This window comes from Xenopus laevis, chromosome 1S (assembly GCF_017654675.1).
Source record: "Xenopus laevis strain J_2021 chromosome 1S, Xenopus_laevis_v10.1, whole genome shotgun sequence".
Lineage (NCBI taxonomy): Eukaryota > Metazoa > Chordata > Amphibia > Anura > Pipidae > Xenopus > Xenopus laevis.
Window position 1 is genome coordinate 114,206,448 of NC_054372.1, and position 72,089 is coordinate 114,278,536.

A 72,089-nucleotide genomic window follows, 5' to 3' on the forward strand; every position below is an offset into this window, starting at 1 on the left:
AATCATCTGTGGATTCAGTTCAACTCCTGGCAAGAGCACATTAGTCAAGCAAAATGTACTTTAATTACACTGTATAAATTATTTGAATCTTGTTTCCTTCAGTCTGGGAATTCATAATTACAGCAAGCAGGCAGCAGCCATTTTGTGGACACTGTTATTAAGGAAAGCCTTGCATCATCTCAGAATCTTGTTTGTGCACCAGAATGGGGGACCCGATGTCCATCCCCATGCACTGGTTACACAATTAAATGGTAAAGAGAATAGGGGAATATGTGGAGAACAGTGACATCTAGGAAGTGCTGAATGGAAAGTGAAAGTAATTGTCTGACCCGCCTCTATGCCCATGGCATAGAGGAGGGGCAGACAATATTTGATTGACATCTGAGATTTTTAAATGAGCTTTCAGCAGCTATGAATGCTTTAATAAAAAATAGAAATTGGATTTCATGTTTAATTTCAAAATGACTTTTATTATACAGATTTTTGTGTCTGGGTGACAGGTCCACTTTAATGGGATTGCACTAGGCAAATCCATAATGGAAAAGGACACTTGAATACTTGTAGATAATAAACTTGGCTGTAGCAAGCAATGCCAGTAAATAATGTCTTGAGCTGTATTAAAAGGGGCATAGATTCACAGGAGGAGGGGGTTATTCTTCCACTGTACATAGCACAGGTAAGGCCCCATCTAGAAAATATCATTTTTGGTCTCCAGCACTCAAACAGGACATTATTGAGAAGGGCAACTACGCTGGTAAAAGGTATGGAAAAATCTTAGTTATGAGGAACAACTGAAGAACAGGAGCTGAAGGGGTGATATGATAACTATCTGTAGGGACCTATAGGGTTAAGTTCCCCCTATGGTTTGAAAATCTCCACATGGTTGGATATTTCCTGCTGTGGCCATCAAAAAAGAATATGAATGCTTGATGTTGCTTGATATCTTAAAGTCTATCTGGACAGAACTGAATAGTTTTTTATCATTCCAGCTAGTCCGAGAAAGGGACAGCAAGCCTCAACAGCTACACTTTCCAGATGGGTGATATCCACGATAAAGGGAGCCTGTACCTCAAACAAACTTAAGATACCCAGTGGGTTGAAGGCACATTTGACTAGGTCAATGGCAATTTCATGGGCATCTGAGGCAGACCTATCCACAGACAAATCTGTCTGGTGGCTTCTTGGTCTTCCTGGTTTTCATAAACCATTATAGGCTGGATGTCAAGTCAGCTGCAGAAGCCTCATTTGGAGAATCAGTTCTGAGAGCAGCTGCTAATAAATGCTAAGAGATGTAAATTAAATAAATGAGCATGAGAAGACTTGTAGGGGGTTATTTATCAAAGTCCGAATTTATCTCAACATGTTCTGCCAAAAACTCTGATTACATCTGCATGGGTTTTTTCCCTGCTTTTTTATTATTAGATTTTCCAAAAAATGTGGTTTGCAGGAACAGATTTTTTTCCGATATTTCCCCCTACAACTTAAATAAATAAATTTTGTATGCTTTTTTTTCCTGAAAACTCTGAAATCTTCGGGGTATTGCACGAAACACAAGGCACATTAAAAATCATTGGGATTTCTCCCATTGACCTATATGCAACCTCGACAGGTCTGAGATGCCTGATTTTCTGATTTGGACGTTTTTCCATCCTCGGAGCATAATACATTCCGAAAAATTACTGTTTTTTTAATAGTCCGATTTTATACTAAAAAAATCATAAATTTTTCTGGATTTTTGCATACAGAGTTTAGTAAATAACCCCCATAGTGTGTATTTTTCCCCCTCCCTATTGTGATACTGCTGGAGGAGTTCCTATATTTGCTGCCATGAAGATGGCTAGAAAGTGGAAAATTCCCTATCTTACTTACCATAATTTTCTTCTCCCAGCTATCCTCCATGGCACAGTTTTCCCTCCCAGTTCATGTTTGGCCAGAAGTATTGCTGATAAGAGACTCCTTTAATGAAGTATGGGGGTGGGATCCTTCTATCTCTTGGCAAGCAGGGAAAATAACCATTAGTGTGCTGCCATAGAGGATAGCTGGGAAAAGAATATTAAGGTAAGTATGATAGGGAATTTTCAACTTTCTCTTAAATTACAAATGCCATAAAAGTTATTAAAAGATTTGATTATAAAAAGTACGAACGAGAAGAAAAAGCCTCTAAAAGAATGTTGAAAAAAAAGAAAAGGTCAAGCATAGCTCCCATTGATTCTATAGGACTTTGGCTACTTTTACTTGGAGAAGTTTTTCATGGTCTTTACACTTAATTTTAATTTTAAGAGTTGTAGATAAACAAAAAAAAACAGAATTTTAGTAAATCGGCCCCATAGACACATGATTTTAATAGTTACACATTGGCACACTGTACTGTACATGCCCCAAGATCTAGTCATAAAAGTGGTAGCATACTAAATATGGTTGAAGTTCTGTACATTGCAAACACACTAAACACATTACATTATATTGTTCAACAGCTGAAATATCAATAGAATATTGTTTGCTTCTATTAAGAAAATGATTTGCTTAACAGCTAAAGTGGTGATCAGTCTACTGCCCAAGGTTCCAATGACATTGGACACAAGTGGGACAGGATATTAAACTGGATGGGCTGGTAATATGTGTGTGTATATATATATATATCTATACACAGTATGTCATGTTCATTCATTATAAGTATAATGATGTTACCACTCCTTGTTCCAAAAGAACAGTTAAACCTCTTTCAGCTTGTCTGCATTTAGCCCTGATCTTATATCTGAAAGCTGATTTCAAACCCTTGAGACAAAATGAAGAGAACCTTAAGTGTCTGAAAACCTTTGATGAATTCAACACAAAGCAGTGCTTTCATTAGTTATGATTCTATCCCAGGGCACAGATTAGCTGGTACAAAAAGCTAAGCAATTATCAGTTTACAAACTCTGTCATCAATGAAAGCTTGTTTTCCAGTATGCCACACACATACCTCCTAGGAAGTACAGTAATATCCCTCTCTCTTAAGTCACTTCTCTTGCATGCTGAGGTTATTGATTTTACCTATTTACCAATACAAGACTACAAGTTGTATAGGTATGGGATCCATTATCCGGAAACCCATAAATTCGAAATTACGGGAAGCCCATGTTTCATTGACTCAATTTTAAAAAAATAATTGACATTTTTAAAATGATTTCCTTTCTGTCTATAAGTAATTTAAACAGGTATGGGATCCGTTATCTGGAAACCCATTATCCAGAGAGATCCAAATTATGGAAAGGCCATCTCCCATAGACTCAATATTTTCCAATTAATCCAAATTTCTAAAAATGATTTCCTTTTCTCTGTAAAAATAAAACAGTACCTTGTACGTGATCCCAACTAAGATGTAATTAATCTTTATTGGAAGCAAAACCAGCATATTCGGTTTATTTAATGTTTACATGATCTTCTAGTAGACTTAGGGGCAGATTTACAAAGCTCGAGTGAAGGATTCGAATTAAAAAAACTTTGAATTTCGAAGTGTTTTTTGGGCTACTTCGACCATTGAATGGGCTACTTCGACCTTCGACTACTACTTCGACTTCGAATCGAACGATTCGAACTAAAAATCGTTCGACTATTCGACCATTCGATAGTCGAAGTACTGTCTCTTTAAGAAAAACTTCGACCCCCTACTTCGGCAGCTAAAAGCTACTGAAGTCAATGTTAGCCTATGGGGAAGGTCCCCATAGGCTTGCCTGTGATTTTTTGATCGAAGGATATTCCTTCGATCATTGTATTAAAATCCTTCGAATCATTCGATTCGAAGGATTTAATCGTTCGATCGAACGGATAATCCTTCGATCGTTCGATCGCAGGATTTGCGCTAAATCGTTCGACTTCGATATTCGAAGTCGAACGATTTTAGTTCCTGGTCGAATATCGAGGGTTAATTAACCCTCGATATTCGACCCTTCTTAAATCTGCCCCTTAAGGTATGAAGATCCAAATTACGAAAAGATCCATTATCTGGAAAGCACCAGGTCATGAGCATACTGGATAACAGGTTCCATACCTGTACTTGATCCCAACTAAGATATAATTAATCTTTTTTAGAGTCAATCCTATTGGGTTTAATTCATGCTTTAATATATTTTTAGTAAACTTAAGATATGGAGATCCAGATTACCGAAAGACTGGAAACCCACAGGCCCCCAGTTTTCTGTATAACAGGTCCCATACCTATACTTTAATCAGTACCCATGAGGCCTCCTGGACTAGTCCATAAATCTGTTGTGTGGCCCTAACCAAAGCAATTATAAATTAAGTGTCGCTTGGTATCACATTATCTGCAGAAAATATTATAGAATTATTGAAGGGACACAGATACTAGCCCAACTGTGACAAGAGATCCCTCATTATATACAGTATTATACAAAAAGATGGGCCTCTGTGTTTAACAAAGTGGTATTATATATTGTGTGGTAATTTTTGCGTAGCAGTTACCCCTTGATAAAACATTACTAGAGTTTTTCTATTTAAACAGAATTAAAGTAAACTTATTGAACCAGCCTAAAGGTTCAGTATTTCTATACTGTAGAAGCAATGATCCAGGCCTTCAAAGTTGTCACAGGAATTTCCAATCTTGGATTTTGTTAGGAGTGTCAGTGACACTGCACATGCTCAGTGTGGTTTGAGCGGCTGTTGAAAAACTAAGCTTAGGGTTGTCACAAAGTACAAAATGAGGTTTGTCTGTCCTATACGATGATGGTACAGAATTGATGATTACATTGTAATGCTAATTGTGCTGGTTTATGAGCTTTCATGTACCAATATTATTTACTAATCAGCATCTGTCTTATGCTGTGACTTTTACATTATATATATTCAGTATCTTGTGCTTCGGCCCCTAAGTTCAATTGCTGGCAGTAGCACAGAGCATGTGCAGTGAATCAGCAGAAAAGAAGATGGGGGGCTACTGGGTCATATTTGGAGGCACAGATCTTCACTGCTAAACGCCTGTGGTTCCCTTGGGCTGGTATATAAGTCCAAAACTTAATATACAATATTTCTACCATACTTCTGGTTAACTTCTAGTTAAGCTTTAGTTTTCCTTTATTTGTAATAAATAAAACCATAAGAAAGAGAACACCTTGAAGCCAGTGCAGTCAAAAAGTAAAAATGTTCAGATTCCATTAATGGTAGTTTCTACTGTAGCTCTGGGTAGTTTTCAGTTTTTCAAACTGCTGTCATAAAACTGACATTTTTATTGAACCATTAAGCTTTGGAAAATGTTTCCTTATCTCCTCTGCTTATACTTTATACGTCCAAATAAAAGTCCTAAGCACCAGAATGTGGAATGCCTTTCAATGGTATCTAAAATTAGATATTGTTTCAACTGAACACATATGGTAACAAATACACTTTTGCACTCTCGTGACATCTGGAACAAAGTACAACAGAAATAAACACTAATTCACTTTCGTTAGCAAGGCAACATTAGAAAAATTGCTAAAAGGCTTCATCAGACCCCATGGCCCACCGGATGTAACTTCCTGCTCTTCTGTCTTCCTTATTAAGTGTGAAGCTTTTTGGTACTGGGAAAACTGTTGCATTACAGTAACATAGAAATTGTAACAAGGAATAATGTGCAAAGAACAGAACAAACTGCTTAAAGGAAAACTATTCCTCTGAAAAATGTACTGTAGCTCTGTATAAAAATATACAGCATAAAACAGCTTATATGTAAAACCCTTCTTCATATAAACCATTTACATAAAAATATGCTTTTTGGTAGTTTGTGCCATTGGGTAATCCTAAGTAGAAAATCACAATTTTAAGAACTAAGGGTGGCCCTATGGCTCATACTATTAACAGAGCACACAAACAATCCAAGGGCACACATTTTAGGTCACATGAGCCAATTACTGGACAAAGTTTTGTCTTTTACTCCCACACTTCTTCCTGTTACAGTTAGAGTTGCATTATTTCTGGTCAGATGATCTCAGAGGCAGCACACAGACCATCACAAAATGGTGGTTCATGGTAAAAGATGTAAAAGGGCAATATTTAATTATATATACAGTATATTCCAGTTTGTTTCCTTTAAGGGCAAATTAACTCATTTAAGTCCCTAACAGCTTCTCTAGCTCAAATCCAATTTATATTATATGACTTTGAACAAATTTTGAAGAAATACTTTGGAAAATGATTATTTCTCAATTGCCAAAGTAGTCCCCATATCATTCAAGATGGCAGCTGCAACTACATTTGGTCAGTGCCGGCATGGGCTGGAAACAATGCATTTCCACTTTGTCGAAGCTCTTTCCAGAAAAAAACAGAGTCTCCATTCACTTCTTAGAAAGACATCTGGATAAGGACATTCATTCTGCTCAGTCTGTACCAGCTAAGAACCAATAAACGTTTGATTACATATGGCTGCACAAGATTTAAGAGATTGCTCAGAACATTTTTAAATGGACCAAAATCAGACAGATTGTTATTATTTTCTGATCCAACATCTCTAGCCGTCTCATTAGAATTGACACTCACTTCTTCTACTTTTACTTATTTACTTTTTTAAAGCTAGATGGTATGTTCTGTCTCTTAGATAAACCTCTGACAGGCTGAGTTGATTTGTGATTGCACTGTCTGAACCATTAGTAACACACTAAACCTTCTTTAACACTGTAATATATGGAAGGTTTGACTTTTCTTGATTCACAGGTCAGCTTTTTGTGACCTTAAGCAAATCATTTTATCTCCTTCTGCCAAAACCACTAAGAATGGGATTACACTTACAGAGCTGTAGAATGCAGTTTGCCTTTTAGACACACAAGTAATAAAGCAAGCACAGCTGTTTCACGTCACTGGAAAATAGTGTTAGTCTTGTCCGATAATGCATGCAACAATATTAGCATTATAAACTATGTTGATCTCAACCATGACTTTGAAGGAAGACTTTCGTATGCTATCATTCTTAGGATGAAATCTACCCACTTGAACTGTATTTTTGTTACAGTAAATATATTTGGTCAAACCACAACGTTTTTTTTTATAGCTTTGGTTTCATTTTACTTTGGCCCAAGAGTCTCAAAGTTTAATAGATAAGTAACGGTTTCACTAAATTACCACTAAATCAGATTACAATAAAAGGATTAACATAAAATATAATTCAACTCTGAGGTCTTGGGAAATGTACATTAGTAAGAAGGTTGGCCTTCTGCAGAATTAGCAGTCCAACCCATATATATCAAAGGGTGAACTTTCACTTTAACCCATTAATAAATACTCTTTTAAAAATCCCACAGAAATGGAGAGTTGCAGAATGTCACTCTAGTGGACTGTGGTGATCTCTAACTTCACTCTTTGATAAATATACCCCAATGTATCCAGTCAATTTTTTTTGTCGTCTTTTTGATTTATCGGGAGAGGAAACTTTGCAAACTAAGCCTTACTAAAAGGACATTCTGCTTGCATGGTTTAACAATTCTGAACAGTGGTGTAACTATAGAGGAAGCAGGCCATGTAGTTGCAGGGGGCTGAACCGCGGGGCCTGCTTCCTCTATACGTGGAAAAAAAAACTTCTGCAGCCAAACGGGAATCAGGACACAGGCAACCAGCAAGTAGTTGGGAGTGGACAGATGTGGAGCAGAGAGTGGACAGAGAGGGATTGCTGTATAAGCTGGCCCTTCTGGACATTTTTTTTTGGGGGGGGGGCAGATGCACAATAGTTATGCCACTGATTCTGAACATTTTTGAACATTTTGTCAGTGAGGATTGTGTTATTTCTGATGTTCGACATTAAAATTATATCTCTGCTTGATTCTTTTTGTGCAAATGTGTTGTGCCGCTAATGTCTCTAATGGAAACCCTGGAATTACCACCATCTTCATGGCGGCGGTAGCTCCAGTGCAACCCTCAAATGGGCAAAATGTCATCTGAATAGGCAGACACAGTGTCACTACTGTGCATGATGTTTGAGACAATTTATTTTGTTTGTTAAAGGTTTTATTTAATCCCTTCTATCATTTTGTAAGTGTATTTTCCCAAAGGTGTAGTAATTTATTATACCATCCACATCAGTGCGGCGATTAAATACAGTAATGCCATGTTCCTGTGAGCACTGCGTTCTGAGCAGCCCATATGCTTTAGGGTTAATGTAGGTTGGTACGAGTTACTGCCCAGCAAACTTAGTGCCATTTATTACATAACCCCAATAATAATCTATAATCTATTCAGATTTCTGTATATTAGTGTTGAGTATACTTTTAATATAAAAAAGTTGATAGAAGCAATCATATTATGTCCAGCATGTTAGTTTCTACTATTCTAAGCAAAAATGCTGTAGGTGAGTACGAAACAATGGCTTCCCCTTGGACTGCTTCAAGACATACATTAAGTTGTCCTGTAATAGTTCAATTATGAAAAGCAACTTGTATTTTCTTTAATTTGCCTCAATCTGTATGTAACACTACCTCCATTTGGCATTGCTGAATACAGAAGAAAAGCTTCATTCAGAATGTGAAAACTGGAGCTAAGTACAGGCTTCCTTTTGCCTATGACAGTTGCGCTCTTTATCTTGTGCTGAATTTTTAAAATGGTGCAAGATAGAGAGTGCAACCTGCAGCAGCCATGTTACTGGAGCAAGTGCTGAGTTTATGGGTTTCATGGAGCAGCCCTTCAACTCTCCATTAATTGGGCCTGTACCCTTGGTAAATTATTCCTTGGGTCTGTTCTTACACTAGGCATAACACTAACTACTACAGACATACAGTAGAAGGGAATCCTTGAGTAACCATGAGCTTCCAGTGAAGCAATAGTTACAGGATTCTTACGCAGGACAGAATGTAGAGGCCAGGTTTATTAATTGTACTCAAACACTAACCTGCCCATGAAGACAGACTTTCTACTTCCAAATTTTTGCGGCTCGTTTATTTTTATTTTGCGTGAGCTGAAACATTACACTCTCAGATATTTAACAATGAGCTGTTATCTGTGAAAGAAGGAGAGAACAGTTGGAAGGTCACAGTGAAACACAATCTTCTCCAGATGTTCAATACATGTTGTTCGTCTGGCAATACTGATAAATAAAGAAACATAACCCGAGAAGAGAACAAATGTTAATTTTCCAATAGTGACCCACAATACAAATACATAATATAAATCTGGATTGTTCCATGCTAATAATGCATACATTCAGGTAACTTTTTTTTGTATTGGTAGCTGAAATGTAAAAAATATTTCCAGGGTGGTTTTTACATTTACCATTACAAAGACTAATGATAACATATTAAGATAAAATGATGATCAGGCACAGGCAGTATGTTTTTCTCATACCATGAACATTGTATCTTTGATGATATAGTAACTCTCTAGCCAGCCCATCAATAGCTTTAAACAAGTTTTTCACCGTCAAATGAACTTTCCTACATAGACATTGATACTCTGAGACAATCTACAATTTATTTTCATTTTTTTTAGGGTTTTCATGTATTAAGCTTTTGGTTCAGCAGCTCTCAAGTTTGGAATTTCAGCAGCTATCTGGTTGTTAGGGTCTTGTTTACCTTGGCAACATGCAGTGATTTAATGCAAATGAGAACCTTTGCTATAAATAGCTAAGGGACTGAATAGAATTATAAGGAATAAAAAGTAGCAATGATAATAAAATTGTAAGCAAAGCAATGTCTGCATAGGGTGCAATTATTTTTAATCCAGAAAATAGTTTAATTGCAGTATGAATATCAGCACACTAACGTTTTCTTTCCTTACCATTGCTGTTCTACCTGGTGTGTGGGGGGCACATAGTCCCTGATGAAGATCACCTATATGAATTTGTTATTGTTCCTGATGTACGTGACAATGCTTCTCTAAATCAATACCTTACCTTTCCATTTTGGCTTATGATAGTAGGAAGTGCTTTCTATGTTACTATATATAAATAGATATATTTGTCACATATCAGCACAAAAACATACAAACACACTCATATTTATATGCAAACTTAGGCATTCGTGTAGTGTAAGCTAGCATACCTCTATCTGATAAAATCTCTCACAAATATTCATATTACAAGGCAGTAACATTTAGAGTTCCTGACCTGTTCTGAAGACAAAACATTCTTTGTTCCCATGTGAGTTCTTTGCCCTTTGCTCTCTTTTGTAACCTGACCAAAAAGACATCTGATGATGTCACCTGTCTACTTATTAACGTTTTGATTAACTCATAATATGGACAAAACAAAGGCAAACACATAGAATTCAATAGGTGAACAATTGGCAGGTTGTGTTCCAGATGTATAGCTAGCTTGGCAACTGGTAACCTATATTAAAGCATTTCTCTGTTCAGGGTGGGGGTTATGTATAGGTGGCATCTTCAGGTCTTCTAGAGCTTAGATTGCCTTTACTACAGTATTTGTATTTTAGGACTTAAAGGAAAACTAAACCCTAAAAATGAATATGTCTAAAAATGCCATATTTAATATAGTTAACTTATTGCACCAGCCTAAATGTTCAGATTCTCAAAAGGGGGTCACCATCTTGGAAAGCGTCTGCGACACTAACATACTCAGTGGGCTCTGAGCAGCTGTTGAGAAGCTAAGCTTAGGGGTTTTGCAAATTATAAAGCAGACAATTAGGTTGGCCTGTAATATAAACTGATGCTACAAGGCTGATTATTAAATTCTGCCATGCTGCCATAAAGTAATTATCTGTACTCATTACTAATCAAACCTATATTACAACATTCGTATTGTATATGTACTGTATATTGTGAGTCAGTCCCGAAGCTCAATAAATGACAACAGCACAGAGCATGTGCAATGAATCAGCAGAAAAGAAGATGGGGAGCTACTGGGCATCTTTGGAGACACAGATCTTTACTGCTAAATTGCTGTGTTGACTTGGACTGGTACAGACTCCCAAAACATAATGTACAACATTTCTAGCCTACTTCTTTAGTTACACTTTAGTCCTCCTTTAATTAAGTTAAATTGAGCTAAACCTAAAATAAGTCATTGCTACTTTTTTTTTGTTTTATGTCTATCTGTTTTTATGTCTGTACCCACCCTCCACTTAGGATACAATCTAGCTTCTACAGTGATGGGTATAGCGATCTGTTCTTCCTTATCCCCTTCCCATAGCAGGATGATTGGTACATTTGATTCAGTCATTAAGAATTCTTCTACTGCATTATACATTTTGACCTGAGACTTTCCAAGTTTAAAACTCCCTAATGGTTTTCCGTTTTATTTGACCACCACTGGGATCTCCCAGAAGTTTGGGATGATGGAAGCCACAACACGGAGATGCAAATAATGTCTTAATAGTTTAAAATAGTTTAGTGGTGACTACAAATGTTGTTATAGTGGAGTGAGTAGGCTCCATTCTGCTATGGGGGGATAAAATTTAAAGGAAATTATATCATTGATGATATCATGGTGAAGTTCAAGGAAAGAAAAAGAGGAGGATTTCTGCATAATGATTTAAATCTGCAAGGCCATATATAAATTCCTGCCTTTACTTACAGTATTTAAAAAGAGATTTTTTTGTTCTTGTGCTTTACACTGCAGTCCAGCAAATGTTCCTGTACATGTGCTAAATGAACAGAGAGCAACCCATTTTCCCATATCAATCATCCAACATGAGGACATCATCAAGCAATTGAACAGTGTTTTGACAGTCTGAATGGTATTCAGTGTCTCGTCTTTATAATTCTCCATCTTTAAGAGTACACCCAGCTGGATTATGTCAAATGTAAATACAGCAATTTGCAGGTTTTCAGAAGTTATAACAGTACTCTGTAACATGTCTAATTCTGATATAAAAAAACCTATTTAAAAAAGAGTTATTTTATGAGACTACTGTACACTGTATGCATGCTCTATGAACTAAAAAAGTTAGCATATTTCAATTCATGCATTTTTCACTAAGAAATTACTTTTGTTCTGCTACCCCCCCCCCCCCACAGCACTCACATTTTCATTGCGCTCTCTGCACTAGAAGAGCCAAATTTCTGGGTTAAAAAAACTGAAATTTGGCTCTTAGTTACCAGGAGCGGCATATTTGATGTCACTGGCAACCAGGGGGGCTCTGCCTCATTGGCAGAGCGCCCCTGTCTTTCACTTTAAGTTACAGTATGGGGTATTGAGAAATGACTATACAGTACAGGGAATTATGTACCCCCTATTATAAAATATAAGGATATTAGAAGTCACCAAGGAGTTCTATCACCATATAAAGGAACAGGGATAAATGCTGAGTGCATTTATGCAGGTCATGAAACTCCAAGTTGACTTCTAATATCCTCATACTTTACTATATTTTTACTATACACAAGTTTCAGTTACACATATTACAAATTACATCTCTAAGCATCACATAGTTACATAGTTAAGTTGGATTGAAAAAAAACCCAAGTCCATCAAGGTCCACCCCTCCAAATGAAGCCCAGTGGAATTCTTACAAGATATTCATGGCTCTTGTGTAATATAAACACTGCTAGGAAAAAATAGTACTATAACAATAAAAATATACATACAGATTACTAGTGATGGGCAAATTCCCGCGTTTCGCTGCCGGGGATTAATTTTTTCGAAACCGCCGCGAAAATTCACCCGCGGCAAAAAAAAAACCGGCTGGGGCTGTTTCGCAAATTTTTCACACCACAGATTCGCCCATCACTACAGATTACTAATCACCCTGGAGTATGCCCATTGTGTATATGGTTGGAGACCTTCTTGACATATAATATTATTTTGCTTACTTGCATGTGGGTACGTTATTCATTATACATCTTATTTAGCAAAAAATAACAAGGGTAGTAGCAACAAAAACAGGAAATATAGTAACATACCTTATTTTATTATTATGTTTAATTTTTTCTGGATTAAAAGACAGAAATGTCATTATTATTGTAGTAAATACATTGGCAATGTTAGTTATATTGGTATGTTGGTAATTGAGAGAAAACAATTTCAACACTTTCAAAGTTTTGTATTTGAAAGTGTGGCATTTTTATTATTATATAGAACACCTTTCCCTGATTGTTTTTCAAAAACCGTGTTATTATATTATACATAGACTTTTCAAAAAAAAAGGTATTATTACAATAATAAATACTTCAACAGTGCATCTTGCATGAAAACAGTATTGACTGGACTGACCATACAAATGGGACTGTAACACTTAAAATAAAGATCTTGTAAAATGAAGAACTTGCATTTAAAAAGTAAAAACTCAGTAGAAATTCTTCTGTGCATTCCTAATTTCCAGGTCACACATATTTAACCTCTTGCGATACCACAAAACAGGAAGTGCTAAAGGCAACGTGTGTTAAAACAGCCATTAAAAACCCCATTTAATAATATGAATGTTGGTGCCACAAGCTTACTGTTGTGGGCTGGAAATATAATTTTTTTTATAAAAACTAGAGAAAGAATAGCCAGTGCAATACAGGTACAGGAATCATGATTTCCACAGGTTAAGGTTAGTGACTTTGCTCATCTATTTGCCGAGACAAAAAGCCTCAAGTGTCATAAGTGCATTGGAAATCTGGTGAAGACCTATAATTCTGGCAACCTCTACATATCTGGTATACCTACAGACAGTGCTGACCTGTAGGCAGAATGTGTATTTTATTGCTACTGTTGCTTTAAAGATCTTTTGTTGTTGCTCTTATGTGTAGTTCCTTGTGTGCTCTCAGCACTGCATTTATGATCCAATATGGACATCAAAAAGCCAGCAGCCTATCTAAAGCAATAGTATTCATCAGATTGATTGCTTGAATTATTACTAATAAGTTGATGGTTGCTTGCGTTCTCTTGTGTGTCGCTGAACTGGTCAAAATCAGGAGTACAATGCCTTGGAACAATATCTGCAAGAGTATCCAGGTAACTGCCTACTGACATCTCATCCATTCCATCGCTGCAGTCCTGTAAACTGTTGCAGCTTCCTCTCGATGATGCGTCCTGACTTTCCAATAAGCTACAAAGGCTCCCACTTAGGCTACTACCTTGGCTTGTAACAATGTCCTTCTCTTCCATCATCCACTTGATGGACTCAATACTCTCATTTATAATCAACAGTTGCCTCATCAGTTTCACATCAGTAGCTCGCAGATATACCTGATAAAAGAAAACATGATTAATACCATTGCAAAGTAATTAAAGGGACTAGTGGGCTTTGATTTACGCTAGCAGATAGTTGACATTTTTGTTATTAGAAAAATCTACATTCACAGGAATTTGCAAAATAGCAGTACAGTTGTATAAATTTGAAAGAAAACAGAACTATGGCTGAAGCATGGTTTTATTTATCATTGAGGTAAATCTCGTCTGTGTTGGGCAAGTAAGAAGTACATTTTAATAAATATGTTATTGGACACCAGCAAGCAGGTGATTCCAGCATAGCTTGGGCTATGTCAGTTTAGCTTTAAGAATATTTTGGATTAACAATTTTTGGATCACTTTTGGAATAAAGATCACTCAGTGGGTTATTTATCAAAGTCTGAATTTATCTCAATATTTTCTTATGCAAACTCTGATCAAATCCGCTCAGGTTTTTTGCACTTATTTATTATTACATTTTCCCGAAAATTTGCTTTGCAGGGAAAAAATCTGATTTTCAAGATTTTTTCAGATTTTTCACCCGAAAAATCAGATTTTTGCCCGAAAACTCTCCCATTGACTTATATGCAACCTCGAAAGGTCTGAGATGCTGGATTTTCTGATTCTGACTTTTCCATCCTCTGGGTTTAATAAATTCCGAAAATTGTTTCGTGATTTTTGCATTCAGAGTTTAATAAATAACCCCTTAAATGTATCACTTCAAGAATTGTATGAATTTATGCAAGATCTAAATATTCATTATAAGGCAAAGTTTATTTTGTTTAAAAAAGAGGAAGTACGCCCAGTCACCTGTCATCCAGACAAAAAGCTGTATAATAAAATTCCTTTTCAAATTTAAGCAATTGTTCAGTATAAAAATAAAAATAGCTAGATAGCCAAAAATGTAATGTATAAAGGCTGGAGTGACTGGATGTCTAACATTAAAGAACAGAACACTACTTCCTGCTACTTTAGCTCTCTTGGTTTCCACTGACTGGTTACCCTGGTTACCAGGCAGTAACCAATCATTGACTTGAGGGGGGGCACATATGCCATAACTGTTTGCTTTTGAATCTGAGCTGAATGCTAAGGATCAATTGCAAACTCACTGAATAGTTATGTCCAATGTGGCCCCCCTTCAAGTCGCTGATTAACTCAAGAGTTGGAGAGCTGAAAAGATATTATGTTACACTCCATAATTACATTTTTGGCTAACTAACTATACTAGAAACATTGTTTTATTTTGCACAGCCTATATATTTACCCAGTTTTTATTTTTATACTGAACAGTTCGTTAAAACGTGAAAACCAAATACTGGTTATAAAGTTATTTAAAAATCTCAGCTGTCAATCATATATTGCTTGTCCTGTCTCTGCTACAGTCATAAAGGAGGCACAAGCACTTACTTTCACTTTCCATTAGGAATTTCCTAGATGTTATTGCACTACTCGCCTTGCTCCCCTCTTCACTGTCTGTGTAGTCTGGGCATATGGATGGGAATAAGGTTCCCCATTCTGGTGCTCTAACAAGATTTTGGGATGATGAAAAGCTTGTCCTAATAACAGTGTTCACAAAATGGCTCCTACCTGCTTGTTGTGATTGTGTAATTCCAAGACTAAAGGAAACAAGATTTTAATAATTTATATAGTCCAATTAAAGTTTATTTTGCTTGACTAACACAATAGAAAAGCATTTGTAATTATTTCTTTGGGTGACATGTCCCCTTTAATGAAGAGCATTCTTTTTTTTAATAACTTTGCTTAATTGGTTTTTGACACAGCAAATAGTCATAGTAAACAGAACAATGGAAAAGCAAAAACAAAACAAGAACAAACAAAGTCATGGAGTAGTTTTCCAAGTACAGTAAAATATTGCAAAATATCACAGGGTACAACAAAATATCACATCACGTTGTGGAATGGGGCGCAATGTGACATTACTAAGAATGTATTGCTTTTTGTAGTGTATCTGGGGCTTGAATGTGGTAGGATCCTAGTCAGACAATGACTCTATTCTCTTCCTTCTGTAGCTACCTATTGGGGATAGGAGAGGATGCACAGGCATTGAGTCTTTATGTCCCTCAAAGCAATGGGTGTTTTGTTTTTTAAGTTCCTGAGATGGGTGCTTCAGAGCATTCTTAATAATGGATATGCCTGGAAAATAAATATCATACCTATCATTATAAAACAGGTTTAAAGTATTGTGGTCAATTGTCGTTACACAATATTCCAACACAATGAGCATTCTTTTGGTACATCATTTAGTAACTGTGTCTTCACTGGGAGTAGCACTTTGTTAAATAGAATAACAAGGCTTTGTTCCTGATTACAGTTTTGATATGGTTCTTTCAGCAGCAATTTCTGAATTCCTCTGGCATTATTCATGCCTCCTACTAACCACTACAATGCACTACTTTGTCCTTGTCCAAGTATCCCTGTGCTGAAAGCTAAAAAAATAGGCTAATGTTACTAATTGAAACTTTTGTTCCTTTTCTCAAAATTGCTTACTATTGCATATTTAAAATATTTAAAATTGTTGTTACAACAGTATATAGAAAATCTGTACAATGTATCATAACAAACATTTTGGAGTTGTGTAAATACACAAATTTTGTCCAGGGCAAGAGATCCATATATTTAACGGCCTTATGCAGTTAGTGCTAAATTTCAGTATCTTATTGGTTGCTGTAGTATAGGTATTTGAAACTGGAGCTGTAGATTTTAATTGAGGAAGCAGTTCTCTATGGTCTCCAATGTGGGCAAAGATTTTAAAACTTTCATATTTTGCAAACAAAGAATTATCTTGATCTGCTACTTGAAAATCAAGCAAATGTGTATTTAAAATGTTTTTTTTTTATATTTCTTCTCCCAAAAGTAATCTTTTCTGGATTTTGCTAAGAATATCCTTTCTTTGGAAAAAAGAACTTTAGCCTATAGACTTTGTGTAGGCTTTGGACTGATGTAAGGTTGACGTCAATGGCACTGTAAAATGTACAAGCCTATACATGTAACAATAAAAATATATCATGATTATAGCTTGTAGAAATGGAGACTCATAAAATTTCATAGGTGGCAGAAGTACAAGGAAGATTTCATTAAACCGGTTCGGTATGCCAAAAGGAAGAAACTTTTAGGCCTGTCAAACCTGTCTGGGGCATGTGTTATGAAAATACATATTGTAAGTTTAAGGTACAAAGAGGAAGAACTCTCTAGGCCCCAGGATCTATTTGGAACATACTGTAGATGTGCCACTGTGTGGATAGTCAATGTTGGCCATTTATCCAAACTTGCAGACAGCCAGTTTCAATCTTTCAAATCATTAATTTATGTCCCTTTGGCCAACTATGCATCCAGAACCGCTGGTTTTAGAGCACAGATACAGCCTTAGTTCAGAGCCATATATCCAAACTTGCAGACAGCCTGTTTCCATCTTGTTAGATCTCATCAGTCAAGATATTGGAAAATGGCTTGAGTGGGTAGGATGTGAGAGTTAACCTCTTGTGTGCGTTATTAAGGCAGTGCTATATATATGGCGCAAGGCAAGTAAATACCTCCTGTTTTCAGAAGGCTTTATTTTGCAAGTCTTGAACATGAAGGGCTTTTTGGCTCCTTTTAGCCAATCTCATCCTAACCATGCAGCCATCTTCCAGGTCTTCAGTAAGCTGACTGGGAGATCGGCATGCGCAGTTGGAGCAATTTGCCGGTTTGCGACAACTGCGCATGCGCCGAAAATGGACAGAAATTGCCGATCTCCCAGTCAGCTTACCAAAGACATGGAAGATGGCTGCGTGGAACTCTGCTGCCTGAATCTGCGCCGCGGGGTAAGTATAAAGTTAGGGGCATTTCCCCGGGGGGCAGTTAGGCTGGGGGGAGGAGGGAGGGGGTCTACGTGGGGTGGGAGGTACGGATTTTTTTATTACAGGGTTGAATTCGCCTTTAAAAGATTCCCTTATAACAGGGGAAATACAGTATATGCTAGCATAGACGAGCATGCTAATGGAAAAAGACTTGGTATATGTTGCAGCAAATACATTACATTTCCACTGTTAATTACACATGTCCAGGGAACCTTAATAAAGACATTAGAGTTAATATAATGCCCTACACATGAGCCCACTGTATAGTTAATGTTCCATATGTTAGAGAATGTATGGGGGAAACGAAACCAGTTACCCAAAAAAAATAAGTAATGACTTTTACAGCCTATCACTCTGAAAAAAGGAAAAGACACCAGCATTTTTTGAACTGTGATGCTTTTTCCACTCAGAATATAATGTAACTAACAGAAGATTGAGGAAGATCTATGCACTGCAGTACATTTCGCCTGGTCTGAGCTGGCGAAGGCAAGTGTGGCGATAGAGGAAATATTCACTAAAATCCACATTTTAGTGAATTTGTGGAGCGATGTCCATTCGACAGAGCGGATTGTCGCCTGGCGATAGAGTGCGAATGATCGCTTCAAGACAAATTCTGAACCCCTTTTTTCCCCATCTTTACTCCCAATAAAACATAATTGAACGCTGATAGATGATGAACCATAGCTCCAAAACTATATCTAGATCCTTGTGCTTCACACATGGCATTTCATTATTTTTATTATGGGTGTATATGGAGTTACGCTGATGCTAGTGCCTTACGGGCTTGGTCCCTGATTTAAATTCTGCTGAAGTTTGTACTGTATGTTATTTGTGTGGGTTTCTTCCCGTACTCCTAAATCATGCGGGCAAGTTGACTGGCTCCTGATGAAACTGAAATCCAAGTGTATGTGCAAGGCAGGGGACTCTGAGCTCTAACCTCCACTGAGGTAGGGATAAATGTGAATGATATACAATCTATGGCACTCTATACAATAAAAAAAAACAAATAATATAATATTTCAAGTGGAATTCCCATGTAATATGTTCATCTACCAAGTTCCCATATAATGCAGCAAATAATACATTTCCTTCTGGAATCTAACAGAGCTTAGTAGGACAGAAGTAGCAGTGATGTAAGACTGCCAGTGTTCCAAATATTTAGATAAAAGTTATGCACTTCTTTTTGACGTGAATAAGACTGAATTATTATTTCTCACAGTATTGTTCTGGATCAGAAATTGTGTAAAGGTCACAGACAAATCCTACATTCGTACTAGCTGCATTCTTGTGTCTAACACCAACGCACCTGCTTGCTTGTTTACAAAGATTTGCTAATACGACTTGCTCGTCAAGTAATTTGATATAGAATATGTTAGATGACTACAGAAATCAGATCTGTCTGAATTTTATGTAAATATAGTAGGGTTATGTGATTCACCTAAAGGTGCAGTCAGATTCTGCACCAGAATCAAATCTGAGCTGAGATCTTAGGATAACTGGAATTGTATTAAGAGATATATTTTACCCCATACATTTTAATCTGGCCCTTGGTTTAGTCAAGTTTTTCATATTATTTTTATAGCAAAATAGAACTCTGTAACTATAAAGACACTCCTACAACAGTCTGCAGTCAGCTTTAGCCTGAAGCACTATATAATCTGACATTGCGTTCCTCCTTTGTATCTGACTTCTAAAGAGGCTGTCAGGAGATGTGCCAGAGATTTCAGCAGGATTAGCTGCATCTGAGATAACTAAGTATTTATTTAACTTCTAGTTCCTAAACATTGATTTTTTTTGTTCTTGGTGTTGGGTGGAATTTGCTTGGACAAAACATTCTGTTACACTGATCTAACATTTTTAACAATATTACATCAACATATTTTCAGTTTACCCCTGATAAATACATAAGGTTTAAGGAACAATAGCTTGCTTTAATAGACATGAAATGAAAAGTGCATATATGAATATATGAGTATTAAAAGTCACCAGTGTGTTCATGATCATGTTAGGGCATGCAGCGTGAGTGTTGTTATACAGCTTATGAAACGTCAAGATGATTTCTAATAACCTTTTTAAAAGTAGGGGGTATATATTAGGGATGCACCGGGATTTGGCCGAATCCCTGAATCCTTTGTGAAAGGCGGAAAAGGAAAAAGTGGGTAAACATTTTTTTACTTCCTTGCTTTCTGACTGTCACACGAGTTCCCTTCCCGCCCCTAATTTACATATGCCAATTCGGATTCGGTTTGGCCAGGCACAAGGATTTGGCCGAATCTGAATCCTGATGAAAAAGCCTGAATCCTGAACCGAATCCTGGATTTGGTGCATCCCTAGTATATATTACTTCATAATAATACACAAATTTTAGTGAGTCCACTGACCAAACTTACATGACCATAAATGAGTTATGAATAGTGATATTATTAAAGATCCATTATATGGACATATATTACAGCTTATTATTAGCCATTATTTATATACAGTATAACACTAGTATATTCTACAGCACTCTACAGAGATGATCATTAACTTCAGTTCTTGTCCCAGAGGAATTTACAATCGTATTTGCCCATTTAAACAAAAACAATACACAATCACTAAGGTCAATTTCATTAGGTGATAGTTTATTATGTCTGTATGTCTGAGCCACGGTTATTCGTGGCTTTTGTCTATTATATCAACTTTGATCCAGTAGATACAGGGTTAATAATTATGCTAAAAGGACACTAAAATAATTTTGCCAAGCTGTGCTTACTGAAGGCAAATACCAGATCTAGCTTTATGATAATTCAGGCAAACTCATAGAGTTGTTCCCTTCATCTAATCACTATACCAATGATATTATGCCATAGCTCTACTGTATCTGTAAAGGGCCTACTACTACATATGTTAGTAAATATTTATTATCTACGCAGTATATGCATGCAATTTCCCACCATCACTTATACAGATGGAGCAGATGCAGGGCTAAAATTAGGTCATAATGTCATTTAAACTGACAATTATATAGTGAATAAAGTACCCCCTCTTGTAAAATATTATTAGTTACCAAGGAGTTTCATGGCCATATAAAAACACAAGGCCGAAGGTAACTTCTAATATCCTCATATTTTACAACTGGGGGTACTTTATTTATTATAATGCACAAATTTTAGTGAGTCAAGTGACAGAAATGACATCACTACTCACCGTTTATAACTGATGACATCACTACTCACCGTTTATAAGGATATAATTTACAGGATATTCATGGCTTTTGTGTATTATATAGTGGATAATGTACCCCCTACTGTAATTTATAAAGATATTATGTTACCGAGGAGTTATGTGACCATATAAAAGCACGAGGCCGCAGGCCGAGTGCTTTTATACAGGTCACATAACTCCGAGGTGACTATTAATATCTTTATAAATTTTCAGTGGGGGGTACATTATTCATTATAATCTACAATTTCTGGGTTCAGTTTGTACTTTCTGACGAGTTCTTTGCTTTTTAAATTATGCCATACTTTAGTATATTTAGCTGGGTACCTTTATTTCTTCTTGCTATGGTCATGTCACATGTGTGTTGCAGCTAGGATGTAGTTCTTTCCTTTTTTTCTTCACAGGATTCCTCTCCATTTTTGCGCCCCCCCCCCTGCATTACCAAAGTCTCCTCCCCTTCCTATACACTACCTGGAGTCTCTCTCACCCTCCCTTACATTATCTAAGTCTCGCTCCGCCTCCCATCCACTCTGAAGGCTAGCTCCCGCACTGTGTGACATTTTCTTTCACTGCATCACAGACGGGTGAAGGCAAGGGAAGGAGGCGGAGCGAGTCTTCAGAGAGTGGACGGGAGGTGGAGCGAGACTTTGGAAGAGTGAGGGAGGGGGAGCGAGACTTCAGATAGTTGATGCGAGGGGGAGTGAAAATGGAGAAGAGAAACGCTAGTGAGGCAGCTGCAGATATTTTACTGGAGTGAGATCTGCTATTAAGGAAAGAGAAGCCGAAGGGAGGGGGTGGAGCGCGTTGTGGGAGGTAAGCAAATGCAGAGCCGAAAGCTATAGTGGTGGGAAGGTCGGGTAGAGGCGATGGCAGCAGCTGCGAGTGCTGTCCCTTTAAGTTTATAAACGGCGCGTTCTGGCGTCAGAACGCGCTGTTTATAAGGATATAATTTACAGTCTGGTCCCATTGGGAAATGACCAGACTGTAGATTATAAAACATTATACACTGTCAGGGCCGGTCCTATCAAATGTGGGGCCCAATTAGGGTTGCTACCTGTCCAGTAAAAATTATGGTTGATCCCAATGTAATAGGGAAAAATGATAAATATATAGGAAGGCTGGTATTTTTTTTCCAGAAAAGGTGGCAACCCTAGGCCCAATTGGGATAATTTTGGCAGGGCCCCCAGACAAGGTGTTGCTGACTACTGACACACCAAGTTTATAAGAAAATAGGGAAAAATAGGATATAGGGGTACACAGAGGAAGAGAGAGAGGGAGGAAACAGGAGCACATGGTGCACGAAAGATTGAGAGCAAATAGGACCCAAAAGAACAGGAAAGAGGGAGCAAATAGGGGCACACAGGGACAGGAGAAAGAAGGAGAAAATAAGGGCACACAGGGCGAGAATGAGAGAGAGAGGGGAAATAAGGGCACACAGGGTAAGTGAGAGAAAGGAAGAGGAAATAGGAGCATACAGGGTAAGGAAGGAAGGAAAGAGGAATTCTTGTCCCCGCTCCCCCCTGGTGCGGGGCCCCGAGAGGAGCGGGGCCCTATTGGGCCCAATTGGTCTAATAGGCCTAAGACCGGCCCTGTACATTGTAATGAATTATGTGACTTTTTGTGCCACTTAAACTAAAGTTTGCTTTATCTATATTTTTTAGGCATGATCACACATGCTGTAGCCCTACCCTGGCTGCATTAGCCCAGACATACAATCATCCCACCAGTTTGCTAGGTATATGGCATGGCATATGCAACTTTGAAAGCAGTTTTATTACAAAACCAGTATTGAAATTCATGTTCTGACAAAAGGAGAGCAAGCCTTTAGAATGTATATGTAATTGATACCTGGCAGAAAAACCACAATACAGCAGGAGTTATGTAAGACTCTTTGTATTACAAAAAAGGTGATACCATTAGAACAGGTTCTGTTCTGTACAAAAATAATTTATACTTTCCATGCAGAGATAGAACTACATCACTCAATGCCATTTGCAGAGCACAGATGCAAAATATTTACTAACAATCGAATTGTGATTTTTTTTTCCACAAATCATGAAAAAATTGTGGTTTTCCTATATTTCTAAAAAGCTCTAAAATGTATTAAAGGGGTTGTTCACCATCCAAACACTTTTTTCAATTAATTTTGTTCCCCAGAAATAAAGGTTTTTTTTTTTAATTACCTTCAATTATTTATTTTTTTACTGTTTTTCCAAAATCTAAGTTTAAAGTTGAATGTTCCTGTCTCTGGTGTTGGAGTCTGGCAGCTCAGTAATTCAGGTGCAGGTGTCACAATTTTTTTACATTTAGCTGATACATTTCTCAGCAGCATTTCTGGAGTATTAGCAACTATTGTATCAATTCTAATTACTGCCTGTAATGAAACCCAGAGATTCTGCTCAGCAGGGACAAAGATAAGAAATGTATCAACTAAATGTATCCATTTAGAACAGTTTACAGGGTCGGCGACCCCCCTCCCAGGGCTTTTTCAGAGGGTCAAAAATGACACTTTAAACTTCAATATTAAAAAAACTGTCACACATAGAAAATAGAAAGTCATTGGAAAACGTAGTTATTTCTGGTGATCTAACTGAAAACAACTAGTTGTTTGAAGGTGAACCACCCCTTTAATACCAAACTTCACCAAGTAAAAGTTGTCAAGGTGTTATAAAGGTCAATGGGAGCTGCACTAATCTTTTTGGACTGCTTTAAGAAGTTTTCTGTTTTTTTTGCTAGGAATTGTCTGAAAAACTCATCCACATCGTTCAGCGCTTTTTTTCAATATGCTAAATTTACGAACAAAGCATTAAGATGCTTTCTAAGCACAGTATATCTGTTCCTTCATCACATTAAAAGACTACAAACAAATGTAAAATACTTCAGGTATCACAACCACAAGTGCAGTGAGCAAAGAGCAATTAAGAATGCAATTGACAAGTTTTTTTTTCCCATAATGCAGTTTTTCCCCAGAATTCCAGTGCTGTTGGCCTTCTCGGCAGGGAGGTTGCATGTGATGGAGTAGTGGCTGATGCGGCAAAATTAACGCAATTTCGCTTGCACTTTACTGTTAATTGGACACAATTGCTCTGAAAGTTTTCCAAGTCCAGTTACAATATTTCTGGTGCCCTGTGTGACTGTCCAGAGCAATCAACATCACATAATTTTAGGATGAATATCCCACCATCTATTGAACCCATTAGATTAAGGTCACTGGTGACCAAAAAATGGCAATTACAAATCCCTGGTAAACAAAAAGTGACAGTCGCCTTAAATCTCAGTATTTCTATTGTGATCCTATTGTTTAGCCTTGGGACAGAACTTTGGCCACTTTTTATTGGATCACCCAAGATCCAGCGTTACCCAGTTAGATCTAAATAACATATCACACATATTTAAGGTTATCTAGCATACTTTGTGATGTGCTTCCATGAGACAATGCATATGTCCGACTGCCAGTCAGAAGTATTCTAGAACTTCAAAGGCAAGTATATGCTCACATACAAACACCAATCTAATAGTGATACATTGTTTTACATCTGTTCAAAATATAACTCAACTCAAAGACTTTGATGCCCTCCAAGCTGCCCTGTACTTTTGTAGTATGTCTCTTTTCTGACACCCTACTACCTTTACATTTTCCCACTGATGTAAATACATATTTTTGCCTAAGTAATTATTCTTATCATTATCAGCTAGATGATGCAGAATTGATCCATATAACTTGCACATATGTTATGAATGGCCCATAGGTATAAGTAAAGCCTCTTCCACTAGTCTCCATATCTCATACACAATTTCAACAAGCAATACATTTCTCAAATAAAAAAAACTTATAGACTTTGCAGAGCATGGTCAGGTATGACCCATGACTATACATACTGTTTATTTGATATATTCTAGATTGTCTGCCTTTATTGCATAACAAACATAAGTGAGTTGGTTATGAAAGCCATTTAGTCATTCCATCCCATTCACTGCATTGTTTTGTACTTGGTAAATTATCATGTGCTTAGGTCAACTCCTAAATATATCTGGTTGGCTTTAACTGCTCTCCTTACCCCGTCATAGACACATTCCAATGTTCTGTAGTGGGACATGAATACGCTGTTCTTGAAAAGGAGGCAGAAATATAGATTATAATGGTATATCTTTGAATGCAGAATTATTTACAGGTACTGCCAAATCAATATGCAATACCAAGATCTCTCTCTTCACTACATAAAATGTAATTTATAATATATTGTAGTGCAGCAATCAACATATTAGGTGCAGAGTTTAAGGCAATCCAATTGTCAAAATGGTGCATAAAATGAAATGGAAAAGTGCAAAAGTTCAAAAAAGTTATCTTTCTAATGTGTGTTAAATGGGTGGTTGACCTTTAACCTTAGTATGTAATTGAATGGCTGATTCTAAGAAACTTCTGACTTGGCCTTCATTTCTGTGACTCTTCCCAGTTCTCAAATTGGGGTCACTGACCCTATCTAAAAACAAATGTATACCACAAACATATTGTTATTGCTACTTTTATTCATCCTCTTTCTAATCAGGCCTTCTACTATTCATATTCCAGTCTTTTATTTCAATTGGTACGGTATTTTGGATCCTAGCAACCAAATTGAACAAACTGGAGAATAAAAAGCTAAATAACTCAAAAACAACAACTAATAAAAAATGAAAACCAATTGCAAATTGTCTCATAATTTCACCCTCTACATCATGCTAATAGCTAATTTAAAGGTGAACAACCCCTTTACAAATATTTTTATTTATACTTATGTTTCCAATTTGGGCACCCACTTCTGCGGGCATCTAGGGAGAGATTCCCCTCAAAAAAGCTAATATTCCAAAGTGTGTAGAGGAACTAAGGACGTGGCTAAAGAAAACTGCTTACTTACTGTAATGCTTCTAGAAGAGGAGTCAACTTGAAGTTTAATATCAAACTACCAAATCAAAGAGAAAAGAAATCTATCTATAAAGGAGAGATAAATGGCAAAAAGCCAAACTTTCAGGATCTAAATACAGTAAGTTCAGTTTACATAAACGGTGCCTGTTAAATGCTCTGTAGATCGAACAGAAATAACCTTTTTTTAGTTATTACATTGATACCAGGTACACCAGCATGGGACAAAATGTTAAAGATTGAGCTCACTGAAGGTGTCTCTTTCTGGATATCTTTCCAACATCAAAATCAAGCACAACAAAAACTGAAAATATTCTAGGTCATACCCTGAGTGTAATAAGTGTGTAATAATATTCTGCTTCCCTCCTGTGTCACTGTCCTGCAAACTATTCACCATAAATACAATTGGCAGCTCTTTCTTCTGGTTGAAATCTGTACACATAAACACATTGGTGTTTTACTGCTTTCCTCATATACGCAACCATGGCTACTCATCATACAGTCAGACAGATCTATCTGTGCATGTAGTAACATATGCTCCATCACACTGCTTTCTACCTGTTGCATTTATTTAGGAATCTTTTCTATGGCTCATGACCATAGCCTCCATTCTCTGACAAGCCCTGCTACATTTACAGCATGATTTGGCAAAACAATGTAGCTCAAAACCTCAATGCAAAATTTAGTCATGTTTTCTGGCCTCCAAGGGCCTTTGTTGCCAGTGATCTCCAGTTTCCTAATCAGTTACTCTATCCACTCAACCAGTCCCTTGGAATTATAGTTTTTCTTATGTGGTTATATAGCACAGCATTTGTCCCAGAGAGTGTATTTATTTCACTTTATATTTTAAGATCCAAGTTAATATTTATGGTCAGGTGGTAAGGTTGCCATCTTTTTTAAAAACACCAGTCTTTTATCTATGCTAACCTTTATTCTCTATTCATAACACTGGCATCAAATGCCATATTTATCCTAATGCAGGTGATGTGATACCATATACCTATAATTGTCCCATGTGTTTGGATTTTATTTCCTCTTATTTATATAAAATAATATATATTTATACAGCCCTACAATATTTCACAGCATTTTTAACTCCAAACTGTGTGATTGTTTCCCCTTGGGGTGAAGAACAGAGCATTCCCTGACAGTGAGGAAGCCTGAAAGCTTGGTGCAGAATTTGAATAAAATGCCAAATCGCTCAACTAAAAAAAAAATCTTAAAGGTCACTTAGGGTGAGATTTGGGTGAGAAACAAGATGAATTAAAGAATTGGGGACACTTCTAGTAATGTAAGATGCTGGGCTGCCCTTCAACCTGAATTTCCTAGAAGTGTCCCAATTTTCAAGTGATCTGTTAATCTTAAATGGATACTGTCATGTGAAATTTTTTTTTTAAAAAAATGCATCAGTTAATAGTGCTGCTCCAGCAGAATTCTGCACTGAAATCCATTTTTCAAAAGAGCATACAATTTTTTTGAGCCTTAAATAGGGCTAGACATATTGTCAGTTTCCCAGCTGCCCCAAGGCATGTGACTTGTGCTCTGATAAACTTCAATCACTCTTTACTGCTGTACTGCAAGTTGGAGTGATATCGTCCCCCCTCGCCCCTCCCAGCAGCCTAACAACAGAACAATGTGAAGGTAACCAGATAGCAGCTCCCCAATACAAGATAACAGCTGCCTGGTAGATCTAAGAACAGCACTCAATAGTAAAATCCAGGTCCCACTGCAACACATTCAGTTACATTGAGTAGAAGAAACAACAGCCTGCCAGAAAGCAGTTCCACCCTAAAGTGCTTTCTCTTTCTGAAAGCACATGACCAGGCAAAATAACCTGAGATAGTTGCCTACACATACAGTTATATGAAAAAGTTTAGGAACCTTCTCAGCCTGCATAACAATTTACTCCACTTGCAACAACAAAAAGATAACAGTGGTATGCCTTTCATTTCCCAGGAACATCTGAGTACTAGGGTGTTTTCTGAACAAATATTTTCAGTGAAGCAGCATTCAGTTGTATAAAATTAAATCAAATGTGAAAAACTGGCTGTGCAAAAATGTAGGTACCCTTAATTTTGCTAATTTGAATGTATGTTACTGCTCAATACTGATTACTGGCAACACCAAGTTGGTTGGATTAGCTTGTTAAGTCTTGGACTTCATAGGCATTTCTGCACTCATGCAAACACAAACAGAGTCACTTGTTGATGCAAAAGCTAATTTATCCAAGCCACAGACATTTTGGAACAAAGTGCTTTTGACTGATGACACAAAAACTGAGTTATTTGGTCATAACAAAAAGCGCTTTGCATTGCGGGAGAAGAACACCACATTCCAAGAAAAACACCTGCTACCTACTGTAAAATTTGGTGGAGGTTCCATCATGTCGAGGGTTGGATGAATTTAACCCAATATCAACAATTTCTTCAGGATAATGTTCAAGCATCAGTCACAAAGTTGAAGTTACGCAGGGGTTGGATATTCCAACAAGACAATGACCTTAAACACACTACAAATCTACAAAGACATTTATGCAGAAGTACAATATTCTGGAATGACCGTGACTGTCCCTCGACTTGAATATCATGGAAAATCTATAGGATGATTTGAAGCAGGCTGTCCATGCTCCGCAGCCATTAAATTTAACTGAACTAGAGAGATTTTGTATGGACGAATGGTCAAAAATACAACTATCCAGACACTCATCAAAGGCTATAGGAGGCGTCTAGATGCTGTTACTTTTGCAAAAGGAGGCTCAACTAAGTATTGATGTAATATCTCTGTTGGGGTGCCTAAATGTATGCAACTGTCTAATTTTGTTTTAATGCATATTACATATTTTCTGTTAATCCAATAAATTTAATGTCACTGTTGAATTACTACTGTTTCAATAAGGCATGTTATATATTAAAAGGAAGTTGCTACTGAAAGTTCAGCCAATGATAAACAAAAAACTCCAAAGAATTAATATATTAAAGAATAAATATTACAACTAAAAAAATACACTTGCTGTCTCAGGAATAACATTTTATATTGTAGAGTGACTTATTTGTTGTGTAAACAGTATAGTTTAGAAATAAAAACTAGGGATGCACCGAATCCTGGATTCAGTTCGGGATTTGGACAGGATTTTTCAGCAGGATTCCGATTCGGCCGATTCCTTCTGCCCGGCCGAACCGAATCCAATTCCTAATTTGCATATGCAAATTAGGGACGGGAGGGAAATTGCGTGACTTTTTGTCACAAAACAAGGAAGTAAAAAATGTTTTCCCCTTCCCACCCCTAATTTGCATATGCAAATTAGGATTTGGTTTGGTATTCGGCTGAATCTTTAGCGAAGGATTCGGGGGTTTGGCTGAATCCAAAATAGTGGACTCGGTGCATCCCTAATAAAAACTACATCAAAAAAATCATAACAGAATCCCTTTACGCTACAATGTGGCCAGCACAGCACCACTAAAGCTCATAAACTGTATGGGCCCTTCTAGGTCATACCCTGAGTGTAATAAGTGTGTAATGGACTAAGCAGAAACATAGCACAAACCACTGCCTTGTACTGTTAAAGCCATGTGCTCCAGCAGAGCTTACAATCATATTTCCATATAACAAATACACTAACACACATACAAGCTTGCCTTAGTTTTACAAGTCAATTAAAGGGGAAGTTCACCTTTTAGTATGTTATAGATCTAATCTTTCCAACTGTTTATTTGAATTAGCCTTCCTGCCCTTCTTCAGTGGCAGAACTACTAGGGGGCTGGTGATGCTAACACACCATGGCCCACCTGTCCACCCACTGGACCTGCTGATTGGACTGCAGAGTGATGTGGGGGTGATGTGGGAAAGTTCCATGCCCCCAAGAGATGCAAAGTAGAGTCCTACAAGGAACCAATTTGTTAAACCCGAACCCAAATCGCACCCTGACCCAGGCATGTTTCAGGGGCTGCTGCCGTCTGTGGCAGCAGCCCCGATTCCGTCCCCCTCCCACTCCGCTCTTAAAGTTACCAGAGGCGGCTTTTTGCTGCCCCTAGTAACTGGCCGCTCTGTGCCGTCTGAGGCAAGATTCTCACCTTGCCTCATGGCCGAAGCGGCCCTGATCGGACCCACAACCCGCATACAGACCCGTTTGGACCCCCGACCCGCAAGTACCTTATCTGCAACCCAATCCACAACCACTGACCGTCAAGAAACAGGAAGTGCTGTCATTGTAAACCAGAAGTGACATTAGAAGTAGGTGTGATCAGAAAAAAAGGAGTAAAACTTGCTATTGAGAAGACCCACAAACCTGGAGAACCATGGACCAGTGTCTATACCCGCTCTTTAAACCTCTACCTGCAACTGCAGGGTACAGCAGGTTTTTGTGGGTAACCCTGCTGCAGGACTGTAGTGCAAAGTAAGGTAAATATGCAATAATAAGAACAGCCAAAGACACAATAAATGTGATTTTGTAAAGGTTAGGTGATGTCAACCCCAACATTTTGCTTAACAAAGTAAACATGGAAAGATGACTTCTACAATATTTCAGGAGACAGAACCAGCAATGCTGAAAGACATGAAAATACAGCTTTCAATCGCAATTTACTTTTCACGTAGCTTTAAACCCACTCAAAACGTTTAGTGAATGTATTTTGGAACGTTTATAAGGCAACGTGTTCCTTTTGGGCTTTTATCGCCTTTACTACAGGCTGCTCTCCTTACAATTGCATAAATAATGGGAAAGAGAAGAGAGATGAGGAGCTCCCCTCTGTGTAACGGCTGTCACTGTAGCGCACTCACCATATCCTGCTTCAGGAGCTGGATCTTATTCTCCAGCCTCTCCAGGGAGCTGCTCTGTGGGAAGGTGCCAGGTATCTGTGGGTACGAGGCGTATCCATCTCGCCCGTCCTTGCTCCAGTCCCAGTAATGCTCTTCTCTCAGGGACTTTGCCAGACTCTCAGGAACTTTGCGCCCCATCTTCACTTCAATGTCTCGCAGGTCCAGCGAACAAGGCTCTGCCATTCTGCTCTAGTCGACCACAGGGGGAATAGGGCTCCCCCGGGACTCCTTGGAATGGGTCCGACCGCTGGCAAAGACCGTACAGCCCAAGAACAGACACAGCACTCAGTCCAAGGGAGACAAGTATTGTGAAAGCTGATTGGTTTGTTAGTGACAAGTTATAACTTCTCCCCTGGCGTCAGTGGCGTGTGCACTGTTCAGTTAATGATATCCATACACCCATACATTCCCCCTCTGGCACTTATTACCTTTATCATGCTTATTAATTACTTCCCACAGATAGACAAGCAGCCGGCATAGTTTAGGGGCTAGCCTTTAGTTAACAGCCGGACTGTACACCGGTTCCTATCGTGTTTCCAGAGCTGCTGAAACTTTAAACCTACAGTGGCTGGAGGATCCGATATGACGTTGCCCGCCTACCGTAACTCTCCTGAGAAAAGAGCAGTAGTGCTAGTTCCTTGAGGTCCTTGTGTTCTGTGGTGCGAGTGTTTTAGCAAACAGCGGGCTAGTCAGGGAAGCCCAGACAATGCTCGTACGTTGCGCACAGGGAGCGTTTCTTGTTCTGGTGCCCGTTCCATAAATAAAAACCTGTCTCCCTCCCTGATGTCAGCTGTTGGATTCATATTGCTCTAGCCTATTGTTCTCTTATAATAACCATGGGAAGGGAGTCACAAAACTGGTACAACACATAGACCACAAAAAAAAAGAACAGGTGCGCTTATGAGGCGCTGCTCATGTGATATAGTTTTTCTATATGAATGGGGATGGAACTCTACAGGGTTGCTACTTTTTCTACAAAAAAATTGGCCTTTCTATTTTTTAAAAAAAATCTTTTTTCTCTATTAATAGCATTGACTTCATTATTACAAGCCAAGTGCCAACCATATAGCTAAAATTTTGGTATCAAATATCGTTTGTACCTACTGGGTCACATGATACTGATATTTTCCCGACAGACAGTATTACTAATCATGAAGCACTAAGCCGTTTGTTTGTGTCAGACTTGCCAGTAAAAGGCCTTCTACATGGGATTCTACAACTGCAATTCTGTGTGGTGGCTCTTTTATGCATTCTGTGGCATGAGTCCAGCAATGAAACTGGGACACCAGGGGCCCATCAAAAAACCTTAGACCAGGGGCCCACCTTCAGTATTATTTTTCGTCTCCTCACTTAACCTCTATTCTCCTATTCTCTTTTTTTGACATACTATAATCTATTGTTCCATCTATTTAGCCTCTTTGTTCTCATAGAAATAGGGAATGGCCATGAAATAGGCCAAAAGTTTAGCAGCAGGAGGGCCCACTGACACCTGGGCCCACCGGGAGTTTGCCTGGTATCCCTGTGGGCCAGTCCAACACTGCCGACATAGGAGGTGGAGGGTGGTGCAGGTTTGGCACATAGTACCAGTAGAGTGATCTAGATTTATGATAATGTGTGCTACATGTTGGAAGGAAGTCTATCTCAGTCTTCCCTGTGGCAGTGTACCCACAAAATCTTAAGTGCTGAACACAGTATTAACTGATTAAAACCACATATTTCTGTGTTCCCATACTGGTATCTGATGTCTCCCACAGGGCAGAATGATCTCAAATGACGCATGATGCATTGGTATATGAGAAAATGAAGAGGAGCAGTAGCATCCTCTGTTATTCTGTTTATTTGTTTCTCGGCCTGATGAAGATGCCCATACCATGTATCGTATCTGTCTATTAAGCCTGTGGGTTGATCAAAACCGCATGGTTTTTTGGGGTGGAGTATTCAGACTAAGATACCTACTCATCCATCATATTGCACAGGCTTGTGATTGCGACATTGGAAAACTGGAAGCCATAGCAATAGATGATATTTCTAGGGATTTATATGAAACAGAAAAAAAACATAGAGGTGAACAGAAGAACCTAGCAATGTCTGGCACCCAGAAGGCGGATTAGTTTCACAGTTTGATTTTTGTTATTATTATTCTTTTATTATCTTCCAGTCTGCCAGTCAAATCACTGCGTGGGTGATACGTAAATAAAGATTATACAGCATCACTCCGAATAGCAGCAAACAAGCAATTTATTCATGCTACAAAAATAAGCAATGTTTCAGGCATTACACCAGCCCTATATCAAACTTTCAAAAAGGGTGGTGTAAAGTCTGAAATATTATTTTTTTTCTGCACTGAATACAACACTTTTTTTTTTTGCACCTTTTTGGAATATCATTGTCTACAGCATTTAAAATAGCAGTTTATGGTAAATATTTAATTTAAGGGAATTCGTTTTTGAAATTTAGAGTGTACAGATGCAGAACAGAAAAAAAATATTTATCATAACTTATCTTGTTTTGGAGTTGGCATGGCCGTGCCAACATATTTGCTAAAAAAAAGGTAATTTAAATAAAGTGCTTTTAAAAGGCTTTTCAAGGACAGTGTTAGAATGCTGTGTTCATAACACAATAGATAACATGCATACCATTCCATGTAACTTTAGATATCATTGCATTTTTCTTTAAATCATTTATTGTAAACTTTCAGAAATGTATAACTGTAATGAGATACTGTAGCTGTTAGGGATGTCGCGGACTGTTCGCCCGCGAACTAATTCGCGCGAACATCGACTGTTCGCCAATTTGGGTTCGCCTTAGCTGGCGCTTATTTTTGCCCTCTCACCCCAGACCAGCAGATACATGGCAGCCAATCAGGAAGCTCTCCCTCCTGGACCACCCTCACACCCCCTGGACCACTCCCCTTCCATATATAAACTGAAGCCCTGCAGCGTTTTTTCATTCTGCCTGTGTGTGCTTGGAAGAGCTAGTGTAGGGAGAGAGCTGTTGAGTGATTTGAGGGACAGTTGATAGTAACTTTGCTGGCTAGTAATCTTGATACTGCTCTGTATTGTAGGGACAGAACTCTGCAGGGATTTGAGGGACATTTTAGGTTAGGTAGCTTTGCTGGCTAGTAATCTACCTTCTACTGCAGTGCTCTGTATGTAGCTGCTGTGGGCACTGCTTCTGATCTCTCATCTGCTGACTGCTGCCTGTAACCCAATAGTCCTTGTAAGGACTGCTTTTATTTTCTTTTTTGTTTTTTTACTTTGCTACTATAATAGCCCAGTGCTATTAGTCTAGCTGTGTTGGGGAGTGGGACTGGTGTGCTGCTCCTCCTAGTAGTTCACCACTACCAGCACCAACCAGAGTCAAAATTGTTACAAAGTATCTTATTTGCACCTGTTAGCTGTTCTGAGCTCTCTGCCAAAAGCTAATTAAGTTAGAAACTGTTTTTTTTCTGGCTGTTCAGTTCAGAGAAAAGAGGGACTGGTGTGCTGCTCCTCCTAGTAGTTCACCACCACCAGCACCAACCAGAGTCAAAATTGTTACAAAGTATCTTATATGCACCTGTTAGCTGTTCTGAGCTCTCTGCCAAAAGCTAATTAAGTTAGAAACTGTTTTTTTTCTGGCTGTTCAGTGCAGAGAAAAGAGGGACTTTCCAGTACAAAAGAGGGACAGGGGGTTGAGTGGTCAAATGAGGGACAGTTGGGAGGTATGCAAGTGCCATCTAGCTGTGTGAGCTTTTTCACATTCTGTCTAAATAACAATAATAATTCCGTGTCTGTAAACATCACCTGAGTGATGTTTTTACAGCAGCAATAATATATTCCGTATCCACTACTGTATACGTTGCCCTTGCAGGCATTGTTTGCCCAGTCTTTAACCAAGTGCCACCTAGCTGTGTGAGCTTTTTCACATTCCGTGTCCAGAAACATCACCTGAGTGACGTAGTATGATTTCTGCCCTTTACAGCACCAAACGAAGCGCTGTGTCAACAATGTATTTTTCAGATACATTTTTGCCCTTGATCCCCCTCTGGCATGCCACTGTCCAGGTCGTTGCACCCTTTAAACAACTTTAAAATCATTTTTCTGGCCAGAAATGTCTTTTCTAGCTTTTAAAATTCGCCTTCCCATTGAAGTCTATGGGGTTCGCGACGTTCGCGAACCGTTCGCATTTTTGACGCAAGTTCGCGAATATGTTCGCGAACATTTTTTCCGCCGTTCGCTACATCCCTAGTAGCTGTCTGTATTCCCTGATCCCAATAAAGGTAACAAGATGACATACATTATATTTTTGCTTTTTACCAATAAAGGGGCTCTAAACTCAAAAAAATGAATCGATTTGAACTTAGTTGGGGACCTCCTGATTGCTTATTAATATTTTTATAAATGGTTTCTGAGCAGATTTGGCAGTTTTAGACTTCATATACAAGGCTATAGGCTTAGCAGCTCTCATTAAAGGTCAGAGTATTGGCAGTCCTAAGGGATAAGTTTATTAAAATTGTTATTGTTTTTCTGCAATTCAAGGAAACTGCAGCAAAAACATAATCTCGACTTTTTTTGCAAGTATTCCGAACATGAACTTGCACAATCTTGAACATTCAAACGAAAGAATTCTCCAACTAAAAACTTGGCAAGCTTCTACAGATGTCAGTAGGAGGTGTATTTTCAACATTCAAGCTGTGTTCATTTATTTTTTGAGATTTTAAATAGACAAATTTGAAAAATGTATGAAACAGTGTAATTTTGTGAAATGTTTTTTTTTATTTTTTAAAATCTTGATCTGAAAATTAATAAATCTGCTGCTTTTAACTGCTTGTATAGTCAATTGTGAATTTTTGTATTTGATTTTTATTTGAAAAAACTGTAAAACTTGCCAAAAACTTGTTTAATTGATTAAAACAATAATAACACTTTATTACAATTCAATAAATCACTTTAGTGGGAAAGTGGTACTAATTATTTTACTCATATTTATATTAGGTTTCTGATATGTTTAATTGCACAAAATAATTGATTTAATGATAACAGAATATTTCCAGCACCATCTCGTGGTGAAGTTCTTTAACTGTCATTCAATTAAAGGTTTTTTATTTTATCCACAGCTACGATGAAACAAACTCACAAATCATTTTATTGAAATGCAAGGGTTTAACTATAGCAGCAACAGATGATGCCATGGCTTGTACTAGGGATAGTAGAAGCAGCACATGCCTAAAGCACAAAAGAAAAGGGAGTGCTAGACATGTACCTCAGCTACCTGCCTACCCTTAATTCTGTCCGGCTGAGAGAGTGGACCTTTTGCTTTACATCACTACATCAGATACTCCCCTCTCCGCTTAGTATTACACCACCTTTGCCAACTTCACTCCCTCCCCTGCTCCTTACCTCACCAGGTGTTGGGCGATTGAGGGAGGGGGTGTGCCTTGGGTGCACCTCACAGTTATCACTGGACTCTGCAACCGCAGGGCCTAATAATTAATGGGGGCCTGCAGAACCTTGATTTATAAGCAGTTGCAATATATGTTTATGGAAAATGTCTTGTTCCTCAAAGTTTAAGGGGCCTAGTGATCTTCTTTTGGGGCCCAGTGATCTTCTTGTGGGGCCCAATTAATAGTCATTCCAAAGCTGAAAAGTTAATTAAAACAGATTTATAAAAAAAAAAAAAGATAGTTCATATAATCAGGCAAAACAGCAGCTCCTATAAATAGTTTAATTAATTAATTAATTGGCGATCAGTAAAATTTAAATGCTACATACCTGTCTTGATAAGTTCTGTACGTTTTTCTGTAAGTTATCTGCATTTCAGCATTATTTTGTGCTACCCAGCTGGGCCTCCCTTCGAGTCATAATTTGATCAGGTCTGTAACAAAAGTCTCCTGTGTAACCCTTAATGATGGACCTGCACAAAACTGCAAACTTAATTTTATTCATGTTAAATTCATGTAAACATTAAATTCATGTTTTCAATTCAAGTTAATTGACCTACTAGTGTTATGGAGCCCTACTGGTAAAGTGGGTAAATAAATGATTATGTTTTAGCCAAGTAATTAAATTTGACACTATTTTGGCACACGTTCTTGTGAAACAGAGCAAAGCTGTGTGAATTAGACCCCACAGTATTGGAAATGATCATTTCCAGTAGTGTTGATTTTATTAATAGGCATTTGATTTCTTACAGGTTGACAGATTCCTATGTAGATCTTGTATCAGGGATATTCAGCCCTCTCTCAGTACTTGGATATATACACTTGCAGCATTTGTGGACTAAAGAAAGGTTTAGATGTAGAATTAAAGTTTTACTTAATTGACTCATATTAATTGTAAGAATAATAGCACAATTGTTTATGTCAGATGACTGTGTAATTATAGTGAGCAGAAACTAGAAGATTACAGGTATGGTGCAGCACTTCCCATTAATAGGAACCTTCCCTACCCACAGTATCCAGCTTTACCCTTTGAAAAAATGTTGTCATCAGTTAATGATTAACCTGGTGTCTGCTTCAAGTACATTCTGGAGTAATTGAGAAAACATTTGTTAGGTTTGTAGGAATGTGGAATTTCTCACTGGGATTCAGTAGATTTACTTTAGAGCTAATGGCAAACACAGGGAGGAAAAACTTTGCCTTTAGTGAATGGGAAATTTAAATATTCTGCTCTTGAAAAGGAGAGCTATGTGCTTAGAAATTTTGCTAAGGCTTACATTTTCCCCCAAATAGTACAAAGGCATTCCAATGGACTAAAAAAAGTTAAGATTTCAACATTTTAAAGCCCCATGCATCACTATGCAAAAGATGTACAGTATGTAACGGTATATGTGCTAGTGTGCAACTGTTACTTGGGTACTAAGAATTGTAACATGGGCAAAAAGAACTATGCTACTTCCCCAATAAAGCATGTGACAACACAACATGTGCTATTTCCCTTCGTCTCTCTGTTAAACAATTAGCAGTTTAAGTATGTAGGCTGCTTCTATTCTGACAGTGAATAATGTCAGTACAATAAACACTTTTTGGAATTAGCCTTATACAGACTAATATGTCATGTGAATTCTTTCCAGTTCTGCACACCCACATAATCCAACACAGACAGGCATTGGTTTGTTATCTTTGCCTAGATACAGTACAATAACACTAATGAAACATACTGTAAGCATATGCCAGTATCCTACCTAAGTAATTGTAGCCTTCAGTGCCAGCATTATGTAAAAGATATCTGCAACAATCATTAATTTTTAATACGTGCAATTATGGAACTGCTGTACTATGCTTACAGAGTAACATAATATGAAGCTTTAGTGGGGGAAATGTGCACAGTGTGAATACTTGTTCCTTTGTGAAATGAGGTGTGCAAATTTAATGTAACTGTTGTGAACCAGGAAAAGTATTAAGCAACTCCATCCACAATGGGAAAAACGTGCTTTATAAAGTGCATTGTTAATAATATCACCACTATATTTTATTAAAAATTGCAGAAGTATTCAGGCTTCTCCTACATCTTTCTCAGTTCCTTTACAGTTTACTCAATCTTGTTTGTCCAGTTGTCCACTATACAACCAGCCAGCAGGATCTAGATCAGTAAGACCCAAGGGGTTTTGTCAGTTCATGCTGACTTTTTTGTGGGTTATGATATAAAATGATATAAAATGACGTGCATCCTAACATTTATAATTACAAGAGCAACTTTTGGTACAAATATGAAGATCATATCCGCAGGAAGTAAAACATGCACCATCTGTAACACAATCATTGCACTCCATTCATGGTGTCATTTAGAACCCAACTTCATTTCAGACTTGCGGCACTGCTTTTAACATCATCATGCACATGGCCTCAAATGAAATCCACAATAGCTTTTCAGTCATGACTGTTCAACAGCCATGGGTCAATCCTAAAACTCCATAAATATTGGGCACTGATATAATTATATAAGCAGCGCAATTAGTAACCATATTTGAGTGTCTTCAACTGATATATTATTTAAATTGATCAAAAAGTTATGTAGGATGTGTGTCATTTTACATAATGCACAAAAGCCATGAATATCCTGTAAATTATATCTTTCTTGTAACATCCTGCCTGGAGTTGAACCAGGGACCTCGTGTTTCTGTGTTGTCTGCATTGGCACTGCTCAATGTGAGTGGACAGCTAAGGCCCTGGTTCACTCCTATTGCTATCCTTGTAATAGCAAGTAGGCATGGTTTGTTTCACCTGTTGCCAGTCTGGCTTTTTTATTCTGACTACACTCCTGGTTCCTGATCCTGTACTGCACTGATTGGTACTGACCCAGTCTGTTCCATGACTACACTCTCTGTTCCCCATCCTTCCTGAATATATTCGGTTCCCTTGCCTGCCCTGTCCTGGAGGCATCTGTGTAGCGGAGGGCTCTTCCTGAAGCGAAAAGGCAGAAGTGTGAGCCGAGACAGGGACCTTGGGATTGGTTCTATACAGTGTCTAGTGAAATTATTTGTTATAATCAATTCTTCGTATTTTAGTATGTATAGAATGGCCAATTCTAAGCAACTTTTTTAATTGGTCTTCATTTTTTTCTTTATTGTAGTTTTTGAACTATTTGTCTTCTTTTTACTCTTTACATATTTAAAATGGGGGAGGGGCACTGTCCTCAGCAGTCAGACCAAGTAAATGAAGGGGGGAATTTCACTGCATTCAGTCAGGTTTATTATAAAAACTGTACACATTTTTTAAACAAAGTATATTAAAGATCGATTTCATTAAAGAAAGTAAAAATGGGATTTTATTGCCTTTACATTCCCTTTAAGTGACCTTGAAGCTCCATGACCTGCATAAAAGCACATGCCCTTCAGCCTTGTGTTTTTATACAGTCCTGAAAAATCATTAGTGACTTATGATATCCTTATATTTTACAATAGGGGATACATTATTCACTAATAGGGGGTACATTATTCACTATATCATAGTTGATATGGAATAGTTGCAATGAGCTGAGAAAAGGTGTTGGGTCTAACTGAGGGGGATATGCTGGCTGGCTTTATCCTGGACAGACAATAACAGATTGAGGATATGGGAACTGAGTACACTGCAGGTGAAGAAACCTCTTTATGTGCCATAATATTTATGCCTTCTTAAGTGCAATTTCTGGCATACCTTTTTATTAAAGTGGTGTAGGGATGTGAAAATTTACACCCTTGCACATCCCTGGTAATATGGATGCCTAAGTGGGTCCTGATGGGGAACTTGTGCTTATGCAACCCCGTTGCGAGGGCTTACCCCTGAGAGAGAGGTCCTCGTTTGTGGTATTACCCAACACTGAAAGTAGCTAAAACTGACCACAGTAAAGTCAGTTTACTATAGAGCTACAGTGGTATATTTTATTTATAAAGAAGTGCACTTTTTCTTTGTTTACATTTTATAGTTCAAATACTACTCATGTTTGGAAGCAAAACTCCCCTTGCATCTTCTAAGAACTAGTGCTTCAATGAGACAAACTAACATTTTTAAGTGACTCATTTTTCTTTTTACTTTTATAGTTGGCAATAAAAATGAAAAGAATCTAGATGTACAGTACCCTCTGTATATATAGGTATATATAGGCATTTCATAGCTTGCAACATTGTATCTAATAAAATCTTACTGAAAATGTTTTTATTTTTGAACCAAAAAGCCTCCTTTAACTGTTATGCTGAAGAATAGGATGCTGTGAAATATAAAAATATATGTTATTATGCAATTTTTTTCTGTATGACTTTTATTATATTTTCTCATTAATATGTGTTGTTAAATAGTATACTGTACATAACACACATTTTTAATCATATTTATTTAAATTTTTCCTTTATGAAACTTATTACATTTCCAAATACTGTATGTGTTTAGTGAAGTTAGAGGGAAAAAAAAAACACACCTATAAATGACAGCATAGTCATGCATAGAATATTTTGTTACACACTCCTTGCCGTGGGATAATAACCATACCAGCATTAGCATGTTTTTAACTACACTTTAAATTCAGTATAATTTTAGCACTATCCTTGCTTCTCTTGGCTTTTCTAGTCACACCTCACTGTGACCTCACATCAGTAAATGTATATAATATGCCTAGATTTATTTTAGCTAGTGCTGCTGTATAATCATAATTCATATGTTCAATTTAAATTGGGAGTCATGGGCTTGAGAACCGGGTTCTGTGAACCCCAACACATTGCATTGTGTTTCTTTTTGGATAGCTAGTGAAAACATAATTTCTTTACTACATTTTGATTGCTTATTTTTCAATAGTTGTACTGCCTAACAAATTGCACCCTTGGGATTGATTTTACAAGCAGTAACATCACATCAAAATTTCAGTTAATATTACTTATTGTGCATTTGTAAAACAGTATATAGAGTGGCAGGAACCCTTATCAACGCTGTCGATTATTGCAAATTGCATACAACTGTATATATAATTCAGTGAAAAGTGACAGGATGGCATCACACATGTCCAATATACAGTTTACACAATGACTGCTGAACTTCAATTCATTTTTGAAATATTCTCGTTCAAAAGAGAAAAGCATGCGTGCTCACATTTTAAAAATGGTTTATGTATAATATCGAGAACCTTGTTATATGCTGACTGGGAATTGCAGTTGATTTAAATACTTTTGGAAGTCAGTTATTCATGTCTTTTGCATGCTGTATGTTGATATTGTACTGCCCTCTAGAGCTGATATTCTTACATGCAAGTGAAAAGAATAGAGATTAACTGATATGAGATAAAGTATTTGTATCTACATTACAATATATGTATTTTCAAGCTTCTATGTGCAGTGTATATCCCAATATAATCCCATTTATTTTCTGGCTATTATTCTGACTCTTTCCAGAGTAAAATTAACATTGTGCGTTTATAAATATGTCCATATGTTTTTGGTTTGTGCAATACACTGAAGTTCTTGAAAAGTTAACATTGATCCAAATGACAATAAAAAGTAAATATGTGACAGAGTTAGGCTGCAAAGAATTGCTGGGGTGAAAAGCACATAAATAGTTTTGACACTCAAAGATGTTATTTAATTGACAAACAACTCTTTATACAGAAAAAATGTTGACTCAGCTAAACATTTGCATACAATAAATGTACAATGTATATGTCAGATTTTACACAGTATACAACAGTGTTAAAGTTGCAGTGCTTGGTGATTTTTTTAGTGAACATTTCCAGGGCCTATTTACATATTGGGAAGCCCATAGGCCCACTGCCATTCTTCTCCTGTCCCCTCCCCTTCATTCATGCACATGAGCAAATTCATTGGGTGCAAAGCACTGAGGATTGGCAAATGGGAAGTTTTAAAAACCCCAGTGCTTCCAAATCAATGGGCAGCATTCTGCCCTAGGCCAGGACCTTTGTGTTCTTTCCATAAATCCGGGACTGCAAATTTCTATTATATGGTCCTCCAAATAAATACAAAATTTACATATATATACAAGAAAACTGACCGCAGGAGCAAGACAGATTTTAAAATAATTAATAACAGGGGTAAGGTAGTTATTAGAGGTAAATTAATCAGTTTGCTAAATAACTGGAATTTTTCTGTCTTGTAAATATTTGAAAGATGTATGAATAGTTGTGCTGTTTTAACAGCCATAGCATTTAGCTTACTTAAATGAATCTCTATTTTTTATTTCTTTAGCAGAAAATGTTTGGTGATACCTTTTATTGGCTAACTGAATAAGTAACAGTTGCAAGCTTTCGGAGCACACGGACCCCTTCTTCAGGCAAACTACAAATTAAAGGCTGGAAAGGCACACCATATATATATACTGTTAGATCATTGAAAAAGGATTTACGGGCAATAAATTAGAAAGTTACAGATAGACAAAGATAACTTGTAGAGATAATAAAAGTAATTAGGGTGGGTTGTAAATAGTCCAGGGGTCTGGATTCAGTCTTTAGGAAAGGAAGGGGACAGTGTTACCAAGATGGAATATATCAAGAAATAGTTTTTATGGTAATTGCGAGGAGTAGATATCTTAATTAGCTGTTAAATATTCCAATGGAGAGGGAAAGATTAAATAGATGGGCTGGGGATTGTATTAAACAGAAGTAGGATTTCAAAGGAATGGATTGAGAGGAAACCAAAAGTTTTGATACTACCTCTTCAGTCATAGGAGAAAAGATGCACAGGCGAGACTAATGGATATTGAGGGAGGAGGGTGGACACAAAGGTGTAACTACAGAGAAATCAGACCCCGTAGCCCGTGGGTGACCGGTGGTTTTGTCACATGGGGGCAGTATGTTTTTGTGGGGGGCAGCTAGGAGGGTGTTTCTGAGCAATGTAATTTCTGACATTTTTATCTTTTGAAGTGCTCCTCAATGTCTTCATCAGTGAGTGACGGACATAGAAGGGGTGGGGAAGGGGACAAAAAGTATTAAAGGTAGAGAAAAGTTGTGCAGGTGTATTACAGTGAGAATTAATGAGTGCAGCAAAGTAGCTAAATGGAGGCTGATAATATAGGATAGCAAAGCAGATTTGTGGCTGGTTTCTGATTGAGGTTTGCGCAAGCAGTGCTTCAGTACGTGACCATATTTGGAGAGTTTTGTTATGAGCTGTATGCCAAAGTTATGACTGTTTGAGTCTTATGTGTTTGACATGGCAAGTGCAAGGGCAGTGATAAGTGTACTAGACAGAAGTAGTAAGATTAGGACAGGAGATGTTTTAGCTGCTAGAGTCAAGAAATTCAAAAGAAGAAAGATGTGACTGAGATTTCGGAGACAGCAGCATGTAATCAAATTGCAATCAACTATTACCAGATATAGGCACAGACTCCCAATGTTCTGCTTATTCCACAGTAATGTTTTAAAAATTTTATTAGTTCACTTCAATAAGTCGCACCCGGAAATGACGCACTAGAGCAGCACCACCATGAGGAATGCCAAGGACAGGTTATTTAAAGCCTTTTGAGGCACACGGACAGCACCTTTTCCCCTGAAGAAGCTGTTTTAGACAGCGAAACGCGTAGGGCAGCATAGGTGAACGGTGGACAGGTAGAATTATACACAGGGGAGTGTGGGCGGCATGAGGGATTGGGTACTTACTTGGCAACAGCACTAATACTTTATTCTAGTGATACTGTATAGATCACTAGACTTTTCAGTCTCATGAGTTTTTGAGTATGTTAACCCTCCACCCACCACCTATGACGTTACCGTTTTTAATTGGTGTTTTTTAAGGCCACAGTCCGGCACTGCATATACTCTTGAATTGCAGTGAGTTCATCTGTATACTCTTTTAATTGTGGTTTGCTCTGTGGGCATGGCCCAGTGGGTTTTCTTGTTTGTTTTTTTAACTTGATGTATTAAAGGTTAAGTTTTATGTGTAACTTCCTTAGTCTAACTGTGTTGGCCCAAGAGGGGCCTGCCTGAACTGGTTGGCAAAAAGGTGGAAGGTAGGGGGGACCCACTGTTACATCCCTATCTTTCCATACTTCATTTTTCTTGTGTTTAGTATTTATAGTTTAATCTAACCTGCAGGCAACTGATTTCCCCTGTCCACTCTCCACACTCTCCAATCTCCATGTTTTTTTGTAACCCTAGAACATGCAAAGTATTGTTGGAACTTGAGTCATGGCTTTAAGAGAGCCAATTACCGTTACATTTGTTGATGGCACATTAAGCCAGCATGAGCAGAATAGCAAGGGGCTGACAAACACTGCTTTCAAAATAAAGAATGCTTAAACATTTATTAAACATTTGTAATTCATTTATACCTGTAGTAGAAGTGTTCTGTGAATTTTTTATCAGGATGGAATAATGCACACTATATTCCTTAAATTCTAGTCATTGTACACACCTCAAATCTAGACAGCCATCAGTTGTGTCATGGGTATTCTTTTATATGCCAGAATGCAAACAGGACCATCTACTGTACCTTAGTAACAAATAATAAAAATAATAAAAGTAAATAATAAAAGCTTTGTGCAAGGGTCCCCTGATCGGTGCCCAATTAAAGGTAAGGGCACACTAATGTATTCCACGCTTCTCTCCACGTGGTGGATATTTATGGAGTGGAGAGAAGTGGATGCGCTGAAGTACAGTTTCAGCCTGTGTGGGACTACACAGAGCCAAGCAGCAATTTCCCTGAAAAAAAATGCAGGCATCTAAGCACATAACAGTCTAGCTGCTCCAAATAAATGAAGACTTTGAAGACTACTAATCAACCTTCCAAAAAGGGAGAGAAAAAAAATAACCAGTTCAGTTTCCAGAAATTTTTTATTGATGTATATATTTAGCCAGTTACATTGTTAACCCATATAACATTTGTTGTTTTGGCTTTTTTTTTTAACAATATATAAATAGAACTCCAGTAATAAAGAAAAGGTTATAGCATATGGTCTGTATTTTTATATAGAGAAAAAAACATGTTTTGTTTTTTATAAAACTACTCTTTTGACCGATCATTTGAATCACTAATTTGTCAAGTGTAAATTAATTATGTGTTACCTGCCATTAGGCTGGAACTTGTGTAGTTTTGAAGATTGGGCTTACTTAACTGGCCTTTTAAGGGCAAATTAACTTGTTGGTGGTCTTTTTCTGTACAGTAGAAAGAATATATTATTCAGACGCAATGTCATTTTTTTCAAGGCCACAATGTCAACATTACCATGGTCAAAATTTAAGGAAACTACAAAGGATTTTTTATTCCATTTTTCTCAGACTGACTGTGTGGTTTCTTTCTTATCTTCAGCATAACGTGGATAGGATTCAACAATAAGGGGCTGCAATGCATCATTCTTTCTTCGACGAATAATTATGCAGGTAGCAGCAGCGAAAATAATTGCGACCAGCACCAAAGTTGATACAATTGCAACTGTAATAATCTCTGTTGAGCTCAATGTACGGCCTAATGGATAAAGAGAGAAAAATACCCTAGATTAAATATACATTGAATTTTAACCCAATAATCTGTTAAATATTTTGTTACATATTTTGTGTATGAAATGTTGTTTGCATATATCAAGCATTCCTGGCCCAATGGGCAAGAAACATGCAAGAATAACTTTTGGTTCTCCACAGTAATTCAGATGGAACTGCAAATGTGAAGGAAAAACAGAAAAACTTAATTCTGTTGTCCATGTAGCTCATTTACAATTAGAAGGGAGCAATTTCAATTGAGACTTCATGATATACTGGTATGGGATCCCTTGTTCAGAAACCTGTTACCCAGAAAGCTCCACGTTACAGGAATGCCATCTTCCATAGAATCCATTTTAAGCAAATAATGCTTAATTTTTCTCTATAATAATGAAGAGTACCTTGGACGTGGAAAAAAATTGTTGTATAAAATGTTTGGATTGTGAGAATTGTACCATCTGTTCCATCTGTATCAGAAACGATGGAAATGTTTTATGTAGAAAACGTAAAACATGAGATTTTTCTATAGTAAAAAAGTAAAGTAAAGCTTACCCTGGTTTTTCCCTTTAGATATCTGCTTGCAGTCTTTTTGTGTTCAAAAGAATGTTACAGTTAAATCATTAGGAACAATTACTAATATTATAGCTTCAAACAAGCAGGCTTGAACTGTACAGCTTCTCTGCAAAAGTAACATGTTTGTTCGAAGCTATACCATTCGTAACATTTTTCTATGATTCACAGACCATTTTGAATGAATGAATTAAAATAATATATTGAATAAATAATGACATTATTGGGTGCAAGTTCTTTTGCAAAATAAACTTACTTGGCCACTGAACTTCATATGAATATCCCAGGTTTTCTGGCGCAGTTACAAACATTTCATTATTTGTTACAGGAGGCCAGAAAGGAACCATGTTGTATTGTCTGTTGTGTCCAATAGGGGTATTCTCCAGGGGATACTGAGAGGATTCTTAAGATAAGAAAGATAATACTTTTAGCATCAAGTGTATGTATGTATTAACAGTTATACAATGAATGTATTACCTGCATTATGTCTCCTTAACCATTCATCAAACACTGCATCAGTAAATGTATGCAAAAGTACAAAGATGGGGTCATTGGGAGATAAGTGAGTCTGCCCTCCAGTTCCATTCAGAAACAAATGAGCCAAATTATGAAGGCTTCGAACTGTTGCGTTGTATTGCCCGTTCGGTTCACTATAACCTGTTGGAAAAAAGTTTCAAATACTGTACTGATTTTCTACTGTTCTGCTTGCAAAGAAAGAACAATAGTTACACAGATAAAACACACACATATATATATATATATATATATATATATATATATATATATATATATATATATATATATATATATATATATATATATATATATATATATATATATATAGATAGCGATATATATATATAGATATATAGATATGTATTTATCTATATATATATATATATATATATATACTATATTTTACTTCCAGGAGTATTCAAGATAGAAAATAAGCATTCAATTCTTTACATCCTACTTGATCAGCCTTCATAATTTCTAAAACTAGCAATATTATGTTAACAACTGTATCATGCATTGTTCTCATTTTAGAAAATACTCCCACTATACCTTATATAAGTGTACAGTTGCCATTTACAGTGGTAGTTATCGTGGATTACAAACATGTCAGCCTGCATGAGTTATGCACTCAGCATCAGTTAGTCAGACATTTGGTAATAAATATTGGGTAGATTTAGAAATCTGAATCGATCACTGACACTGAACACTAACTGAAAGGAATGGTCTTTACTTGCCACAGTATTTAAAAACATGGTCAAATTCGTACTACTGGGAATCCATTGTTATTCCCCAGTTAAATGTTTTGAAAATGCTCAGTTACACACTGTAAATTTTCATGGAATAGTATAATAAAATTTTCTCAAAAAAGAAAAATTGACAGCTACCTAGCCAAATTCTAAAGAGAATAACATTTATGGATTAGCAATTAATGGACAATACAAATATGCAAAAAAAGTCATAATACCTACCTTCTATTGTATTTCGAAAACTTTCAGAAGAATCTGAAAAGAAGGGTGGGGTGTCAAACATATTCACTTCAAGGCAAAGTGCCACATCTTGTGGTTCTGGGAGTCTTTGTACCATTGGTCTTGCGACATTTCCAGCAGGATTCCTTTGAATTGGACTATTGCGTGTACCTAGATTAAATCATTTAGATTAGTTTTAGATATTCATGTGAATATTACAGAGTAAAAATAAGATAGTCCTGACTAAGCCAAATTAAAAAAGAAAATCAAAAAATATCTCAACAATTCATAAAACAGAAGAATTACTTAGGTAATATTCATGAAATATTAAAAATGTGCTAATTATGTGCAGCATGCAGACAAACCAAGACCCTTTTCAGTATACTCTACAATGCAGGCATTGGGTGTAAGATTCTGAAGCACAACAAGGAGCATCCCTTGCATATATGACAAATTTGTTGCAGTCCCATATCCATTATAAAAACTATTGATAGGCCATTTACGGTACATAGTATAAGTAGCAAAACACATTTCCATACAAGCACAGTCCATTAATGTATTGCATGACCTTTTGTAGAATGTTTGTGTTGTCAAATTACCAGACTGGTGGAATCATAAAATCTTATATCATGATTTTAGTCAAGCAAAATAAACACACTTTTTTTAGTCTTGGAATTAACAATCACCGTAAGCAGACAGGTGCAGTTTTGTTGACACTGTTGTAAAGGCAAGAGCATGATACTGCTGTCTGTACACTGGTTGTAGCCTGTGTACAGGCAGGGGTATCAGGCTCTTGCCCATATAGATGGTAAGTAGGGTGGGGAAATATGTGGCATGCAGTGCCATCTAGAAAGTGTAGAATGGAAAATAAAATAATTTCCTGCCCCTCCTGTATGCCTAAGGCAAAGCTACAGCACAGGCACCGCATAATTCACATCAGACTTTTAAACAAGTGTATAGTAAAAAGTGTTTTAACAAAAAAGAATTTAGGTTTTATGTTTAATTTGAAAATGACTTTTATTATACAGTTTTTATGTCTGGGTGACAGGTCCCCTTTAAACTGTTAAAATCTAATTGATAATTTAACTGTATTGATAAAAAGATACTTACTATTGCAGATAGTTCCTAGGGATTCATAGTCTTCTACATATTCACAAACCATTCTCCATTGAGAAAAAACAGAGTTTGAACTAAGCAAATTGACATCAAAGTTGCTTCTAGCACCCAACAGCTCATCAGTACAGATGTCACACTGGTTCCCACCAATGGCAAAATTCCAATAGGGAAGAGCAAATGAAGGATCATGAAGCATGACCTAAACATAGTAATTGTTAATGTAACATGGACTTGCTGGGGAAACTTAATGAATACATTTCCAAATAAATAAAATAATGCTTGTAGTGTAAATATAAAGATTCCATTTTACAATAGAGTTCATTCTGAAACAAGGACAGTCAAACTTTAGCCAACTTTCATTGTTCAGAGAGGATTGGGAGACCACTATAAAGGCTGAATGTACCCTGTTTAGAAGTTTGGTGTTTAAAAACAAATAACCATTTTAAAATTTTAGTCTTAAAATTGCTTATACAGGTATTTCATTCAAAACAATGCTTTTGCTGCTGACAGGCCACAGTCATCCTAATGCCCTCTTAAAACACTACTTCAGTGTGTAGTATATAGGGACTTAGGTATCACCATTGAAAAATATAAGGATATAATAAGCCAACAGATGAGTTTCACAATCATTTGGAAGACCAAAGGCAGCATGCTTTATATTTGTGTTCATAAATGAGCTCAGTGCTGAATAATTATACATTTTAGATGTTTTTTATTTTCAAAAGTTGAACAATAAAGCAGTAATGCTGATTTTCAGTTTTTTGAGAGAAAAATATCCTTAAGTGTAGGAATGTGAGAGCATTGGTCATGGATCTGTATATTTTTAGAAGGCACTGTATAAATATAATATTATAGCCCCCACTGATGTTCTATGTTTAGTCAGGCTTTCTTGGCTCATAGCAGTGTTACCAACACATGACCATTACAGCATCCTGCTATAGACAAACAGTTATATCTATATGCCTTTAGGCTGACTTCCGATTAACAGTTAGGACCCCTGGGGGCATGGCCTAGTGTTGTGTTATGTCTCTACGTTTATGGTCTTCCAGAAACAGATGAAAATGGAATTGGACAAGCTTAGAATTAGCAGGACCTCCTACATAGTTGCCATTGCACTAGGTCAGCATAGTATTTCCAAATATAAACCACAGTTCTGCAGAAATCTGCAAGTGGCCCTGTAGACTACAGTAATTAAAACACTACTTAAAAGATTAGGCTGTTTGATATAATGCACTGGTAAAAAGTGTGTGTGTATTTAAATTTGGATTTATGAAGCAAAGGCAAATATAACCATAGGGGCAGTCATTTAAAGAATCAGTAACATACATTTTTTTTTTAAATTTGTTCGTATAGAATGAAAAAAACTCCACAAAGATATGTTGCATTTTAAATAGCTAAGTCTTTATTAAGAAATAACTTACCGAAACTCTGGTTGCGATCCTCTTCAGAAAAGGTGACACGGCGACAATCCATTATTTGGCGCTCGGTTTCTCCTCCCTGGCTATCTCCTATAAGGAAAGCAGGGAGGAGAAATCGAGCACCATGCGATGGATCGCCAGTTCGCCTTTTCTGAAGAGGAGCGCAAGCGGCGTTTCAGTAAGTTATTTCTTAATAAAGAGGATTTAAAAGTTTAATTTGTCCTTGTGGGGTTTTTTTTCGTTCTATAGTAACAATTTTTTTTTTAAATTGATGTTACCGGTCCTTTAAACTAAATAAGGCTCTAGGGCACTCCTGTACATGAAGCATTGTACATTGTATTCTTAAAATACAATGGTTTTAGGACTTAAAGGCAGATAAACATGGGTCAAATGTCATTCATGGATTCCACAGAACTATAGAATGATAACCCATCTTAAACAAATGTCCTGTTTTAATGTTTGCAAAATGGACAGATTATATTTTTTTCAAACTAAAGCCAGAAAATACTAATAATTTACTATACCTGCATGTCTCTTTCTAGCTGCATTAGATGGAATCTGTGCCAAGTAACAAAAGCAGGACCTTCATGTGAAAAGTCTATTCCTCCTTCACTCCCCTGACCTGGGCCCAGAAAGGTTTTGCTCACGGAATAATAATGAGTCCACACAAAGAAGTCATATATAGATATATCCTCAAAATTCGTGGTATTCTGGACTGGATCTAATATTTCAGCATAGCGTCTTGTTGCTATAACATAGTCAGGATGGATAGTATTCTTGGCAAGGTCTAACGCATTGATAAACCGTCTCTTCTCCTCCTCCTGAAGGTCCAAGATATTCCTCCTGACTAGAGAAAAAGATTGACAGGTATGGTGCAATTCTGTGTATTGTCAGTCAGTCCCTTAGCCCAGGTAATTGAGAGCATCTCAGAGTTTGTGCTGTAAATCAGCAGAAAAGATGAAGAGTTGCTGTGGGCAAACTTAAAGGCACAGACCTTCACTGCTAAAGGGTTAAGATTTGAGCTACTTCTCATCCTTTAAGACAGTAAATTACCATTAGTGTCAATTACTTAAAACAGCTTTTGCTAGCACTGAAATTAAAATGACAAAAATGATATTGCCACCTCGCACAAATTAAAAAGCTTTCTTGTTTTGATATATTTAAGTTTTTTGTTTGATCACAGCCAAATGAAAATGTAATGTAATAAAATTTGCTTGCACTGGTCTAGCAACCCATAGCATATAATCAGATGATCATTTGCAAAACAAATGAGCAGTAAATACTAAGAATAAGAATATGCAGTTGCAGATGTCTTGCTGAATGTGCATCCCCCTGCCAGTTCACACTTGCATTCCCTCCAAAAAACCCCAAATAATGCTAGAAGCATATTAAGGCTCAAGGGGAGACAAGTAAAGAAAAGAATATACTAAAAACAAGAAAAAGCAGTAAAACCCCACTATACCTTACTAAAATAATTGAGATGTAATTATATAAGTGCTTAGTGCTATTATAATCATATGCTTAGTTCTCAATCAATTTAGCACCAACATACAATTAATGGTATTTCAATAAATTGTGTTATATATAAATAATCAAAAAGATTAAAGTGCTCAAGTGCTATAAATCAGGTGATGTGACCCGCAATAAAATTTATCTACACACAATTGATGAATAATCTAAAAGTTCATGGTTCTTATATGAATTAAATAAGGTGCTAGTGCTGTAGTTATAATTTTAAAGTGAGTTCATGGTATCAAACAATTAAAAATAAAGCGTCAGCAATTCATGAATAAAAGTTAGAAATTAGAAAATAGTATAGAGGTGGAGTTGTCCCGCAGAAACTAGCTGCGTTGTTCTAAGCCCTGGGACACCACACGTGGGAGAAAGGCAGAACACTGAGGACTGTGGTCTCGTTACTACGTTTAACTGTCTTGTAAGGAGAGCTAACTTTGCTATAAAACCAACAAATCCTCAGTGCCTTAGAGATAAAAGAGAATAAAAGGAATGAATGCTGTTCTAGTAGCGCTACATTTCCATAAAATTTCTCTAGATCGGAGATTCAATTAAAGTTTATAAGATTTCAATAATAAGCTTTTTTTTAAAAAAAAGGTTTGAAAGCTGGTGGTGCAGGTGGTGCAGGGATGGATTAACCTTCCACCAAGGGTGCAGTGATTTAGCGATATAAAGTAATCTTTCCATCATACATCATAAAAAAAACAAATCTGAGAGCTATCAGAAATATTATTATTTCTTTTTAAATATATAGCCACTTTGTCTAGGTTCAGTATGGAATGTAGTTCATTTTGCTTTCTTCCGGCCATTCTTTCTTGACACAATTTCAAAGTGTTCTTTAAAAAATTATTAATAAGCTTCACAAGCTTGGGGCATAAAAAACATAAAGGAACACCATAAATAGATTTTTGTTTCTTTTCTTAAGTAATCCAGTTTTATAGCTATACAAATCAATAATCTGTGAAGTTAATATAAACACCAAAGGAATTTTAGACAAAAATATATGTTTTTAGTATTTAGTATTAGTATTTAGTAAACCTTATTATTAAGCACAGGACACTTAGCAGCAGATTTACAAAATTCGAGTGAAGAATTCGAATGTAAAAAACTTCGAATTTCGAAGTATTTTTTGGGTACTTCGACCATCGAATTGGTTAAATTTCGAACGATTCGAAGTAAAAATCGTTCGACTATTCGACCATTCGATAATCGAAGTACTGTCTCTTTAAAAAATACTTCGACCACCTACTTCGGTAGATAAAACCTACCGAAGTCAATGTTAGCCTATGGGGAAGGTCCCCATAGGCTTGCCTGTGATTTTTTGATCGAAGGATTTTCCTTCGATCGTTGGATTAAAATCCTTCGAATCGTTCGATTCGAAGGATTTAATCGTTCGATCGAACGAAAAATCCTTCGATCGATCGATCGCAGGATTTGCGCAAAATCGTTCGACTTCGATATTCGAAGTCGAACGATTTTAGTTCCCAGTCGAATATCGAGGGTTAATTAACCCTCGATATTCGACTATTGATGAATCGGCCCCTTAAACTGTAACTGTAATTAGTTTAAATCCTTGATTCTTTGTGTTCTTTAAAAAAAAATATTAATAAGCTTCACAAGCTTGGGGCATAAAAAAAATAAAGGAACACCATAAATAGATTTTTGTTTCTTTTCTTAAGTAATCCAGTTTTATAGCTATACAAATCAATAATCTGTGAAGTTAATATAAGCGCCAAAGGAATTTTAGACAAAAATATATATATATTTTTTATACTGAACTGCTATCACTGGAAGAAAGCAGACAAGCATTCTCTGTGCCAAGTCATATGCAAAAATAACATTAATAGTTATTTGTTTAAAAATAACAATGTATAAAATGTGCAATTTTTCAAAAACACTTAGGGGCAAATTCATCAAGGGTCGAATATCGATATTCGACTGGGAAAGAAAATCCTTCGACTTCGAATATTGAAGGAATAATCATTCGATCGAACGATTAAATCCTTTGAATCGAACGATTCAAAGGATTTTAATCCAACGATTGAAGGATTATCCTTCGACCAAAAAAACTTAGCCAAGCCTATGGGGACCTTCCCCATAGGCTAACATTGGGTTCGGTAGCTTTTAGGTGGCAAACTGTCTTAAAGAGACAGTACTTCGACTATCGAATGGTGGAATAGTCAAACGATTTTTAGTTCGAATCCTTCGATTCAAAGTCGCAGTCGTAGTCGAAGGTCGAAGTAGCCCATGCGATGGTCGAAGTAGCCAAAAAAACACTTCGAAATTCAAAGTTTTTTTTCTTCTATTCCTTCACTCGAAGTTAATGAATTGGCCCCTTATTCATAGAAAAATATACAGAATGTACAGACACAAAAAAAACCTTTAATTTTTTGGTGATAATGGCCCTTTAAGTCATTTAAATTTTAAAAAAAATGTTGTTATATCCCAATCTTGGGTCAGTTTTACTTTAACCAGACCTATTTACTTTACAACTTTGCTACATTTTTGGTTGCATCAAAGCACACTTACCAACTACAACTGGCTGATCACAGTTGTCTCCGGTCCACCCAGGTTTACAGCTGCCACAGTTGTGACCATAGAAACGTCCGTTGCATCTGCAAGCCCTATTAAAGAACCGTATGGGCCACTGCTCTCTGTCATCCAGTCCATCAAGTCGGTACTGGGGTCCATGAGGCCGGGAGTCCACTGTGATTGGTCCACACTGACCACGACCCAGAGAAGATCCACACTGGTCATTAGGATCTGGGGACTGTCCAGGGAAAAGCCCTGGGCAACATTCCCCACTTAGCAGAGCCTGTGGGGTGGCACATTGTCTAGGAAATTGTGCAGATACTAGATCATAATGGGGGAGGAATAGAATTACCACCATGAAAAGATTGCAATTTCTGTAGTGAGCCATGGAGCAGCCACAGCTGTGAAAAGAGAGAAACAGAAAAAACTCCAGATTATTTAAATGAAGGAAAATAGTATTCCTATAATCCAACTCAAATCACATCCAATGCCATGCAGATTCTACATCTTCATTCTATACTTAATAGTCTTAGTTAAGAAGACATGAAATAAACAGAAAATGACCACTATAATGTTACATAGATATGCCTCTTACCAATCAATATAGGACAAAAGGAAAAAGAGAATCAGACTGCAATGTTATTCCAAGAGTAGGGAACCTCTGAGATTGTAGAACAACTACTATCACACAAGGTAAGGAATTCAGACCGCAGCCCTTGGGTCCCTGCCTTCTCCCGCTCGGTGGTAGCCGGAGGGATTAGAAAGCAATGAATGCAGATAGAAGCTTTCTCTGGGATATCTCCACCTCTCATTTAATTTCCTTTTAGAAACTTTTATACCTTTTATACTAGGATTTTTGTGAATCATAATGTCTGGATGAAATTACACATCTTTTTAGCACATTTTAATATGTACAACTCATAAGGCAGCAATGGATTTAAATCCTTGATTCACTCATGAATTTTATAGATCATGTGCACTTTTGTAGGTTTATATAACTGGTATCTTATATTTTTAGAAGTTACCTCATTCTGGAAGGAACGTGTATTTAGTAAACCATATTATTAAGCAAAGGACACTTTAACTGTAACTGTAATTAGTTTAAATCCTTGATTCACTCATGAATGTCTAGAAATAACATGTGGAATCTAGTAATTAATTCAAATTGGTACCCTTTAAAGGGTGTCCTTTTTATCCTCTTGTGGTTCCTTTTGCCGGTGGCACAATCCAGAGTCTGATCCAGTAGCCATTTTTAAAAGGATGTTTCCCCTTTTCTGCAGCAATATAGAGGTATATGTATTTTTATGCCTTTCTGGATCAGCTAATGGCTAAATAGAGCCTGTTGAGCCTGTTATTAATGCAAGTTTTTTTTTCAGCCACAACTACTGTTACTTATGAACAGTAGTGGGGATGCTTGTATTAAAAACATCTTTTCTGTGCAGGTTACAGTTTTCATAAATGTCCCTTGTTATAGCTGGTGGGTGATCACAAACGGACCACTGGTCCAAATAAAATCAAAAAGCTACACTAATATACTTGTTCCTGTGCAGTGTCATTCAGTTCAATTGAATATGCCTTTGTTATATTGATAGCTTCCACATTTTTATATTTCACTGGTAAGGTTTAAAGAAATGCAGAGGCAAGACAACCACAGAAAAAACTCCCTGAAGCCCATTAAATAAACACGTGATGTCACTGCAGCAGCATCTAATCTGAGGCACAAATATAAAGGTGCATACAAAAAATTAATCTGAAATACACCATACATTTGCAATTTAACATTGTACACACACTTCTTTCAGGAATGAAAATATGGAGCTAGCTTTACACAGATATTCAGGTGAGAGTCCTATCGGGGGATTATTTTCAGGTTTTTGGAAAGCATTTTATTAAGCAATATCGATATACCACCATAATGTTGAGCTACAACTCCCTGCATGGGTTAACCCTTGATAATATATTAAAAGTTGCTGGGATGTGTAGCCAGCAATAATTGAGTAAAGTGTGGTTAAGCCATAGGGGCAAATTCACTAAGCCGCGAAGCGCCGAACGCTAGCTACTGCGCAAATTCACTAACGAACGCTGGCGTAGTTTCGCTAGTGTTACTTCACAACCTTACGCCAGGAGAATTTTCGCTAGCGACGAAACTACGCAAATTCACTAACTTGCGCAGTGTACTGAACGCTACCTTTTACGCTAGACTTACTTCGCCACCTCAGACCTGGCGAAGCGCAATAGAGTAGATAGGGATTGTTTCAAAAAAAGTCAATTTTTTTTCTAAGTCCCAAAAAATGCTGGCGTGTTTTCTACATTAAAAAAAGATCGAAAAAATTTTGGGGCTCCCCTTCCTCCCCCCTACATTTCCTGACTCATGGCAACTTACCTAGACAGTGGGCACATGTGTAGGGCAAAATAAAATTTTTATTTGCTGATTTGAAGGTTTTCTAGGCATTTGTAGTGCAGATACGTGTTCCTCCATTGAAATTTGAATTTCGCGCCGTATGCAAATTAGCCTTCGCTAGCGTAACTTCGCTTTATATAGCGAATCAACGCTAGCGCAACTTCGCAACTTTACGCTACCCCTGTGCGCAACTTCGGATTTTAGTGAATTTGCGGAGCCCTGGCGAAACTACGCCTGGCGAAATGCGGCGAAGTGCGGCGAAGTGCGGCGAAGTTGTGCCTGGCGCAACTTCGCATCTTAGTGAATTTGCCCCATAGTGTTTAGATCTCCTGCACCACAATATAGCACTCGCCTTATACAGATTTTGTATTCTACTCATGTGCAATTGCAAACAAACTTGCAATAGGAGATTAGTGGTCTAGCTTAAACGTACTGGATCTTACTGCAAAATCATTTTAGGGCCCATAAAAACTTGTAGCCATTTATAATAAACATATATTAAAACTGCTTATCATGCTATTTGTAGGCAGTGGCGTTATTTGCAAACTCCTTTTTACAGTGGGGGGGACATAACGTAAATGTTGAACTTTTTGTTCACAGCCCTGCATCATGCCTATTTCAGATGCTTAAAGGGGTACAATAAAATCACATTGTTACACCTACCAACACAGTTTAAAAAAAAATCCTGCTTCCTACAGTTATTAGCACAATATAAACACGATATTAATGGAAAAAATATTTGAATATTTACTCCATTAAGTCCTTTTCCAGTTTCCCCTGCCCACAAAACACTTACCGGTTTGTTATTTTCAAACCTGGGTTATACTTCTTTGTGCTGGGAAATAAGCAGGACTAATAAGTGAAACAGCTAACTAGTTTGTTTTATAGCCCATGCCTTGGCAATCCCTTTAGATACAGCCAGGACAGATCTCTCTGCTCATTCTAATCCTTTATATCAGGAGTAGTCTCTGCAGCACATGACCGTTTACATGCTGATCTCCTTGTGACCGCACGGAAACTTGGTAACATCTTTGTAGACATTTCATTTTTAACACACACGTGCACATAGAGATGATTGCCATTTGTTTCCTTTATCATATTGTAAAGAAAAAGCTGATTGTTTACCCAGTCCAAACAGCATCATTCTGTATAGTCAATAATAGAGCCAATTTATAAGAAAACTTTTATAGAAACAAAAACATTCTTTTAAACAAAGCAAACTTTACACCGTCAGTAAATCTATAACTGAAGTTCATTTAATTTATTGGAATCAAGCATATTAAAGAATCTTATCAAACTGGAATATATATGCGTAAATATTGCCCTTTTATATCTTTTCCCATAAGCCCACATTTTATGATATTCTCTGTGATGCCTAAGAGATCACCTAAATAGAACTACTGCAGCATTAAAGGAAAACTATACCCCTAAAATGAACACTTAACTGTAACAGGAAGAAGTGCGGAAGCAAAAGACAGACCTTTGTCTGTTAATTGGCTTATGTGACCTAACGTCTATGGTTTGGTTGCAGCACATTGCTGGAATTTACTTTCTGCAGAATTATTTACATTTGGCTAAAAGCAACACAGTAAATATGGTTGAAAAAAGACATGTAAATTAAGTCCAACCTTTAAATAGGCGGAAGGCAGATCAGGCCATATTATACTAAGTTAGGGATGGCAGCAATCATATTACATCTACATGCTGCATCTCTAATTAGTAATTAATTGACTGTAGATTCATTCTGCAAACTGCTGGTATGTGTGAAGCCATTCAGTATGCATGCTGTATATAAAAACTTTATCTGCATTTACACAAATAACATACCTTTGAATTAAATTTAAGTGAGGATGACCAGATCTAAACAGAGCTGTCAATAGAAATAGTGGGTGTCTGTAATACTTAGTTAGCAGGGCCTTCCCTTAGGGGATTCCAGTTTATTAATCTCTGTCCGTATGTGCCTGTTTGGACAGTGGACTCTGCTAACTAGTAGTAGTAGAACCCAATTTAAAAAAAAATGCTGCTCCAAATATGACCATGCTTCTGATCCACACTGGTCACAACCTGTTATGTCCACACATGCCAATGATCCATCCAGACATTTTACAGTTTGTGAATTGAGCTACCATGTCTGTACAGGCTTCCCACTTCAATGCTGCAATGTGCTCCCTGACAGTACCATTACTTGTCCATCATGATGGTACTCCTGTATTTAAAGAAATATCCAATTTACAGAGTGATGTAGAATATATTTTAGTAACATAGTATTTTGACCTGAAGTTAAAAACCTACACATATTTAAGCACTGTATATTTAAAATACAAGATATCCAAAAGCTCAACTGATTTTCCACTTAAAGGAAAACTATACTCCCCAAACAATGTAGGTCTCTATAAAAAGATATTGCATATAACAGCTCATATATAAAACCCTGCTTCGTGTAAATAAACCATTTTCATAATAATGTAATTTTTTAGTAGTATGTGCCATTGGGTAATCATAAAATTGCCATTTTTAAAAATAAGGGCAGCCCCCTGGGATCGTATGATTCACTGTGCACACAAACAAACCAAACATTTTAGGTCACATGAGCCAATTAACAGACAAAGGTCTGTCTTTTGCTTCCACACTTCTTCCTGTTACAGTTAGAGTTGTAGTATTTCTGGTCAGGTGATCTCTGTGACAGCACAGAGACCATCACAAAATTGTGGTTCAAGGTAAGAGATGTAAAAGGACAATATTTACTTAAACATATATTCCAGTTTGACAAGATTCTTTAATATGCCACTTAATTTGAAATACAGTAAACTATCTGTTGCTCAATAATTCATTTTGGGGGGATAGTTTTCCTTTAAAAGCTAACGGGGGCGTGGTCACGTTAGTACAGAAGCTCCACCAGAGACCCCGCTATTATCCTGATATTGCAGTGCCAAACTATACAGAACGGAGCCGGCAATCCTCACAAGCGATCCCTTACCCCAGAGGCAAATTATGGGGTACAGCAGGGCACAAAAACGAGCGTCGGAGGCCGCCTACTAGAAAAGTTTGCCAGGGAAGATCCGCAAGATGGCGGCGATGCAGAAAAAGCAGCGAGTCGGCCCAACTCCCCCTGCGACCTGCCGGGCGAATCCCAGATAACTACTGCAGCCCAGAACTCTGAAGTTCCTCCAGAACAAGAGGAACTCACACTGCATGATGTTATGGCTGAAATAAAAGTACAACTCCGCATGTACTGCCTTGATACAATCCAAGATGGAGGAAATTAAAATAGACCTCTTGATTATTAAAGGGGACCTACAAAAGCTGTGAGAGAGGACAACAGAAGTTGAAGCACGTTTAAGCACCCTGGAAGACAACTGTCAAGACCAGAACAACTAGACACCCAGGTGGCCAACAACCCAACCACTGAAGCCCTTGAGCAGTTGCGTGTGGCACAAGAGACGTACACACAGCACCTAACCCAAAAAGCATTAACATATAGGAGCATGGCGAAAAGCCTGGTCGCTTACTAGCTCATATATCTAGGACCTTTACCTCCCCTCCCTCCATACCTACCCTAAAAGACTCCAAAAGTGAACTTCACACTGACCCAGAGGTAAAGGAGTTGTTGGTAAACTTTTATGCTTCTAAAACACAAACCACTGATTGTGAATTAAGTCATTCCTAGCTACACTGATACTCCCAAAGCTGACACAAGAGTTCAGGGACTTTATGGAAGCTGATATCATGGGCAAAGAAGTACAGGAGGCAATAGACTCCTTCCCTATAGGTAAAGCCGCTCAGACGGTATACCAATAGAAATCTATAAAAGGCACTCAGCATCACTAATCCCGCTGCTACTACAGCTCTTCCAAGAGGCATTACAAATGGCCACTTCCCGCAATCCCTGTATGAAGCAGCTATTGTCCGTCTTCCAAAACCTGGAAGGATCCTCAGCTCTATGAGTCATATAGGCCCATCTTGCTCCTGACCGCAGATGCAAAGGTATATGCCAAAATCCTTGCCTGGAGGCTAGGCAAAGTCATTTCCCAAATAGTAAACCCCGACCAGGTGGGGTTCATCCCGACAAAAACCCCTGCCTTGAACACCAGACGTCTATACCTCAACTTAGCTATAGCAGAGAATAACCCAGGGAACAAAGCTATAGCAGCTTTGGACATTGCCAAAGCTTTCAATACTGTTGAGTGGTCCTATTTGTGGCATGTACTGGCAGCCTTTGGGCTAGGCCCAAAATTTATAGCTATGGTACCACTGCTGTACCTGCACATTAACTCTCTCTGCACTTCAGGCTTTTCCTTGGCGAGGGCCACAAAACAGGGCTGCCCTCTGTTCCCCCTGTTGTTTGCCCTCGCCATTGTGCCATTTGCCCAAGCAGTAAGGCAACACCCATGGATTCAGGGCTTTGGGAATGTAGGGGTCTGCAACAGAATACAGCTATATGCAGATGATACCCTAGTATATCTGGGGGACAGGGCCCATCCTTAGAGGCCTTGGTGGACCCACAGGTTTGGTGCATTGTCAGGTCTAGTAATCAGCACAGCCAAATCTACACTCTTTCTTTTTTTTCTACAAACTGGATCTTTTTGCTGAAAAGAAAATTGTAATGCTGATCTAATGTATGTACATTTAAGTTGCATCTCAATAAAACTATAAGTTACAAAAAAAAAAAAAATGTGCTCCCCCTATCACAGTGCAAGGTGCTCAATGTGGACCCCCTGCTGCAGTGGGTGCAAGATAAATGTAAAGCATGGAGTCTTCTACCAGTGGGCCCCACAGGCAAGATCCACTTGATCAAAATGTTGTTATATACTCGCTAAACCCTCCTAGAATATAGAACTTGCTGAACCATACCACACTAGAGGATGTCTGGGTGGTTGGCCGAGTAATACCCCTTCAAGTGCTCCACAGTACAAGGCAACTCCCGGAATTGCAGTGGCTGATGCACCGCAGGCTGAGCACGGCACTTTCAACTCAGTCTCTAAGGGTGAGGATTTTAACTTCAGACTCACCGATAATGGTCACTCTATTAAAGCCTACCCAAAAAGGCAAGATGTCTACTTTGTATAATTGTGTATGCATAAGCCACTGTACAGGGACATTAACATTCTGGCCAGGGACGCCTGGGAAATAGATGTAGGGGACATCACAGATGACCAGTGGGAGTGGGTGCAGGCTACACCACTAGTAGTTTCCATGTTCTTGAAACATAGCCTGCTTCAGCTATATATAATACAGCATATTACATGGTTCAGAGATTATTTGGGATGAAGGTTCTCCAGTTCCCACTATGCCCCAGATGTAATGCAGAGGTAACCACCCTAGAACACACACTGTGGAGCTGTAAAAAACTCCAATTGTACTGGAAAGGTATTTGTGAATGGATATCCAAAGCTGTCCCGGAGTGGAGTGATTGCAATGCCAGGTCATGTCTCCTAACACTAGACTTGAATATTAACCTGGACTACCATACGAAAGTCTTCATCACCAAGGCTCTATTTCAAGCAAGGAGGGTGCTTACCTTGCACTGGAAGCACATTGCCCCTTCTACTTTCCAGGAGTGTTACAGAGCTATGAAGGATTTAGCATCACTAAAAAAAGCAATAATGGACAAAAAAGGGCATCTGGACAAATATGCCCAAACTTGGCATTGCTGGACAGAACTCCACATGGGTGAGGATATACCCCCCCCCCAGTGAGGCGGATAAATATTAAATATTAAGGGGGGGGGCTGACCAGGGGAAGCCAATCTGAGTTTGAAACAAATCTATATCTGCTGTCTATCTGCACTAACTTCTCAGCACTTGATGTAAATGTGTAATACTATACCATATACGTTCATGTCATGTGTGTTTACCTTCAATAAAAAACACTCTTGAGCAAAAAAAAAAAAAGATAATTACAATATGTTCTTTTTACTTTTCTCTTATTCATAAAGCAACATGATTTCTGGAATCTTAGGCATTTCCTAATGGCAACTTAAATAAAGACATACATATATTAAACTTTTTTTCTGAATGAGCTCTGTCTTCACCCAAAATGCAGACCTACTATATTACTCTGCCGTCTATCATTAAGTCACTTTGCTTCTGTAACTGTTGAATGTTCTAATTAATTTCCTCATTTCCGGTGAGACATACATAACCGGTCTTACTAGCTCACAAGAATAAATATGAAAATGAATATGAAATATGTTTCCAAGAACATACTTTAAGGTGATAATAATACAAATCCTTTTAAACTTAGGTGATGCAACCCCCTTAACTTGTGGTTTTTATATATTCTACTGCACAGCAACATAGCTGTGAATGGCAGCAAACATCAATACAGAACACAGAAAATGGCAAACTGACATTAAAAAACATTGTATTAGGGTACATACACTTAAAGGGGTTGTTCACCTTCAAACACTTTTTTCAGTTAAGTTGGATTCAGATGGTTCATCAGAAATAAAGACTTTTACCAGTAACTTTCTATTTTCTATTTGTGACCATTTTTTATAATATTGAAGTGTAAAGATTCATTTTCCTTCTAAAGCAGCTCTAGGTGAAGGGTCTCCGACCCTTTAACTGCTCTAAATTGATACAATTTAGTTGATACATTTCTTATCTTTGTCCCTGCTGAGCAGAATCCCTGAGTTTCATTAAAGGCAGCTGTTAGAATTGATACAATAGTTGCTAATATTTCACAGATACTGCTGAGAAATGTATCAACTGATTGTATCAACTAAATGTAGCAAATTGTATCAGTTCAGAATGCTCTAACTTGAATTCGAGGAAAACGATAAAAAATAAAAGATGGAAATCAATTGAAAGAAAGTCTTTGTTTATGGTGAACAATCTGAAAATAACTCAACTGAAAAAAAAAAGGTTTGGAAGGTGAGCAACCCATTTAGAGGTTAATGAACTCTCTCTCTTGTGGCTATCCAATTTAAACCCATGTGGCATTTGACAGACCCTATTTCAAGTTTAGTTAAGATGGCTACATTCAAAGGGGTACTATCAGCAATAAAGAATGTTGAGGGTACCAGAAGGAAAATTATGAATGTTTTACAGTATTCTCTTTGTATGTACAGACCTGGTCCCAGATTCAGAACGCAGTGCACCAGTGACAATTAAATATTAATTTACTGATGACTGCCACATATGCCCCAGCAGCTCCCTCGGCCTCGCAGCGCGCGCTTCAAGATGGCGCAGATGATTCGGATGCGGACCCCCGCCCGCCTTCGCAGGCCTCATCACCGGCACATCCAGGTTCGGAGGGAGATCTGTCTGGCAACGCAAGGGTATTGAGGCAAGTTCCACCCTCGACAGACTTAGTGACAGTACCAGTGCTCACACAACAGCTAACCCAGCTATATGATAAAATCGCTGAGTCTGTTGCAAGCATGATACGCTCTGCCCTCCATGACATACGCACTGATGTTAATTGCCTAGGGGACCGGACGGACAAGCTGGAGACGGCCTTAGATGATTTAATCATGCGTTACAATGCTCTGGAGGACAGCAATGTTACTTTGCAAGAAGAAGTAGCATTCCTCAAAGCACACGCCGAGGACGTGGAAAACAGGTCAAGGCGCCAAAACCTACGCATTAGAGGCATATCTGAGGAGGTAGGCCCTCAAGACATCAGAGCTTTCCTATGCTCCTTCTTTTCCAGCATTTGCCCTGACCTCCCAGCGGAAGCCTGGCGGTTTGATAGAGCCCATAGGGTTCTAACACCTAGGCTACCAGGAGCAACTAGGCCCAGAGATGTGGTGGTATGCCTCCATTATTTTGAAAGCAAGGACGCTATTACTGGTAAGACTCGTAATACCCCCCACATTGAACACCAGGGTCAAAAGCTCCAAATCTTTAATGATATCTCTCCGATCACTCTGCGAAAAAGAAGAGAGTTGCGCCCTGTTACCCAGGCCCTCCGTGCACACAAGATAATATACCGCTGGGGGTTCCCCTTTAAATTGATGGCCACGAAAGGGAACCGACAATACATACTCCAGGATCCCTCAGATGGCGCACGATTTCTTAAAGATTTGGGTATCCCCTCCAAAGACCACCAGCAGGAGGCTCCGGTCGAAGATTCTGGACTCCAGGACAAGCTCCATCCAGTGTGGACGAAGGTGGGAGGATCACCATCCAAAAATGCTCCATCTTCACCAGCATCTGTGTAAGCCTGCCGTCCATCCATTCGGCAACTTTTCCCAAACTCTTTGTGCCTTATCCCATGCCTAAGGATGTGGTTGCTCCCGTTGACATGGAGGGTCCGTGAGTACTATCTCTATTCTTCATATTTGTGTACTTCCACCACCACCGGGACGCTACCCAGTAAGGCTGTAAACGGTCTACCTTGACCCCATTGATATATACTTGCAGATTTTCTGCGTAACATTTGGGTTCGTTATTTTTGAAATTTTTTTAATTTTTATTTTTCTCTCCTGATTGTTGACTTTATATCTTTTTTACTTTTATTTTTTCTTTTTTTCCCCGGTTCTCTATTACGCATATCATTTGCTAAATGTGGGTTTACTTTGTTGTTAAACTACCTATGTTTTGCTGGTTTTTCTTCAAGTGGTTTTATGCTTCTCAATGCTATGCTTGGTTTATAGCACGAGTTACAATGTCAGTTATTATTGTGAGCATCCCTATCTTACACGTTAATAATGGTTAAGCTTCTAACGATTAATGTCAATGGTTTAAATAGTGTGGTCAAAAGGTATTTAACCATTCGAGAGATTCATCAGCTCAAGCCTGATATAGCCTTGCTACAGGAAACGCATATTAAGCATGCTGATAGTCCTAGCCCCATCTTGAAGTCTAATCTCTACCCAAGGGTATACCAGGCCTCGGCAGACACCAAGAAGGCAGGATTGCTAACTCTGATACATAGGGATTGTCCGTTCCAGGTTTCTCATACTGATATTGACCCAGCCGGCAGATATCTGATTCTCAGGGGACCACTGGGGGGCAAGCCTTTGACCGTCATGAATGTTTATGCACCGAATAGACGGCAATTGAAATTTCTACGCTCCAGGTTGAGCAAAGCCAGGGGGGGCTATTCGGTTCCCACGGTAATTGGCGGAGACTTTAACTTAGTGTTTTCAGAGTTGAGAGATCGTTCCTCTCCACCCAATGCCAGGGACACAGCTGAACACGCCAAAGGACTCCGCCAATTGCTCCGTAAACTTGACCTTAGGGACATTTGGAGGGTACACCACCCCACTGAGAGAGAATATACGTTTTTTTCAGCTAGACATAATCTCTCCACTAGAATAGATTACTTTCTTGTGTCTAGAGACCTTCTCTTAGTCCCGGCCACTTCCACTATTATACCCACATCTTGGACTGATCACTCTGCAGTGATGCTAGAATTAGATGTAACACACCCGCCTAAGAGGTCTTCCCATTGGCGATTAAATGAAACTCTCCTGAACAACCCAGAGTTTAAAAGGAAAGCCTTAGAAACTATAACGGAATACTTTAATACTTACCGAGGCTCGGTAGATGATATAGCCTGTCTGTGGGAGGCTCATAAAGCAGTCCTCAGAGGCCACTTTATTTCCATCTCCTCTTAGCTTAAAAAACAGAGAACACTCCGCATATCGAAGCTGGAGCGTCAGCTGGTGCACTGGGAGAAGTCATATGGCCATACTCCAACCAGACTGATCAGACTAAAAATTTCCCAGACGCGTAGGGACCTTAAAACCCCAGTTTTAGCTGACACGGAAAAGGCCCTCCGATGGCTCAAACAGAGATACTACGAGAGTGGAGATGAGGCCCATACTTTATTGGCCAAGAAATTAAGGGAACAACTGGCCCAGACGGCTATCTCGTCGATAGATACGGGGATAACCAGTTAGTATATTCTCCTGAGGCCATAGCTGAGACGTTCAGTATTTATTACTCCAAATTATACAACATAGGTGCCCGTCCTTTATTGTCAGGGAAGCCCACAGACCAGTTAAGAGAAGCATTTCTAAGAGACAACGTTAAAATTCGGCTCACCCAATCTGATTTAGAGACTTTTAACGCTCCCATATCTGCAGAGGAAATTGCAGCAACAATAAAAGCCTTTCCCACAATGAAGGCCCCAGGCCCAGATGGCTTTACGTATGCATATTATAAGGCGTTTCATAGCGTTCTTCTTCCCTATCTGACCCAACTCTTTTCTCAATGGTTCTCCCATTCCACCGACAATGCTGACCTCGTATATTACCTTGCTGCTTAAAGAGGGGAAAGACCCCAACCAGTGTGGAAGCTACCGCCCCATCGCCCTACTAAATTCGGACCTTAAATTATTTACAAAAATTTTAGCCAATAGACTTGCCCCCTTAATGCCTAGACTTGTCCACCCTGATCAGGTTGGGTTTATTCAGGGCAGACAAGCAGGCGACAACACCCGCAGAGCTATTGATGTGATTGATCTTATTAATAGAACCCATACCCCAGCGGTCATCCTCAGTTTGGACGCCGAAAAAGCGTTTGACCGCTTGGATTGGGGCTTTCTGTTCGATCTGTTACAAACCATGGGGTTCGATGGCCCATTTCTGACAGCAATAAAAGCCCTATACTCTACACCTACAGCAACCCTTAAATTACCTGGGGCTTCCAGCCAATCTATCTCTATCTCAAATGGCACCAGACAGGGTTGCCCACTCTCCCCTTCTATATGCCCTTAGCATTGAGCCGCTGGCTACGGCTATACGGGAACATAATGACATCACAGGTCCGAGGCTGGGGGATAGTGAGTTTCGGGTAGCCCTGTTCGCAGATGATGTCATTCTAACCATTACCAACCCCATAATCTCCCTTCCAAATTTACACAAACTGCTTACTCTATACTGCAACTATTCGGGTTATAAACTGAATCTCCAGAAATCAGAGGCCCTAGCTTTGAATACCCCCTACCACACAAGGGAACTGTTGAAAGCTAACTTTAACTACAAATGGAGGGAACATTCGCTTCGTTATCTTGGGGTACATTTGACGACATCCTATTCTCAACTTTTTAAATACAATTACACCCCACTTCTGCAATCCATCTCTTCGCTCCTGGAAAAATGGGGCGCTTATACGATATCTTGGCTGGGTAGGATAACAGCTGTAAAGATGTCCATTCTTCCTAAACTGCTATACCTTTTTGAGACCCTCCCTGTGACGGTACTTAATATTGTCCTACAGAATATTCAAAACATGTTTTTTAAGTTCATTTGGGCGAAGTCGAGACACAGAGTCTCCAAAAAGGTAATGACCATGAATAGATCTCAGGGGGGATTGGCAGTACCCAATATCCGCAGATATTATGAAGCGGCACAACTTCGGCAGGTGCTAGGCTGGACCACCTACCACCCTACCTCTAGATGGGCACTCATTGAATCGCTTTCTCTGGCTCCTATACACCCAAATGCTCTTCTGTGGCAGACCCCTAAACCGGTGAAGCTACCACTCAATGTTCTGCAGGCAACTAAATTTACTATTAGAATTTGGGAACACTGCTCCAAGAAATCACCCTTGACCATCTTTCCGTCCCCAATGCAATCCGTTCTGGCCAACCCTCACTTTATTCCGGGAATGTCTCCCGCCTTCCAGAACCGTTGGGGTTCCAAAGGCCTCTTTAGAATACATGATTTTCTCAAACCATTGGAGAACAGAGTCCACTCATTCGCAGAACTTCAAGAGAAGTATCAAATTCCCCAGAACTGGTGCTATGACTTCTTGCAAATTCTACATTTCATTAAGGGGGTGTTCAAGGGACGCCCTCCGTCTAGCTCACTGACGTTTTTTGAAAGGACATGTCTTCGGGGTCTGCCACAGAAAGCACTGATCTCAACTATTTATTCTATACTAAACACCGAATTAGAGGAACCGTTTCCTAAACATAGGTATATGCTACAATGGGAGAGAAATGGCAGGAAATATGGGAAAATGCCAGGAGAAGTGTTACTTGTGTGAGACAGAAAGAGAGCGTTTACAAGGCTATCTTCCATTGGTACTATACCCCGGTGAAATTAAGCAAAATGTATCCAACCACCTCAGCACTGTGCTGGAGGGCTTGTGGACAGGAGGGCTCTCTCTCCCATATAATGTGGTCCTGTCCAAGACTATCTGAATTTTGGAAAGCTGTTAGGGATCTGGTAACGAAACTCTTTTTCTATGAAATTCCAATACATGCCTCTAATGCAATACTAGGCCTACCACATGTAGGCATCTGCCCCCCAGAACAGAAACTTCTGAATTTCATATACACTGCGGCCAGACTATCTATTACTTCCAATTGGAAATCTTCTCGTGCCCCAACCATAGGCGAGACAATTTCACGTATCCGTGATATGAAATTAATGGAAGAAATGACAGCCAAGCATCACGGATCCTTACCTAAACATGACAACGTTTGGTCGAAATGGGTCTATTATGTGTCTCAAACACGTGTGCAGGAAGGGGGGGAATAATGAATGTCTGTTGCTTCATTGACTCCTGCATAAAGCCTTCTGGTCGATCAATGTTTTCTAACCATTTCTGTAACTCTGTAAGTTTATTCTGGCATCCATGTAAACTCCCACCCCCCTTCTTTTTTACCAGCTGAGAACTATGTGACAACGTCATACATGACTTTTCTTCCTGTTATGTCTGTATCTTGTGATTTTATTATGCTTGGAAACTTAAATGCTAAACTAAATAAAATTTAAGTTACAAAAAAAAAAAAAAATTATTCAGATTATTGTTACAAGGCAGCTCAGAAACCAGCACAATTTATAAGAATGTAAGGATGAGTTCGGTAGAAACAGCTTTTATGACAGGCAAACCTCATTTTCTGCTTGATGATTTATGATAACCCCTAAACTTAGTTTATCAATAATGTGTGCAAGAACCAAAATTCAAGATGGGAAACTCCTGTGAATTTGAAGGCCTGGTTCATTACTACTATATAGTTGCTGAACCTTTAGGTGGTTTAATCAGATCAGTATATAAAATATGGCATTTCTAGCTATATTAACCAGCACCCAGGCATTTGATTTCTAAAGGTGTGCTTTCCTTTCTCTTTAATTAATATAATATACAAGACATTACATATGTATACAATAGTGCCTTGCATCAATTTGTAGAGGTGTGAAACCTAATGACCCCTAGGCATTGTATATAGTCAAAGGATAAACTAGGCACTGTAGTTTAAAAATTTGAACTCCACAGATAGGACCCCTTTGATTACCCATACAGTTTTTGTTTTTTTCCCTCCATGCATGGCTGCAGAAAAGCTGACTGCTTATTAATAAAATAAAGGATTCTATAAATAATACTAGAAACATTCTAAACATGGCAATTTCTAAGTAACAACATATGAACCATGTATACCAGGAAAACAGTATAGTACAGTATATGTCATACTGTACATACATAGTTTGATTTGAAGCTACTTTTTCATTAGCAAATTATGCAGAAATTTTAAAACCTTCTCACAAAATAGTGGGACCACAAAAACATATATTTCATCTGCATCATAGTAAATACATTATTTACTAATGTGTAAATTTGATTAGAATTAATGTGGTTTCAGAGTGTACCCCTTGAAAAAAATATTTTTTTTAAGTCTTATTTCTTTCATTTCTTTCAGCTATTTTGCAGACAATGTACATTTCCCATAAAGAGAATGAAACTGGATTGATTTGGTTCTTTCCAGCAGGTAAAATAACCATACTTAGAATCATGAAATTACTAAACCGGAATCAGTAGCAAATCGTATTTGTACATTTTACAAAGATTAAATATGAATATATATGATGTAGTTAAAGAGAAGGTTAATTTCACTTGATACACTTGGGGGCCCATTTACTTAGTTCGAGTGAAGGAATAGAGGAAAAATAGTTCGAATTTCGAATGGTCGAATATGGCTACTTCGACCTTCGACTTCAAATCGAACGATTCGAACTAAAAATCGTTCGACTATTCGACCATTCGATAGTCGAAGTACTGTCTCTTTAAAAATTTCTTCGACCCCCTAGTTCGCCACCTAAAACCTACCGAGGCCAATGTTAGCCTATGGGGAAGGTCCCCATAGGCTTCCTAACAATTTCCTGATTGAAGGAATATCCTTCGAATCAAAGGATTTCTTCGTTCGATCTAACGATTATTCCTTCAATCGTTCAATCATAGGAATAGCGCAAAATCCTTCGACTTTGATATTCGAAGTCGAAGGATTTTACTTTGACGGTCGAATATCGAGGGTTAATTAATCACTGGCTAACAGCAGATGTCGCTATATTAAAACCATCATAATTGGTTTTTCACATACTGTATATAAATACAATAGGGAATTTCTTGTAACCTGCAAAAGAAAAAGAAAATATTAGCAAAAAACTATGCTAACCTGGATATTTAAATGTACTAACCACTACTCAGAAAATAAAACATTAATGTGTATAGTGCCCCCTTAACTTATCAGAGTCAACCAAGGAGCATTAGGACATCTACAACACTAGACTGATTGCATAGATCTGGTTTGCAGGGTCTTTATAAAATATGACTACAAAGTGCCTGTACAAGTCAGTAAAACGCTTGAGAAACGTGATACAGCAGCCACAGGGTAATTATAAATGTACTAAAAAAAAAAAACAGCCTTTAAGTCAGATGGTAATATTAAGCATGATCTACTTCATTGTTATATCAGCCTATGACAATTTCCTTTGCAAAAAATATATAAAAAAAAGCTGTATGTCTCACATGAATGTTATTCTGTGTATTTAACTCATCTGTATGTTGGAGGAATTTTACAATTGCACCAGATTACATTACTTAACAGAGCATCCTCATCTGTGAAGATCCTTCATAACAAGACAAATATACATTTAAGATCCACATCACATGGTTCAGTTAGCATTTTATGTCTTAGAAAAATTCTGTGTTATAAACCGGTTCCTTTTATGTGGTAGTCCAAGCAATAAATAACAATTATGAGTAATAATAATGTCCTGCATTAGTAACTAAATACTCGTGTCCTTGTAGAACTTTTAAACCTGACACAAATGCAAAAATGATGCAGTGTTCATTTTCTCAATCACACAGATGTATAGTCCACATGTCCATCTTGCACTGTTCTTCTCTGTTGCTCTTCCTGATAGTCAGTAGATTCTGAGCTGTCCCCATTACGTTGAGCAAGTAACCTGAGCAACAGATAGTTCAGCATTATCAGTGAATCATTTTAACACTTATACTTCATACTGTTTGCATTCAAATCTTCCTATAACTGTTTTTAAAAAGACCCAGTTTAGAAAAGAAAAGCAATTTTGCTATGTTGTAGAAGATATCATTCTTATTTGGGGTTTTCCATACATTTTTTTTACGTATGGAATTTATTTTATTTTCATGGGCT

The 72,089-nt window shown here is 37.9% G+C and overlaps 2 protein-coding genes across 2 annotated transcripts; both read right to left on the reverse strand.

The window, feature by feature from the left end:
* Positions 1 to 11,989: 11,989 nt before the first annotated feature.
* On the reverse strand, positions 11,990 to 31,548 carry LOC108706950 (leucine rich adaptor protein 1-like). The gene is made up of 2 exons (XM_018243805.2): positions 30,797 to 31,548; positions 11,990 to 14,077 (listed from the first exon to the last, which is right to left on the reverse strand). The coding sequence occupies exons 1-2, from the start codon at positions 31,016 to 31,018 to the stop codon at positions 13,700 to 13,702; spliced, it is 600 nt and encodes a 199-aa protein (XP_018099294.1). The 5' UTR covers positions 31,019 to 31,548; the 3' UTR covers positions 11,990 to 13,699.
* Positions 31,549 to 45,167: 13,619 nt separating this feature from the next.
* On the reverse strand, positions 45,168 to 54,719 carry tyrp1.S (tyrosinase-related protein 1 S homeolog). The gene is made up of 7 exons (XM_018243806.2): positions 54,329 to 54,719; positions 50,812 to 51,134; positions 48,864 to 49,068; positions 47,757 to 47,924; positions 46,750 to 46,929; positions 46,529 to 46,675; positions 45,168 to 45,691 (listed from the first exon to the last, which is right to left on the reverse strand). The coding sequence occupies exons 1-7, from the start codon at positions 54,717 to 54,719 to the stop codon at positions 45,501 to 45,503; spliced, it is 1,605 nt and encodes a 534-aa protein (XP_018099295.1). The 3' UTR covers positions 45,168 to 45,500.
* Between the last annotated feature and the right edge of the window lie 17,370 nt (positions 54,720 to 72,089).

Coding starts and splice junctions, on each gene's coding strand:
- LOC108706950 (XM_018243805.2), bottom strand. CDS start 31,018: ATGGCAGAGCCTTGTTCGCTGGACCTGCGAGACATTGAAGTGAAGATG. Junction 14,078..30,796: donor AGCTCCTGAAGCAGGATATG/GTGAGTGCGCTA, acceptor TTCTTTTATCAG/GTATATCTGCGAGCTACTGA.
- tyrp1.S (XM_018243806.2), bottom strand. CDS start 54,719: ATGGCTCACTACAGAAATTGCAATCTTTTCATGGTGGTAATTCTATTC. Junction 51,135..54,328: donor TGATCAGCCAGTTGTAGTTG/GTAAGTGTGCTT, acceptor CTTTTTCTCTAG/TCAGGAGGAATATCTTGGAC. Junction 46,676..46,749: donor GTTAAGGAGACATAATGCAG/GTAATACATTCA, acceptor TCTTATCTTAAG/AATCCTCTCAGTATCCCCTG.